Raw genomic sequence first — 72,089 nt, 5'->3', positions numbered from 1 at the left:
TCTGGTAAAGCATAGGGAAGCATTGTAAAGCACAGAGAGGTCTGGTAAAGCTTATTAAAAACAAACCATGGTAAACTAACCCTTAAAGTGTCCCACAGTAAAAGCACAGCAAAGAGTATGGTGAGCATTGTAAAGACCAGCCAGGTATGGGGAAGCGTTTTAATAAATAAACCACGGTAAACTATGACAAATGCGTCCCATAACCATGGAAAAAGACTGGGGGAGGGGGGTGACTGTGACTGCAAAAATAAAGTGCACACATAGCTTGTTAAACTTTTATAAGATGTGAGCCACATGATAGATTCAACTCTAATGATCTAATAATAATTCAAGCATTTTGTAATGGTGTATGTATTGCGCTAATGTTATGTTGAAGACCACGTACATCAATAGCACAACAGCGGCTTTGAATTCCACATATTACATCATCTATATTTAAAGACCAGCTACGTATGAAAAATATCTATCAAATGATTTGGCTGTGATGATACTGCCTGCAGTTAAGATTATGCACCCTTTGAGCAAGTTTGCAAAAATAACGTAACATTATCCAGCAGGTTTCATTCGACTTTGTGAAGCAAAATGAGTTCATTCTATCATGCAAAACTTTTGGCCACAGCTGTACTGTTTGCGATCCTTAAGAAAACATTTTCAGAATGTCCTGTTTGGTAATGTGATGAAAGACAGCATCGGTTGACCAGCGTTCAGCGCACATGATCACTGCCGAGCGCAGCTTCCTCTGAGTAGTTAGGAGTCGCTTACCTTGCCTTCCGGAGAAACCAGGCTGGAATCCGATTTGGGAAAATCCTACGGGAATGACAAACGAGCAGGTAGGAGTAATCCTACAGCTTTCTCCAAAAGAGCAAGCAGATAGAAAAATAAAATCAGGAATACCAGGTTCAAATATCCAGGAACTCAACCAGCAGCTGTCATCTCAAAAGAATAATATTTGATTTTTGTTTTAAATTCAGTTTTTTTTGTATTCTTATCCTTCGATTCTCTCACTTTCTCTTCTCCTTTCCAGGTTTATCGGGTCCCTTCCTTCTTTCTCTCCTCCTTCAATTTTCATCGGTGTTTTTATTTTTCATCCCATTCGCAAAAACTGTTTATTTTCACTCTCCAGCTTTCTCTCCTGCCATCGCGTTTATTCTTGTGAATTCGCGTTTTTTGTGCGATCTGTATTTGGTAAATCCAGTGGGTCTCTCTCCCTTTTCTCTCCCTTTCTCTCTCCCACTCTCTGATAATAACAGCCTGGTTTTGCCTGCTAGGCTGAGAGAGAGAGAGAGAGAGAGAGAGAGAGAGAGAGAGAGAGAGAGAGAGAGAGAGAGAGAGAGAGAGAGAGAGAGAGAGAGAGAGAGAGAGAGAGAGAGAGAGAGAGAGAGAGAGAGAGAGAGAGAGAGAGAGAGAGAGAGAGAGAGAGAGAGTCTGTGTGTGTGCGCGTTTAGCAATCCGTTGCCTACTTGATCCAAGCATGTGATCTTGTACTATAGAGCTATGGCCAAAAGTTTTGCATCATCTCGAATTTAAGAATTGAGACATCATTTTAAAAAGAGAAAACACACGAACACAATTTAGATCTTTTATTTAACGACATGTAATCAAAGGAAACTACAAAATGATATTGCAAAAGTCTACCGGACGCCATAATAGTAGTACAGTAGTATTTCATGTTAGATTTCGAAATTTCACATTTTTCAGTGTGTTTGTGAAGCATAAGGAAAACTACAAAGCGGTATGTAATTCAATATGAAGCAAAATTAGTTCATTCTATAGGGCAATGCACATCTCCCATCAGTTTACAACACGACAAGCTCTCAGCTCTTACTGTGCCATTTATCTTAATCCCACCTGACAGGAGAGTGTTTGCACGGCAGAGATCTTGGACAGGTTTAAAAGTAACCCAGTCAAGCCTGATCACTGCATTGGCTTCTGATCTGGCTGGGGGCTCTACCCTTAAGAGATCTTGACAAGTCTCTGTGGGACTACACGTTTGGCTTTTTTAAAAATATTTTTTATGATTTAGTCATTTAGCAAACGCTTTTGAACTATCCATTAGGACCTGGTTTGTTTTACGTCTCATCCGAAGGATGGAGCACAAGGAGGTGAAGTGACTTGCTCAGGGTCACACACACACACACACACACACACACACACACACAGTGAGTCAGTGGCTGGGATTGAACCTGGAACCTCCTGGTAACAAGCCCCTTTCTTTAACCACCTAGCCTACTTGGCAGTTTCTACTTTATATGAAGACTCCCCCCTCGTGCTCAGGAACCTCAAGCACTGAACCACCAGCTGTATGCAAATTCAAAAGCTTGTTTTTACTGTCTCTGATTAGCCCTAATGAGGACGGGGTAACACGAATTATTTTGACCATGATAAGTAGGGTTTGTGAAAGCAGCTGCAAGTCAAGCAGATGAATGCGTCAGATGACGCCTTGATTAGGTTAGAACCGAAACAGAGAGAGAATGGCTCGATCAGCCCCGCTGCCAAACAGCATGTCAGCACGAGAGAGCAAACTAAATGACAGCGTCGTTTCGAAGAAGCTGGTGAGCACGATTCTCCATCTGCTGTGATTTATTTATTGGTGTTGACTTGTTTATTTGTATTAGTGGGAGTTTGTTCCCTGTGGATTCTGGGAGGGAGCAGTACATTACAAACAAACCTCCATTGCAATCCCTTTAAATCTCTTATATTTACTACGCACGGCTGCAGTCCAGTTTGTTTGTAGAGCACAGGTGAGTTACAAACGTACCGGCCCGTGCAATGCATTTGATCCGTCACCCTATACAATGAACCTATTTTGCTGCATAAAGTGGAATGAAACCTGCTAAATAATGTTATTTGAACATATTGAATTACACACCGCTTTGTGGTTTTCCATATACTTAAGGGAGAAACTGACAACAATTTCGAAATCTAACATGAAATACTGTACTACTATTATGGCTTCCTTCCGGTAGACTTTTGCAAGGTCATTTTGATTACATGTTAAAAAAAGATCTAAATTATGATTTTATGTACATATTTATATATATATATATAGGGCTTCCACACAGGTGTGGCTCATGCGTTAATTAAGCAAATAACATCCCAGCATGCTTAGGGTCATGTATAAAAATGTTGGACAGGCCTGGTTGCCTATAATTATGGCTAGCATGGCTGCAAGAGGAGACCTCAGTGACTTTGAAAGAGGCGTGATTGTTGGGGCGTGTTTGGCAGGAGCTTCAGTGACCAAGACAGCTCAACTTGCTGATGTTTCACGAGCAACGGTGTCTTAGGTGATGTCAGTATGGAACTTCGAGGGAAAGACATCATCAGCAAAGGGCAACAGCGGGCGGAAACCCATACTCCAGGATCGTGATATCCGTGTATTCATTCGAAGTGCAAAACAGGCGAGCAACTGCAGATCAATTGACTACAAATTTCAACCTGGGGCGCGAGCAGCCAGTTTCATCAAAAACGGTCCAACGAGAATTCCACAGAGCGGGATACAATAGAGGCCCAACGTCCTTTTAAGTGACTTTACATTGGGGTTTCCATTTTTTTGTCCACTACCTGTATATATATATATATATATATATATATATATATATATATATATATATAAAAATTATGTCTCAATCCTAAAATTCTAGGTGATGCAAGTCTTTTGGCCACTGCTGTATATTTGGAACTGATTTACATAGGGTGTCTCATATAGGATGCTTCACTGCATCCCGCTAGATATATCATTCATGGAACTGTGTATTTGGTGTCTCATAACCAAGCATTAAATAATATTACACGTATAACCTATTAACATCCATGCTATACAATGTTGTGTGCACTGCTATGTGTGAATAAATGGACTTTTTTGGTGCCTCTGGTTTGTTGCCCCGTGTGTGCTTGGAGGCCTGAACCCAGGCTGGGTCTGTGTGAGTGAATGGCAGTCATTTTTCTACCAAGGGCAATCACAGTATCAGAGCCCACTGCCACTTTCAACACTCCCTATAACAATCTCTCAGCTTTCACTGACTATGTACGCCATACCACCAGTGATTAGATCATTATAGACCCCCCCCCCACACACACACACAGACACACACCTATAGAAGAGTACCAGCCTCGCCACGACTGCATGTGTGTTCCCATGGAAACCTGCCATCTCACGCTGCCGTGCAAATTACAGCTGCTGTCGTTTATTTTTAACCAGAGTTGGATAGATCAGGTGGGAGTGGATTTGTCCAGAATCAGAGAAGAGGGAGGGAGGGGGGGTGTGGACAGCGATTGGAAGAAAGTCTACATTTCCGCCCTGGCTAGTGAACGAATCACTTCGTATTGACCGGGGGTTTCTTTGTAAATGAAAAGGTACTGGATCTTATCATTAAGGAAGAGGGCTGGCATTTTTGTTTCTAGATCTAATGCACTACCCTTGATTTATAGCAGCTCCCACACATGCTTCAAATTCTCTTCTGCTTGTGGATTGGTGGGGGGTTTGTGCCGGGAGTGGTCAGTATTAAGAGCAGGGTGGGTATCTCTGTGCTTTTATTAAACACTCGATAGTGCTGGGTTTAGGAATGCTAAAAGGAACTGAAATTCAATGCCAGATGTTTCCACTAGAAGTCTTTCCCAGTGTCTTCAGTGTAAATTCTCGAGGACTCTTTGTCCCTGAGAAATACTTCTAGTGTAAATGTTTGCCTTTGAATTTACACTGAAGACGCTGAGAAAGACTTCTAGTGGAAACGTGTGCCATTGAATTTACACTAAAGACACTGAGAAAGACTTCTAGTGGAAATGTTTGCCTTTGAATTTACACTGAAGACACTGAGAAAGACTTCTAGCGGAAACGACTGGTGAGATGTAGTTCAAGATGAGCAGCTCTCTATTTATAGATATTAATCTCTGTCATTATCAGATGAGCCACAGTGACCCTCTGATCAACACACTTCGAAAAGGGCACATTCTTGTTCTCTCTCTCTCTCTCAGACAGACAGACCCAGGGGTCTCAGGAAAAAAAGAAAGGCAACACTGAGAATCAGACAGGTGTTTAAAGGGACAGTCATTGTCATTAGAACTACATGAGCCCCATTGACTCCCCTTGCAATGCAGATTCAAAAACACCCTTCTGGTTATAGATCCCACAATCATAATCAATTTGTTATTTTTGTACTTTCAAGCCCCCAATTATTGATTTCCTCCCTGATTTATTAACCCATTAAGTGCCATTGTCATTTGAGGACAGGCTACTTTGTAATTTGTAGAGCATTTCTGACTGCCATCATCTGCCTGTTATTATATTTTTCTCTTTAACTATATTATTACGATAACTTACTTTGATTCTGTTAAGTCTAAATGTAACGGTTAATTCTGAAAATGAAGCCCTTTAGGTGCTTTTATAAAATAAAATAAGAAACTGAAGGCTAAAAATGATCCATTTCTTGGTGTTTTTTGTCTTACCCACAGTGATGATAAAGCTCCATTTTCTATATGTTGAGAGATATAGTAAAGCATATTAACAACAAACAAAGGTAAAACTAACCTTTATAAAAGTTTGCATTCCTATATTCGTGGGGACTTCTCATTGACTCTCATTATATTTTTATTTACTATTTCTAACTCCAGTCAGACAAAACTCCACACAGTGTGAAAGTCGACAACAAACTAAATATTTTGGCACCTTCTTTTTTTTTTTTTTTTTGAAGGCACATTTAGTTCTTAAAAAGGTATTTTACAAAGTGGGGACGTCCCCACAATGTCATTTTTTTTTTCAGGAGTGTTTGTAGGGACATTTTCTCAAATTGTGTCCGCATATTGATAGTACCGCTTGCCCACAGACAAACACACTGACACACAGACACACACACACACACACACACACACACACACACACACACACAATCACAGCTCCATTTACTCATATCAGTGGGAGTGTGTTTCAGGGATGTCTTTAAGCCCTGGTACAGTTACTGCAGGTTCCTGCTAAACTGTGCCAACTTGCATCAGAATGCATTGAAGCCATCTGTGAACAAATTACTGCGTGAAGCCAGAGAACCATAAGAGGGACTGGGAGGGAGGGAGACAGAGAAGCAGTGTGGCTCTAGTGGAACTGAGGAGGGACTGTGAGGGAAGCACTGTGGCTCTAGTGGAGCTGAGGAGGGACTGTGAGGGAAGCAGTGTGGCTCTAATGGAGCTGAGGAGGGACTGGGAGTGAAGCAGTGTGGCCCTAGTGGAGATGAGGAGGGACTGTGAGGGAAGCAGTGTGGCTCTAGTGGAGCTGAGGAGGGACTGTGAGGGAAGCAGTGTGGCTCTAGCTTAGCTGAGGAGGGACTGGGAGTGAAGCAGTGTGGCTCTAGTGGAGCTGAGGAGGGACTGGGAGGGAAGCACTGCGGCTCTAGTGGAGCTGAGGAGGGACTGTGAGGGAAGCAGTGTGGCTCTAGTGGAGCTGAGGAGGGACTGGGAGGGAAGCAGTGTGGCTCTAGTGGAGCTGAGGAGGGACTGGGAGGGAAGCAGTGTGGCTCTAGTGGAGCTGAGGAGGGACTGTGAGGGAGGGAAGCAGTGTGGCTCTAGTGGAGCTGAGGAGAGACTGGGAGGGAGGGAAGCAGTGTGGCTCTAGTGGTTAGACCTAAGAAAGTCTTTTGTTCTATTTAATATCCCTAAGTTCTCCCTCCCTTAGTTGAGCATTTGAATGAGGCTGACTCTATATATAGAATGTAGGGCTAATAATTTCCATTGAGAAAGCTAATAGGGGGTTGGGGGGAGGGGGAGGGGGTTGGTGTGACGGTCTGTCCTGCTTCCTGGCATGCTGGGGTAGGGGAGCTATGATTGGCTTGGTCGACACAGAGGTAGCTAATCGGATTGGATGGGAGGAAGGGGGAGTGTTGGGGGATTGTTGTAAACGTCAGGAGATTAGGGGATATAAACAGAAACTGAGGACGTAACTGACACCTGTAACTCTCACAGAGAAGGTCAAACACAGGAGAGAATTAATGACAGGGAGGAGAGGGAGGAGAGGAATGTATACCCAGCCAACCTGTGATAGATCAGTATTTCTTGCTTTATAGTGTCATGGAACAGGAGATAGCAGTGGCATGGTGAATCAACCAGTCACGTGAGTGACTGTGTGTACCACATATGGCAAATTTTTCCCCCAGTGTTCTAATGATTTTAAACTGTAATATAGATCAGTTCAGTGTAGTACTGTCATTTAATTCCATTGTGATGATTTCATTCTATTGGTCTAGTGATCTCAAACTGCACTTACAATGCAATTCAATACAGTCTAGTCTAGTGATCTCAAACTGCAGATACAATGCAATTCAATAAGTCTAGTCTAGTGATCTCAAACTGCAGTTGCAATGCAATTCAATACAGTCTAGTCTAGTGATCTCAAACTGCAGTTACAATGCAATTCAATACAGTCTAGTCTAGTGATCTCAAACTGCAGTTAGAATGTAATTCAACACAGTCTAGTCTAGTGATCTCAAACTGCAGTTCCATTGTAATTATAATACAATCTAGTTTAGTGATCTCAGACTGCAGTTAGAATGTAATTCAATACAGTCTAGTGATCTCAAGCTGCAGCTACAATGTAGGTGCCTCTGTAATTCATTGCAACTTCAATAAGAAATCATACCTCAGCCCGGACGTCTTTGCATGGGACGCGTCCCATATAGCGCAGAGTGCCAAAACTGGATAGGGGTCGAGGCTGGCGTGACAGAGAATGGAGCTAAATACAGAACCCATAACTTGGGCTAATCTGTCATTCTGTACAGAGAGTCTCTACAGACATCTTCAACAAGCATTGCCAGCCTACATTCACTGCAATGCCTTTTGTGTGTGTGTGTGTGTGTGTGTGTATTTTTAGAAAGCAATATATAGGTTACTGAATTTCAATATCACCGTTATGCTGCATTTCTCCAACAAAGTATTCTGAAGCTGGAAAGAAACTACGTCCCAACAATCATTTTAATGCAGCAGTTCTGCTGAAATGCACTGCTTCTAGATTGCTGCTGCAATGGGACAAGGCTTTCTTTAGTAGAATGGGAGTATAATCTATACCCTCAATGATCTTCAATGGCAAACAGACAGACAGACAGTGGCACTGCAATGGCTCTGTATTACGCTGAGGAGCAATGGTAGCAAAAGTATAGGGCAGCTACAATGGGGTGAGGCTGGTAGAATGGGACCACAGTGTGCTAACTGTTCTCTCAATGATCTTCAGTGGCAGACAGACAGACAGTGGTCCACTGGTTAAAGAAACAGGCTTGTAACCAGGAGGTCCCCGGTTCAAATCCCACCTCAGCCACTGACTCATTGTGTGACCCTGAGCAAGTCACTTAACCTCCTTGTGCTCTGTCTTTCGGGTGAGATGTAGTTGTAAGTGACTCTGCAGCTGATGCATAGTTCACACACCCTAGTCTCTGTAAGTCGCCTTGGATAAAGGCGTCTGCTAAATAAACAAATAATAATAATAATGGTTCTGTATTACACTGAGGGGCAATTGTAGCACAAGTATGGGGTGAGGCTGGTAGAATGGGACCACAGTGTGCTAACTATACCCTCAGTGATCTTCAATGACAGACAGACAGACAGCGGCACTGCAATGGCTCTGTATTGTACTGAATGGTAGCACAAGTATAGGGCAGCTGCAATGGGGCTGGTAGAACACAGTAGTGAGATGATATTTTGAAAGTCGGATCACAGTGGGGATGAGCCAGCCATACACACTGCTGGTAATCCATTGCACTCTGGCACAGGACCAGATCAGTACCAGACAGACAGACAGCCAGCTATTAGGACCCCTGTCTTTGTGTCTGTGTGTCTGTCTGCACTGCTCCCGCTCCACTGTGCTGGTAATTCCGAGGTCCTCCAACGGTTCTGCTGACTGTGTTTCTCCACGGTGATACACTGGGGTTGCAATGGAATCTCAATGGAATCTCAATGGAATCTCAGTGGAATCTCAATGGAATCTCAGTGGAATCTCAATGGAATCTCAATGGAATCTAAGTGGAATCTCAATGGAATCTCAATGGAATCTCAATGGAATCTCAATGGAATCTAAGTGGAATCTCAATGGAATCTCAATGGGGTGTCTTTAAAGTTTTCGATGGAGTTGCATCACTTTTCTACTCTATGTTTTTTTTACTATAACAAATATATATTCATATTACTGCAAAGGCTCTTTCTAATACTCCAATCACATTACAGAAGATGCCTATATTTTGTTTTATAAGTGTGAAACTTTAATAAAAACCTAACAAATTTATTTGTAATTTTTATTTCCTAAAAAAAAATGGAGTTTCGTTCCCTTGGTTACAAAGCTGCATAGTTGCCAAGGCGACGGGCCCCGAAAGTGTGGATTTTGTGTCCATGGCAACACAAGGAAAGAGCTAACTTTAGTTTACTTAAAATAAATGCAGATTATATATATATATACACACAATGATTACATTGCATCTTTACTTTCAGCTTCTCAGTTTAATTGTTCTTCACAAATATAATACTGGCATTGCAATCTCTGTGTTGAACATACTGAATCTCACTAAGAAATCGGAATTGAAGCTTCACAATTCAAAACAGCTCAATAAAAAAATGCTTTTCATAGGAAATTAAATCGGCCTTGTCTTCTTTTAAAACTGAGCGTTTGGTATGTTTTTTGGATGATGTTAAAAGTATTGTGAATTCTACATTGTAACTGCAGTTTGAGATCACTAGACTAGACTGTATTATAATTACATTGGAACTGCAGCTTGAGATCACTAGACTAGACTGTATTATAATTACATTGTAACTGCAGTTTGAGATCACTAGACTAGACTGTATTGAATTACATTGTAACTGCAGCTTGAGATCACTAGACTAGACTGTATTGAATTACATTGTAACTGCAGTTTGAGATCACTAGACTGTATTGAATTGCATTGTAGCTGCAGCTTGAGATCACTAGACTAGACTGTATTGAATTACATTGTAACTGCAGTTTGAGATCACTAGACTAGACTGTATTGAATTACATTGTAACTGCAGTTTGAGATCACTAGACTGTATTGAATTGCATTGTAGCTGCAGCTTGAGATCACTAGACTAGACTGTATTGAATTACATTGTAACTGCAGTTTGAGATCACTAGACTAGACTGTATTGAATTACATTGTAACTGCAGTTTGAGATCACTAGACTAGACTGTATTGAATTACATTGTAACTGCAGTTTGAGATCACTAGACTAGACTGTATTGAATTACATTGTAACTGCAGTTTGAGATCACTAGACTGTATTGAATTGCATTGTAGCTGCAGCTTGAGATCACTAGACTAGACTGTATTGAATTACATTGTAACTGCAGTTTGAGATCACTAGACTAGACTGTATTGAATTACATTGTAACTGCAGTTTGAGATCACTAGACTAGACTGTATTGAATTACATTGTAACTGCAGTTTGAGATCACTAGACTAGACTGTATTATAATTACATTGGAACTGCAGTTTGAGATCACTAGACTAGACTGTATTATAATTACATTGGAACTGCAGCTTGAGATCACTAGACTAGACTGTATTATAATTACACTGGAACTGCAGTTTGAGATCACTAGACTAGACTGTATTGAATTACATTGTAACTGCAGCTTGAGATCACTAGACTAGACTGTATTATAATTACATTGGAACTGCAGTTTGAGATCACTAGACTAGACTGTATTATAATTACATTGTAACTGCAGTTTGAGATCACTAGACTAGACTGTATTATAATTACATTGTAACTGCAGTTTGAGATCACTAGACTAGACTGTATTGAATTACATTGTAACTGCAGTTTGAGATCACTAGACTAGACTGTACTGAATTACATTGTAACTGCAGTTTGAGATCACTAGACTAGACTGTATTATAATTACATTGTAACTGCAGTTTGAGATCACTAGACTAGACTGTATTATAATTGCATTGTAACTGCAGTTTGAGATCACTAGACTAGACTGTATTGAATTACATTGTAACTGCAGTTTGAGATCACTAGACTAGACTATACTGAATTACATTGTAACTGCAGTTTGAGATCACTAGACTAGACTGTATTATAATTACATTGTAACTGCAGTTTGAGATCACTAGACTAGACTGTATTATAATTGCATTGTAACTGCAGTTTGAGATCACTAGACTGTATTATAATTGCATTGTAACTGCAGTTTGAGATCACTAGACTAGACTATACTGAATTACATTGTAACTGCAGTTTGAGATCACTAGACTAGACTGTATTATAATTACATTGTAACTGCAGTTTGAGATCATTAGACTAGACTGTATTATAATTACATTGGAACTGCAGTTTGAGATCACTAGACTAGACTGTATTATAATTGCATTGTAACTGCAGTTTGAGATCACTAGACTGTATTATAATTGCATTGTAACTGCAGTTTGAGATCACTAGTCTAGACTGTATTATTATTTATTTATTTATTTCTTAGCAGACGCCCTTATCCAGGGCGACTTACAATTGTTACAAGATATCACATTATACATTATTTCACATTATACAGATATCACATTATTTTAACATACAATTCCCCATTTATACAGTTGGGTTTTTACTGGAGCAATCTAGGTAAAGTACCTTGCTCAAGGGTACAACAGCAGTGTCCCCCACTGGGGATTGAACCCACAACCCTCCGGTCAAGAGTCCAGAGCCCTAACCACTACTCCACACTGCTGCCCTATATAATTATAATTGCATTGTAATTGCTGTTTGAGATCACTAGACTAGACTGTATTATAATTACATTGTAACTGCAGTTTGAGATCACTAGTCTAGACTGTATTATAATTGCATTATAACTGTAGTTTGAGATTACTAGACTAGACTGTATTATAATTACATTGTAACTGCAGTTTGAGATCACTAGACTAGACTGTAATGAATTACATTGTAGCTGCAGTTTGAGATCACTAGACTAGACTGTATTATAATTACATTGTAACTGCAGTTTGAGATCACTAGACTAGACTGTATTATAATTACATTGTAACTGCAGTTTGAGATCACTAGACTAGACTGTAATGAATTACATTGTAGCTGCAGTTTGAGATCACTAGACTAGACTGTAATGAATTACATTGTAGCTGCAGTTTGAGATCACTAGACTAGACTGTATTATAATTACATTGTAACTGCAGTTTGAGATCACTAGACTAGACTGTATTATAATTACATTGGAACTGCAGTTTGAGATCACTAGACTAGACTGTATTATAATTACATCGTAACTGCAGTTTGAGATCACTAGACTAGACTGTATTATAATTACATCGTAACTGCAGTTTGAGATCACCACACTAGAATTACACTGTAACTGAGCTCATGTGTGCTGAAAAACCAAATAATACTTAGAACCCAAATGCCGTGAATGATATACGTGGGTGAATGAACTGTCAGATTTGCACACCCTGCTCATTCGACCTTGAATGTTCAGAAGCTATGATCATGAACAATGGACACCAATCCTACACCTTTTCAAAAAGGCTCTAAATATAGGCAGCGGAGAGAGGGTTTGAGGCTGGCAGGAACACACTTCCCAGCAGCTTTAATCTAGCAAATCTGAGCAGAGAGGATTGGATCCTCTGCTGCCTGCTTGTCAAACCCACACAGGTATAGGAAACAGCTCTACCTGATTGAGTCCTGAGGATAACAGTACATGGAGGATGCACATGGCTTTATTAATGTATAGCCTGGAAACAGAATCTCATTCTAGCCTAGTGGTGATCTCAAACTGCAATTATAATGTAATTCTTACATAGGGATATCAGACTGCAGTTACAGTGTAATTCTAGTCTAGTGATCTCAAACTGCAGTTCCAATGTAATTATAATACAGTCTAGTGATCTCAAACTGCAGGTACAATGTAATTATAATACAGTCTAGTCTAGTGATCTCAAACTGCAGTTACAATGTAATTCAATACAGTCTAGTCTAGTGATCTCAAACTGCAGTTACAATGTAATTATAATACAGTTTAGTCTAGTGATCTCAAACTGCAGTTACAATGTAATTATAATACAGTCTAGACTAGTGATCTCAAACTGCAGTTCCAATGTAATTATAATACAGTCTAGTCTAGTGATCTCAAACTGCAGTTACAATGTAATTATAATACAGTCTAGTCTAGTGATCTCAAACTGCAGTTACAATGTAATTATAATACAGTCTAGTCTAGTGATCTCAAACTGCAGTTACAATGTAATTCAATACAGTCTAGTCTAGTGATCTCAAACTGCAGTTACAATGTAATTATAATACAGTCTAGTCTAGTGATCTCAAACTGCAGTTACAATGTAATTATAATACAGTCTAGTCTAGTGATCTCAAACTGCAGTTCCAATGTAATTCAATACAGTCTAGTCTAGTGATCTCAAACTGCAGTTCCAATGTAATTCTTATAGAGTGATCTCAAACTGCAGTAGGACACGTTCGTATGTGTAATCTGCAGTTGCAATAGAGTATATTTTCTTCACTAACGACCATTATTATTATTATTATTATTATTATTATTATTATTATTATTATTATTATTATTATTATTATGTATTTCTTAGCAGACGCCCTTATCCAGGGCGACTTACAGTTGTTACAACATATCCCATTATTTATACATACAAGTACATTATTTTTCCCACATTATTTTTTACATATGATTACCCATTATTTTTTATTTATTTATTTATTTATTTTTACTGGAGCAATCTTGCTAAAGTACCATACTCAAGGGTACAGCATCAGTGTCCCCCACCTGGGATTGAACCCAAAGCCCTAACCACGACTCCACATTGCTGCCCATTGCAAGAGGCTTCTAGTTAGTCCCTCACGATGCTTTATATTCGTGTCCTCTACCGTGACAGAGAAAGACATCCTGACTGACCGCGCACTTTGTTAAGGTGCAGGGTTGTGGTGCAACATCACCAAGAAGTAGTTTGGTACGGAATGCATTTCGTGTTGTAACTTGTCTCACACACAGGTGTTGCAAACAAGGCTGTGATCTGCGTATGCCTGTAGCGCCCTCATGCCCCTGTTGACTGAACTGCAATTGAGAACATTTTGGTAAAACTAACCACGCCTGTTTGCTAGCGTAACCAGTTGCGCTAAACGTGTGCGTAAAGGGCGGGGTTAATTATTTGCCTCTCGAATGCATTATTCATAAGCTTAACGCCATCTTGGCCAATCGAGATCGATCAGGAAGAAGCCTGTGTCACGCACTGTTAAAGAGGCTCGATCAAATAGAGTAAAATGTGTCCTGTCGCAAACATAACAACGCTCCTCCCCTTTAAAGCTAACGCACACATTTCTGTCGGCAGACGGTGAAGTAAGTGACGTGTGTGGCCAGTGTGTTCGCATTCGACTTGAAAACGCTTGACTTCCAATCCGCACTGCGAGCCACGTCACCCAGTGGAAGCAAAGTTTTTTAAAGTGGATTTTGAAAAAGAAAACTTTTAAAAGGAAAACTCCCACCGACTCAAACTGCAACGAGAATAATTGTGTAGCTGCAAAATTGAAAAAGCGTGATTTTTGCAGCCAAATTTTACACATAGTTTCCAATACATGGAGATTTTTAAAGTGTATGTGAATTAGTTTTGTTTTTTTCTTTCTAGAAGCTGCACTAAAACTTTTTTTTAAAAAAACTCTGCAACCGAATACCGAGACAAGATGAACCTCTTCAGACTCCTGGGTGATGTCTCGCATTTGCTGGCTATGATCATTTTATTCGCGAAAATCTGGAGGTCGAAATCCTGTGCAGGTAAAACTACGGTTTACAGTTTTTACTGTGTACGTCTGTTCGTTTGTGAGAAGTACGTGCAAGCATGAAGCAATCAATAACTGTTAGACTCGAGCAAAATACGCTTCTGTTCTCCTCCCAGTAGCCTTCTGCTATAAAAATAAAACAATGGCGATTGCTTAAAACATTCTTAAAGAGAATTACGAAGTTAATATACAATGCAATTATTATTATTATTATTATTATTATTATTATTATTATTATTATTATTATTATTATTATTATTATTATTTATTTCTTAGCAGACGCCCTTATCCAGGGCGACTTACAGTCGTAAACAAAAATACATTTCAAGAATCACAGTACAAGTATTAATACAAGATAAAATACAATGACTTTGGTTCAAGCAAGTACAAGTATGACAAAATGCGATTCAATAACGGAGCAGATAAGTGTCAGTGATAGTTGCATCAGGATATAATTAAATACAAAATACTACAGATTAAATAACACTTGTGACAGATTCATTTTCTAGGTGTTAAACATTTCACGAGTGCATTCTTGCTAATCGTCCGACACACCGTAATAACAAAAGCACCTCGTTGAGTCTTTATGACGTTGAGCTGCAGGTAAATAGTTGGCAGCGCCTTGCCTTCTGCGTTATAGGATACGGCTGTTGAAACGCCTCCCAGTTTCTATGTCTTATCCCAGATTGACAGTAACGCGAATCCCAGTTGTGACGTGGCACGCCCCAACCATAACACACGGGCACGCGCAGCAGGCCTTTTTGTAGCTGTTGTCACAAGTTTTGCATCATTGCCCTATAGATATAGTGAACTAATTTAACTTCATAAAGGCGAATGAAACCTGCTGAATAATGTTACCATGTTAACATATTGAATTACACACCGCTTTGTAGTTTTCCAGATACTTAACGAAATGAAAAAGTGAAAGAAAGATGTGTCATTTCTAAATCCAACAAGAAATACTACTCGATTTTAAAATGTTCAAAATCTAACACGAAATACTACTGTACTACTATTATGGCTTCCGGTAGGCATTTGCGATATCATTTTGTAGTTTCTTTGATTACACGGTGTTAAATAAAATATCTAAATTATGTTCATATAGCCTTATATATATATATATATATATATATATATATATATATATATATATATATATATATATATATATATATAGATATATAGATATATATATATATATAGATATATATAATAATTAGGATCTCAATCCTAAAATACTAGGTGATGCGACATACGTTTATCACGCTTTGTTTTAACGTGGCTTCTCTGTGCTCTCGTGGTTCAGGATCTCTATCCGCGGTTCACATCACAGCCCGCTTCAGCAGTGCGATGCTGACCAGCGCGGTGTTGATAACGCCGCTGCTGTTATTTTCTTCTCGCAGGTATCTCGGGTAAGAGCCAGATTCTGTTCGCTGTGGTTTTCAGCACCCGATACCTGGACCTCTTCACGTCCTTCATATCCATTTACAACACTGTGATGAAGGTAAGAGCAGCAGAGCGCGTTTAACAAGGACTGGGTATAGCGAGGAAGCATTACCGCGGTGTAGCACCCGATCGGATTGAGATCAGTCGATTCAATGGGACATTATGAAGCAAAGGTCAGCCCATAGGAATGGGCCAGCAGGTATCTACTAGACTCCCAACAGGTAGAGTAAGAACATAAGAAAGTTTACAAACGAGAGGAGGCCCCATTCAGCCCATCTTGCTCGTTTGGTTGTTAGTAGCTTATTGATCCCAGAATCTCATCAAGCAGCTTCTTGAAGGATCCCAGGGTGTCAGCTTCAACAACATTACTGGGGAGTTGGTTCCAGATCCTCACAATTCTCTGTGTAATAGTGCCTCCTATTTTCTGTTCTGAATGCCCCTTTATCTAATCTCCATTTGTGACCCCTGGTCCTTGTTTCTTTTTTCAGGTTGTAACAGTCCCCAGGGTCGACATTGTCAATACCTTTTAGGATTTTGAATGTTTGAATCAGATCGCCGCATAGTCTTCTTTGTTCAAGACTGAATAGATTAAATTCTTTTAGCCTGTCTGCATACGACATGCCTTTTAAACCCGGGATAATTCTGGTCGCTCTTCTTTGATCCGAGTAGGTGGATCAAGCACCTTAATGGATGTCGGATGTAGTAGCCGCTAGAGGGCGCTAAAACCCGGTGTTGAAATAATAATACTAAAAATTAGTTTAATAGTAACACAGTTAGGTTTAGGGGTAGAGATTAGGTTAGCTGTAGACATTAGGTTTAGCGGTAGAGGGTAGATTTAGAGGTTAGTAGGCTAGTAGGTAACTACTGGCCCATTCCAATGGGATGATTTTTGCTTGCTACTGTCCCATTGAATCGACTGATCTCAATCAGATCAGCTGGGTGTAGTAAAGGCAGTTGTATGCATGCATGCATGTCACACTGTACACATTTCAACATATCTCTAGAGAACCGCTTCTCAGATTGTCACGAAACCTGCTCTTAACATTATTTAACTCAAGTTATTGAGAGTATCGGATGCTGGGAGGTGTCTGTCTGTCTGTCTGTCTGTCTGTCACATTTTACATATATCTGTTGAACCACTTATCTGTATTTGGCATGCAAACTATAACTCTGCAGAGATCAGAGCTGTATTCTGTGCCTGAATCAAAATACATACATCAGCCAGATAAAGCACAGCGCGCTGGCTGTTAGTCCAGCCCATTAGACTGTGACAACCATGCTCTTTAAGCCTGATATTATTATTATTATTATTATTATTATTATTATTATTATTATTATTCATTTATTAGCAGACGCCCTTATCCAGGGCAACTTACAACTGTTACAAGATATCACTTTATTTCACATTATACATATATCGCATTATTTTTTTTCATACAATTCCCCATTTATACAGTTGTGTTTTTACTGGAGCAATCTAGGTAAAGTACCTTGCTCAAGGGTACAGCAGCAGTGTCCCCCACCTGGGATTGAACCCACGACCCTTCGGTCAAGAGTCCAGAGCCCTGACCACTACTCCACACTGCTGCCCCATATCTGATATCTGCTATTACCTGCTGTGTTGCTGCTACTGTTTCATGTATTATTGTACTATCATGTGTTATGCACTTTCCACTGTATTTAATGTACCATGCGTTTTTCACTGTATTGTTTAATGCATTGTTTTTACTGTATTTCATGTATTTTGCATTCCTCTGTATTTAAAGTATTATGGATGTTCTTGTTGTTACTGCATCTTGTAAAGCGCTTTGTGGTGGTGGTGGTCCACTCACTCCCTCTCACTGCCCTCATGCCTTTGCTCTGCTTGCAGGTTGTCTTTCTGTCTCTCGCCTACGCCACTCTGTACCTGATCTACCTGCGCTTCCGCAGCTCCTACGACCAGGAGAACGACACATTCCGCGTGGAGTTCCTGCTCATTCCCGTGGTGGGCCTGTCCTTCCTGGAGAACTACGCCTTCACCCCCCTTGAGGTAACGCATGCGCCCCCGGGGATCCCTCACCCCTCCGAAAGAGCCTGGGGCTCACACAAATACAGCTATGGCAAAAAGTTTTGCATCACCCTATAGAATAAACTAATTTTGCTGGATATGACTACAGCTCCCAGCATGCCACTGCACCCTCGGCAATTGTGAGGCATGCTGGGAGCTGTAGTTCTTTATGCTGTGGTCTCATATCACAAGTGATACAGACCTCTATCACGATACATCATGTACAGCTGTGGACAAGTCTAGGACAGGACTACAGCTCCCAGCATTCCTCTGCACCCGCAGCAATTGTGAGGCATGCTGGGAGCTGTAGTTCTTTATGCTGTGGTCTCATATCACAAGTGATACAGACCTCTATCACGATACATCATGTACAGCTGTGGACAAGTCTAGGACAGGACTACAGCTCCCAGCATTCCTCTGCACCCGCAGCAATTGTGAGGCATGCTGGGAGCTGTAGTTCTTTATGCTGTGGTCTCATATCACAAGTGATACAGACCTCTATCACGATACATCATGTACAGCTGTGGACAAGTCTAGGACAGGACTATAGCTCCCAGCATTCCTCTGCACCCGCAGCAATTGTGAGGCATGCTGGGAGCTGTAGTTCTTTATGCTGTGGTCTCGTATCACAAGCGATACAGACCTCTATTGCGATGCATCACGTACAGCTGTGGACAAGTTTTGCAGGATCACCCTCTATATAGAATGAACTGATTTTGCTTCATAAAGTGGAATGAAACCTGTTGAATAATGTTACGCTAACATATTGAATTACACACCGCTTTGTATTTTTCAAAACACAACGTAAAACTGACAGAAATTGAAAAATGTGGCATTTCAAAATCAAACATAATATACGGCTGTACTACTATTATGGCTTCTGGTATAGACTATTTTTTTTTTTTTGTGATATCAGTTTGCAGTTTTTATTACACCATTCTAAATAAAAAGATCAGAATTATGTTCATATAGTTTTTTTGTTTTGTATTATGTCTCAATTCTAAAATTCTAGGTGATGCAAAACTTTTGGCCAGAGCTGTATAATGCTATGTATTGTGTTACAGTGTACTGTGCTGTACTGTATTATAATCCCTTATATATCCTGCCACTCAGATCCTGTGGACCTTCTCTATCTGGAGTCAGTCCTTCCTGTATACAGTGCTGTGTAGTGTAAATCATTGCATTGTGTTATAGTGTGCTGTACTGTAACCCTCTCTGCTCTTCAGATCCTGTGCACCTCTATCTATCTGGAGTCAGTCTTTCCTGTATACAGTGCTGTGTAGTGTAATTCATTGCATTGTGTTATAGTGTGCTGTACTGTAACCCTCTCTGCTCTGCAGATCCTGTGGACCTTCTCTATCTGGAGTCAGTCCTTCCTGTATACAGTGCTGTGTAGTGTAAATCATTGCATTGTGTTATAGTGTGCTGTACTGTAACCCTCTCTGCTCTGCAGATCCTGTGGACCTTCTCTATCTATCTGGAGTCGGTGGCGATCCTGCCGCAGCTCTTCATGATCTCGAAGACGGGCGAGGCCGAGTCCATCACCACGCACTACCTCTTCTTCCTGGGCCTGTACCGCGCGCTCTACCTGGCCAACTGGATCTGGCGCTACAACCAGGAGGGCTTCTTCGACCAGATCGCTGTGGTGTCGGGGGCCGTGCAGACCATCTTCTACTGTGACTTCTTCTACCTGTACTTCACCAAAGGTACCTCTCCTTTAAGAGAGGGATCGCTGGGTATCCCTCTATCTCCATACTGCTTCCCTCCCTCACTCCCAGTCCTTCCTCAGCTCCACTAGAGCCACACTGCTTCCCTCCCTCCCAGTCCCTCCTCAGCTCCGCTAGAGCCACACTGCTTCCCTCCCTCCCAGTCCCTCCTCAGCTCCGCTAGAGCCACACTGCTTCCCTCCCTCCTTCTCTCCCTTCTCAGCTCCACTAGAGCCACACTGCTTCCCTCCCAGTCCCTCCTCAGATCCACTAGAGCCACACTGCTTCCCTCCCAGTCCCTCCTCAGCTCCGCTAGAGCCACACTGCTTCCCTCCCAGTCCTTCCTCAGCTCCGCTAGAGCCACACTGCTTCCCTCCCAGTCCCTCCTCAGCTCCACTAGAGCCACACTGCTTCCCTCCCAGTCCCTCCTCAGCTCCACTAGAGCCACACTGCTTCCCTCCCAGTCCCTCCTCGGCTCCACTAGAGCCACACTGCTTCCCTCCCAGTCCCTCCTCGGCTCCGCTAGAGCCACACTGCTTCCCTCCCAGTCCCTCCTCAGCTCCGCTAGAGCCACACTGCTTCCCTCCCAGTCCCTCCTCGGCTCCACTAGAGCCACACTGCTTCCCTCCCAGTCCCTCCTCGGCTCCGCTAGAGCCACACTGCTTCCCTCCCAGTCCCTCCTCAGCTCCGCTAGAGCCACACTGCTTCCCTCCCAGTCCCTCCTCGGCTCCGCTAGAGCCACACTGCTTCCCTCCCAGTCCCTCCTCAGCTCCGCTAGAGCCACACTGCTTCCCTCCCAGTCCTTCCTCAGCTCCGCTAGAGCCACACTGCTTCCCTCCCAGTCCCTCCTCAGCTCCACTAGAGCCACACTGCTTCCCTCCCAGTCCCTCCTCAGCTCCACTAGAGCCACACTGCTTCCCTCCCAGTCCCTCCTCGGCTCCACTAGAGCCACACTGCTTCCCTCCCAGTCCCTCCTCGGCTCCGCTAGAGCCACACTGCTTCCCTCCCAGTCCCTCCTCAGCTCCGCTAGAGCCACACTGCTTCCCTCCCAGTCCCTCCTCAGCTCCGCTAGAGCCACACTGCTTCCCTCCCAGTCCCTCCTCAGCTCCGCTAGAGCCACACTGCTTCCCTCCCAGTCCCTCCTCGGCTCCGCTAGAGCCACACTGCTTCCCTCCCAGTCCCTCCTCGGCTCCGCTAGAGCCACACTGCTTCCCTCCCAGTCCCTCCTCAGCTCCGCTAGGGCCACACTGCTTCCCTCCCAGTTCCTCCTCAGCTCCGCTAGAGCCACACTGCTTCCCTCCCAGTCCCTCCTCAGCTCCGCTAGAGCCACACTGCTTCCCTCCTTCCTCAGATCTAACCACTCTTTGTTTCGTTTCCAGTGTTGAAAGGGAAGAAGATGAGCCTGCCTATGCCAGTGTGAGAAGCTGTCGCTCAGACCACGACACAAAGGGAACACGACACACTACGGACTCTTGTCTTTTTTTATATTTGACGAGCTTTCAGTGTATTTGTTTGTTTTATAAATGTCTGTGTTGCAATTTCAGCGCTCATGAATGGTACTGGATTGGCAGTTTGAGAGACTGACATCTAATATTCAGCACAGAAGGCACTGCTAAACTTGCATAAGCGCACACACACACACACACACACACAGGAGATGGAAATAAGTCTCCCCACTGCATAGCAATTTGATCCATTCCTGGTTTTACTAGGAGTTAAATAATAAGACACACCTGAGCTTGTTACCCAGACACACTGGGGGCTAATCAAGCTGGTAGTAAAACCTGGAATGGGTGACACTGCTGTGCAATAGGAGTCTTATTTCCAGCCTTTCAGACACACACATTCCTATTACACACATGCTTACATCTGTGGCCCATATCTTGTGTCTTTGTAGATGAGATTTATGAAAATGTTGGTCTTCCAGATTAAGAGAATATTATATTTTATACTGGAATGGAAATAAGACTCCTATTGCACAGCAGTGTCACTCCTTCCAGGTTTTACTACCAGCTTAATTAGCCCCTGTGTGTTTAGATAGCAAGCTCAGGTGTCTTATTAAGCTCTTACCAGTGAAACCAGGAAGATATGAAACTGCTATGCAACAGGAATCTGATTTCCATACCTGTTATAATTGACGCATTTCAATTCTGAATGTGTCAAATAATGTATTTCTGCAACGAGGACTGAACAGATTAGTAAAATGTTGATTTTTTTAATGTGTTTATTATGTGTGCAAGAAAACATTTTTACAAAAAGAAGATACCCAAACCAAGAAAAAAAGAAAATAAATATAACATGATTTTAGCATTACTGGAAATATTGTAATTTGTGTTCTTTATTAAATCGTCTCAGAAAATCTCAATGGATCAACTGGTAATGAGAGAAGCTAAGTGTACAGCTCTGGCCAAAAGCTTTGCATCGCCCTATAGAATGAACTAATGCTGCTTCATAAAGTGGATGAATGAACTCAGCTTCATAGAGTCCAATGAAAGCTGCTGAATAATGTTCCCTTGTTAACATATTGAATTACACACCCTCTATATAGAATGAACTCCCTCAGCTTCATAGAGTCCAATGAAAGCTGCTCAATAATGTTCCCTTGTTAACATATTGAATTCCACACCCTCTATATAGAATGAACTCCCTCAGCTTCATAGAGTCCAATGAAAGCTGCTGAATAATGTTCCCTTGTTAACATATTGAATTCCACCCCCTCTATATAGAATGAACTCCCTCAGCTTCATATAGTCCAATGAAAGCTGCTGAATAATGTTCCCTTGTTAACATATTGAATTTCACTCGATCTATATAGAATGAACTCCCTCAGCTTCATAGAGTCCAATGAAAGCTGCTGAATAATGTTCCCTTGTTAACATATTGAATTCCACCCCCCTCTATATAGAATGAACTCCCTCAGCTTCATAGAGTCCAATGAAAGCTGCTGAATAATGTTCCCTTGTTAACATATTGAATTCCACACCTTCTATATAGAATGAACTCACTAAGCTTCATAGAGTCCAATGAAAGCTGCTGAATAATGTCCCCTTGTTAACATATTGAATTCCACACCCTTTATATAGAATGAACTCACTCAGCTTCATAGAGTCCAATGAAAGCTGCTGAATAATGTCCCCTTGTTAACATATTGAATTCCACCCCTCTATATAGAATGAACTCACTCAGCTTCATAGAGTCCAATGAAAGCTGCTGAATAATGTCCCCTTATTAACATATTGAATTCCACCCCCTCTATATAGAATGAACTCCCTCAGCTTCATAGAGTCCAATGAAAGCTGCTGAATAATGTTCCCTTGTTAACATATTGAATTCCACACCCTCTATATAGAATGAACTCCCTCAGCTTCATAGAGTCCAATGAAAGCTGCTGAATAATGTCCCCTTATTAACATATTGAATTCCACACCGCTTTGTAGTTTTTCAGATACTGAACGAAAAACTGACCAAAAAGTTTGACATTTCAAAATCTAACATGAAATATTACTGGACTAAGACAGATATATATATATATGAAAGGGGTAGAATTAATAAAAGCAACAAAAACAGACCAAGACCGCACCTGTAGTCAGGAAACGTCAGGGAACATAATATCGTAGCAAACACGACCCAGCTAGACACTACAAATCCCAGAAGCCCCAGCGAAGCTGATCACTGCCAGCTGAGCACCCGCGGCAGCTTCAAAAGACTACCAAAGGAAGGGGGGAGCCTGGAGGAGATACAGACAGTAAGTGAGTCAGAACAAGAATATATATATATATATATATATATATATATATATATATATATATATATATATATATATATATATATATATATATATATACATATATATATATATATATTTTTTTTTTTTTTTTAAGTATTTTTAATGATGTCTCAATCCTAAAATTCTAGGTGATGTAAAACTTTTGTCCAGATCTGTGTTCATGAAAATAACATTTGTAAGGAATTTTGATTGTCCATATTATATTGTTAGAATATTGTTTGTATGGTGCTTTCAATGGAGAGATATTGAGCACAGAGTTTAGGTGGGGTATTCTGCCATGCAGGGCCTGTCTCAATAAATGCAGTTCAGTTTGACTAGATTGAGAGCAAATATGACCATTTATGGGCATTTGTGTGGGGGGGTTTACAGCTCTGCTCTGCTTGCTAGCATGGGGGGGGGGGATGGGAGAATCTCAGAGATATCATAAGTAAAGGAATGTGTGTGAGGCTTGGAACTTACCACTACATAGGTATAGTGAGTAGGGGTCATAAATGACATCATTAAAAGGGTGTGTTTTGGAATCTACAAAACTGAAGTGAATGCATTGTGTGGTGCTCAGTTCTACTAATCTCACTGCAGCCCAGAGTGACGCGACTCTGTACAATAGTTCTATTCTTCTATTACAGCAATAAACATATTTTTCACTTTCACTAATATTTTTTTTTCGGTTGTCATCAATTTTTCCTTACACATTTGAATTTCGAAAGTTCTCACCTCACGCCTGTGTAAAGCCAGGGTCAAAAAAAGTACCTTGTAGCTGAAAATGAGCGTGCTTGTACAGGACAGCTTGCACTGTGATGACTTCAGTCTGAGTGAATGCGTTTGACACACACACACACACACACATATATATATATATTTTTTTCAGGTGAAGTACAACTATTTACATTAAAACAAAAAATAAAATAAAAATACAACGAAAGTTTATCAAGATACTGGCTCTGAAGATTAACTGTGATTTGTTGTTTAACAGGAATACGTTCAGTTACCATTTCAATTTCTCTCACATAGTCAAGCAGCTTCCTCCATTGCCATCCGCCATCCTGTCTCTTTTCCAGTAGCTCAGTGACCTGGGTGCGATCGCTCATGTTCTTGCTGTTGAAGGAGTGATACCGGCTCCCACACTTCAACAAGCTCCGGGAGCTCCTTACTGGCTCCCTGAATGAACTCCTCAATCGTCTCATCTCCCACTTTATCACTGTGGGTGAAAAGGTGCATGGAGAGGTATAGCAAGGAGAGGTATTATTTTGAATTTAAGTTGGTCAGGGATTGGGTTAATTCCATCCCTGTTCAGTTTGATGCTACAGTAGAATATATCATTCCTTAGTTCTAGGTGTCTGTGTTTAGTTTCATTAAAGCTGCTCCAGACAGACAGACAGAGACAGGCAAAAAGACGGAGCCCCACAATCCTGTTCAGTTTGATGCTACAGTATAATGTTTAAATCCTTCTTCTGGGTGTCTCTGTTAGTTTACTCATTGTTCCAGAGTTTAGTTTCATTAAAGTAACAGCTTTGATCATTCCCCTTACTAGAATACAAGGTAAGTTACAGTATGCAACCAATCCAAGAGACACTCGTTCAGGGTAGAGAAACTTTGCTGGTATAAACCTGCCATCTTTTAAATCTGATCACCACAGACTGATGGAATACAGTATATACAGCTGTGGACACATTTTCATCACCCTCTATGTAGAATTAACTGATTTTGCTTCGCAAAGTGGAAGGAAAGCTGCTGAATAATGTTGCGTTAACATATTGAATTACACACCAGCGCTTTGTAGTGTTCCCCATACACAACAAAAACGGACAATTGAAAAATATTGACTTTTGCGATAGCATTTCGTAGTTTCTTTGATTACATGATGTTAAATAAAGCAATCTAAATTATGTTCATAATGTGTGTGTGAAAATCTGATGATTCAAAGAGGTGGCGCTGAAGTGCGGCACTGCCCTTATCAAACTTATTCAGCGCAGCCGATGCGCCATTTTATTTTAGTCTCAGATGAAGCGGAAGTCGGTAGAATCAGCCGAGACGAGACATGGACCCTTGTGAGTATTTAATCTGTTTCATGTTTGTTTCTTTATTTCTGTATTGTGTAAAGAGGATTGAGTAACGTAAACGCGAACGCTAATATCAGACATAATGTATTTGCTTGGTTAGAAAATAAATGTTTTCAAAACTATTACATGTTTGCTTTCGTTTTCAAAACTACTACATTCTTTAGACTAAAGCCGCCAAACAGACTATAAAAAGCATTGCTTTGAAAAACTTTATTAAAAATATAAGCTATATTTATGGCTGTTGGAGGTTCAGTTTGTTTATAATTAATTCGCAATAACGTGGCGCATAGTTTTTTGTTTTTTTTTTAAATCGAGTAGGCCTACATATATAAAAAGTTTTAAAATGTCAAAAATAACATGAAACATAAGAAGTAATCTGAAGTGCTGGTAAATTGATTTCGTAATGGGGAGTACGAAGAACATTGGATTATATTACTTGTTTCAGATATCGGGATGTTTTTTGTGTTTTTCTTGTATTATCAAAAATTAAAGCGAAAGTAAAACATTGAAATCTACGGGTCTTGCTGCGGATATTGGCTAGCTTATGCAGAGACCGACTGAAACCCGAGACAAAAAAATAATAATAATAATAGCGAGCCGTATACTATACGGTTTAAATAACAGTTGAACCTCACAGTTTAAATTTTGTTTGATAAAAATGCATTGTGTGTCATATGGGTGCTGTAAAATATATATATATATATATATAAAGGGAGCTCTCCTGTTTAGACGATTAGTCCCCGTCCCCCCTCCCCTCCACAGAAATATCTTTGTACCTTCAACACAATTCTACAGAATCGGTTACATTTTCTCGCAACCTAGTCCTGTTGAATATTTTGTTTCTGGCAGGTCAGTAGGGATTGTAAATAGGTTGTTTTAGGATAATAACATTTTGAATGTATTGGTAGACAGTAATGGTTTTCTTGTTTTGTGTTATTCAGTAAAGGAGAAGGATGAAGATGAACTGAAGAAGAAGCCACGCAGCAGAAGAAACAGCTTGGAAACACCACCCAACAGTAAGTTACAAGGTCACAGCCCAATGCAACTGTAAAGACACTTTTCTTATGAGAAACGTTTTCCTCAATTCACAAAAACGTTTCCTCAGATTAAGATTGCATTCAAATCTCCCTCATGGGTGTAACTCAGTGTGAAGATGGTCAGTTAGCTTTTATTTTTATAGAGTGGTTTGATGGTATCTTGCAAAAACTGAAAATAGAAAAAAAGATAGCTGAGTACGAAACCTATCACACAAATTCCTCAAATGACTGGATGTGCTGTACCAATGACATAGACCACTGCTAATTATATATTATATATACAGTAACAGCTGAGCGTCTGAGTTCTTTACCAGCACAAAAACTGACCGTCACACACAGGACTGGGTTTAAATGCGCGGTTGTGCTTTCTTATGTACACAAAATAAAATAAGAATCAACCAACAACTTAGCTCCGTTTTAGAGCACTCATCTAAAACTGAACACAGGTTTCCTAGACTATTCAATCAGATGGCTAAGACGTTTACCGATTTAAAACACCAACCGTTTTACACACACAGAACTTACAAAAATAATGGCTACTCAGAAACAGAGTACACCTCTTCTGCTTCCTTTCACTCAGCAGCCTCGAGTAGACTGGCTGCTGAATTTTTATACCTGCTAGTTGACTCTAATTTACAATAATTGCCCACAGGCAATCACAATTAGGCAATAACAATTAACAGATCATTTTCATTTGGCAGGAGGGATTTTAACCCCCTTCCTGCCACAAACACCTTTTATCTATAATTACACACAGTCAAAACAAACTCGATTAGACTAATTTCCTGATGCTACGAATTTTCTCCATGATCCCGGTCACTTACTGTAAATTACTTCTTATAATATGAATTCACTTAAGACGAATTTCCTGTAAGGTGCAAATGTATTACATGCATATTTCAAGCACAGTTCATTTGCAATGTGTGCTTTTTAAAAGTGTTTTCAATATTTAATAAAATGCACAGCACTTTTTCATTCATAATTCTTTTCATTGCATTGTAATTAATAGTGATTAGACTCCTGATAATACAAATTACTGATAATACAGATTTTTTTTTTTTTTTTTTTGCTGGTCCTCTGAAATTCGTATTAATGAGTGTTGACGATATATAAATATAAAACTTTAACCAATCCTTAGACACAGGGTTACTCTTAACACAATGATATTTCCACTATGTTAAATGAGGCTAATATTTTAAGATGAATGATGACATATGTTATTCTATGGCTGTATCAGCTATGAGTGGGGGAGTTTTCCTATATGTATTAACATTCATGAAGTCCTAAACTAAACATTACCACATCTGCAACCACGAAATTAAGACACAACTTGCACTTAAAACATAAATGAAACACACATATGTCTAATGTGAATAGGTTTAATGTGAATTTGTAAGCTACATTTCTAGTTTGAAAATCACAATTTTAATTTGAGAAATCACACTTTGTGTTTCTGAATGCTTAAATTCAGTTCGGCATTTGCATCATTTGCATTCAGCCAGGCTCACAGTGTACAGGTGGATTTGTGATTTTCAATTAAGTCCTTTGGATGAGATGTAAAACAAACAAGGTCCTATTGTAAGTGACTCTGCAGCAGCAGCAGTTGTTGATGCATAGTTCAGCCCGTACTCTATGTAAGTCGCTTTGGATAAAAGCGTCTGCTAAATGATTTAATATTATTATTAAGAAGAAGAAAGTATGTGCTGTACATTGGGTGTTTGCATGAAGCTCAGTGTTTCAAAGGGAGAAATAAACTTTCCTTGTTCCTTTTCAGTGTCTGGAAGTGAAGCAGCATCACTTGAGGAAACACAAAGGGAGACTTCCTCCCCTGAGCAAGTCCGACTCACTCTGCCTGAGTTCAGGATTGTGCTCGTTGGGAAGACTGGGGCTGGAAAGAGTGCAGCAGGAAACACTATCCTGGGCAGAAGAGAGTTTAGATCTGTGGTGGGCACAGGCTCAGTAACAAAAGAGTGTGAGAAGAAAAAAGGAGTCGTTGCATGTAGAGACATTGCTGTGGTCGACACGCCAGGATTCTTTGACACTGAGCTCTCTTCAGAGAAAGTTAAAAGTGAGACTGTACAGTGTATTCCCATGTCTTCCCCGGGACCCCACGTGTTTCTCTTGGTGATACCTGTGGGACGTTTCACAAAGGAAGAGAAGGAAGCTGTGGATAAAATCGAGGAGATCTTCGGTGAGGGAGCTGCAAAGTACACCATGGTCCTTTTCAGCCGTGGAGACGATCTGATAGACAAGACCATTGAAGAGTACATCCAGGAAGCCAGCAGAGAACATAATCAGCTTCTTGAGAAGTGTGGGAACAGGTATCACGTCTTCAACAGTAGGAACATGAACGATCGCACCCAGGTCACTGAGCTACTGGAGAAAATAGAGGCAATGGTGGCAGAGAACGGAGGCACATGCTACACCAACGAGATGTACCGGGAGGTGGAGGCAAAGATCAAAGAGATGGAACAGAGATTAAAACAGCAGTATGATGAGGAACTGCACAGGAAGGAAGAGGAGTTGAGAGCAAAGTTCCAGAAGGAAATCGATGAGTTAAAGGTGAAGACGGAAGAGAAGTTTGAAAAACTGGATGAAGAGATGAAACGAAGAGATGAGAGGATTAAAGACATGGAGGAAAAGCACTTGCGCGAGCGTGAGGAATTCAAGAGGTTCTACGAGGAAAAGCACAGAAATGCGAGAGGAGAAGCAGAACAATCCATTGACATGTATGGTTATGCCACAGGATGGTTAAGCCGTTTCCTTACTGGTTTGAAGCTGTAAAAATGCCAGATGTGTGCAGGAAACAGATTAAAGCATGCTTACAGCAATGGACTGTATCTTCAGGAGGAGAGTCTGGCTACTTTCTAACTTACTTCTTTATTGCTCTGCCAGACTGCTTCCAAGACAAACAGCTGAATTAAAACCGTGTGAACCTCATTTTACCTTTTAGTTCACCCAAACCATTGTTGATGGCCTTTCAGACAACAGAGGGGGTGCAAATATCATTATGGATGCACCCACAGGATCCAAAAAACAGGATTCTACCTAATTGTGTAGATAACTGACTGAACAATATATGTAAATACATGTAAATTTGTGTAATTTTGGTAATGTTACCTAAATGTATTTTTATGTATTGACGCCCCGGCAGTCACTATTTACAGGATTACTGTATGAACCCTGGAGTCCTGTGCCCCTCCCCACATGAAATCTTCACATATCAAGGCAGCATCCAGGGCATATCTCTTTCCATGAGCAATTCAGATTCTTTTTTGTCTGCTTATTCACCCTTCCTATGATTTATGAGAATATTAAACGTTTAAGAAGCATACCTTTCTTTATTTTTCCTTTCTTTCACTTAAAAACAGCGATTAGACAAACGTGGGTTGACATTTGATTTTGCAATTCAAATATTGTGTGTGCAGTACTTATATTAATACAACAATGCATTTTTAATTGTGTTCTTTTTTTTCCTCTAAAACTTTTCTAAATAACAAGGCGAGAACATTACGAACGTTATTTCAAACTCGCTTGAAGTTTAATGTTTGGGGTCACTATCTTCCTAAATTGCTAACCACAACCCCCTTGCAAATGAGAACACGTGAATCTTATAAATAGAATTTACTGATTTTATGTTCATTCAATAAAAAATAAATTAAAGTTTGTATTTCACTTGATGCCCATTTTTAACACCCTGCAATTAATTGCTATTCACAGATTGAGCAGCATCTTTAAACTCTGTTCAGAAACTCTGCATTTGCTCAAAGCGCATTTCGCAATTTGATTATATTGTTATAAAGAGGAATGATGAATCTTCATTCTTTGCTTGTTTGTATATTTTGCATTTTGCAATTTCAGCAACATAATTTGATTAAAGACCGAAATAACCTTTCATTTTGTTCTTTGATCATTTGTAAATCCTCAAATTGCGAAATGGTTATTTTTATCGGTGATTGACACACACACATTATATATATATATATATATATATATATGCACACGTACACACACACGTCTCAATCCTAAAAATTAAAATTATACAATTAAATATATTTCTATATATTGCATTCGTTGCTAATGATTAGCCTGTGTAATAAATAATACATTCCTTACTCAAGTTTGTGGTATATTGTCTTATTATCAATACTGTACAATCAATTTTCTACAAATTGAGAAAACAAATTTGATGTTTTATAATGTTGAACTGGTCACCCTGAAATCAGCCAATAGGTTACTAAAAATATGAATTAAACTAAACCATTAAAATATGAACAGAATCGTATTTGTTAATTAATTATGCAATTCTGTAATGTGTGAGTTTGGTATGGGGTCCAATGGAACCGCTTCACTTTTCTGATTGATGACATTTACAGTTAAACCTGCTTATAAAATGTGGTCTGATATACAGTCTACGCAGGCGCCTCATGAAAATATATATTGATTTGTCAATTGAGTTCCTCCTTTGCATGTGTTGAAAATGTGGTTAAAAAAGCTTAGTTTTTCTTTCAAATTTCTTATGGGGGAAAAAATAATAATTGTGGCCGCTAGATGGCACAACATGCCATGATTTCAGAATAAAGAAAAATTTAACCACCAACCAAAGGCATGTTAGACATTTTTAATTAAAGAGTCTGTTCAGGTAACGGGAACAACAATAGATACTGGTGCGTAAACACAAAAAACATAATAATAATAATAATAATAATAATAATAATAATAATAATAATAATAGCAAACCGAAAAGAAAGCTAGCAGGCAGTGTAAAGTTCAGGGATTATTGGTGAAAATTCAAGGCAGATATTATGTTCACCAGAGACAAAAGTGATAGCCAGCATTCCAAATCACTATTTACTGACATGCTCAAATGTAGCCATGTGAATATAGAACAGTTTGATCCAAAATTGTGCCCAACAAAGATATATAGCACGTTTATGAAGTTTCCTATTCTCCCCTCCCCACAACTCTTTCTGCAGGAAAACTTCTAAAAAATATACCCCCTACAAGTTGTGCACCTACTAATGTTACCAAAAAATATGACTACCAACCAAGCTTAGATCAATTCGATTAAAATGTCATTTTAACAGATGTTTTACATTGCCCTTCACTCTGAGTGGGTCTGGGTTCTGTTGCCTATCATTAACTATCATTTAAAGGCTAAATCTTTTTCATCCTGATCTCTTATTACCTGCCTTGGAGCTTGCTTTGAGTTGGGCTGGAGAAACTAAAGGCATTATTCAGTGGGATTGGACAGGCCTTATGTACATGCACTGAACAGCTTTACTCATTTAATTCAAATCATGTGACAATATCAACTCTCTCTCTCTCTCTCTCTCTCTCTCTCTCTCTCTCTCTCTCTCTCTCTCTCTCTCTCTCTCTCTATATATATATATATATATATATATATATATATATATATATATATATACACACACACATACATACATACATACATACATACAAAGACAGATTTTCTTAACATTTGAATGTATGTATACGTCAGTAAATAAAAGGTCATTATTACTTAGAAATAACAAATATTTTCTCCTGCCTGCTTTTCTTCGGTAAGCAGCACCTGTGTCTGTCGGGGTTGATAAACCTGCTACCAGTATGAATTCAGCAACCTTTTTTTCGGAATAGCCTGACAGTTTATTCATGTCGGCCAATTTGATGATTTTAACTTTTTAAAGTACTCTACATGCATATATGTTGGCATTTGTCTCTGTCTCGCGCGTTTACGGTTGCTGTCTTGTCTTTTTTTCAAATAATTGTGCTCGCGCGCTGAGGCAAACGCTTTTTCTGGAATGTACTCTTAAACAAAACAACGTCTCTTGACTCCAATGAACCGCGAAAATAAAAAAAATGATAACATATGTTATTGTAATGTCCGCCAGATAGATGACAACAGTCTTGTATAATGTTTGGAAAAAACATTTTTTAGAGGAAAATTAATTTCGCATCGCTGCTCGCCACCAACCTGTGACGTGAAGGGCGAAGAATGGAACAGGTAGGCCTACACAATACATAAAGTTTAACAGGGCACTCAAACTAAAATAAATATTGTAATTAAAAAAAAAAAAAAACATACTTCACACAGGCTTTACAAAAAATAAACACATTTCTAAACGAAGCTGTCCGATTTTAATTGAGGCTGGTTTGTACTTCTGTCATGCGACCATCACTGAGGGAGATTTTGTCGTATTAAAATGTTATGAATTGGTGCATGACCTAGGAGAAAACCCTAGGTTAAGGGGTGGAGATAGGCAACGAAGTGAACTTGTTATTAAACAATCAGGGCAGCAGTGTGGAGTAGTGGTTAGGGCTCTGGACTCTTGACCGGAGGGTCGTGGGTTCAATCCCAGGCGGGGGACACTGTTGCTTGAGCAAGGTACTTTACCTAGATTGCTCCAGTAAAAACCCAACTGTATAAATGGGTAATTGTATATAAAAAATGTAATTGTATGTAAAAAAATAATGTGATATCTTGTAACTCGCCCTGGATAAGTGGGTCTGCTAATAAATAATAATAATTAAAAGGTGTTTTATTTACATGGGTCATTAACATTAAAGTCATTAATACTACTGTTTTGAATTTATGTTTTGTTTGATGAAATAAAATTAAAAAAAATACATCGTTCAACACGTGTGGTATTCACCTGGGTGAGAGTGTTGCAGGTGGAGAGATTATGTTTCCATTACACTGTTTTTATGAGCTAAAACTGATGCGTATAAAAAAAGGTCGACAACTCTGATGGAAACAGGCAACATTCGGTAATTCATGCGAGCGAAAAAAAAAAAAAACTTCTATAGGGGTGAATAAAGGTACGATAAATGCTGCGCAAAAATGCAAATGAAATACTTTCCGAGTGAATTTTGTGAGCGAGCGCATGCTTTTATTCAGTCATATGGTGGTATTTACGTGGTCAACGCAGCACATCTCTACCCGGACTGGGCACTTAATTAAAATTTAATGACACATATCATATGCCAATCAAATCTACAGCTATGGACAAAAGTTTTGCATCACCTAGAATTTTACCTTTAAGAGCGAGTTCGAGCAAGAGCAATTAACTTATAGTAAACATTTTGCTCATACAAGATAAGTCCAATAAGATCACGTAAGTAGGCTACGATAAGTGGATGACAACGATTTCAAGTAAGAGTCAAACAACGTGGATATAGGGACACCTCTAAGAGGTATCTTAATGAATACTCACTCAAACATATGTCGGTTACGGTACACTTAACTCACACACTCAAAAAGAGCAAACTTCCGCTTGTCAAGCTTTAACAGGTCAACTTAAAACAGATTAAGTGAGGAAAATAGAGAAATTATTCATCAATTTATGAAATATAGGTCTAAACGCAACTGCGTAGTTTTAGTTCATATATTATTTAGGTCTGTTAGTATTACGTACATTTAATTAGAATATAAAATAATCATACCTCATAATGCTAATACCTCTGATTTCAATTTCTCATAAATTCTGGCAACAGTTTATGCACTGCGATGCAGTCTTTGGAAGGCAGTGGAACTGGGGGTTAAAGACGATACTTGTTGTAAATTTTAACAGCTTTTGTTAAACTGTAGCATAGGCAAGAAAGAGATCATTCTGTGCGTCTTTTTGTCCTAGTTTACAAATGCCGACATACACCGACCTGACCGTCTGTTTTCTTTCGCTTCGCTTTCAAACATCTCCTTTCTGCAGACATGTTTAATATTTTCGTCGTCTTTTTACACTATTTCTTGGCTTGATCTCTGGCCACTGTAGATTGTAATTGCTTCATTACCTGACCACACCTCATGCATTCCGCCCCTGGGCCGTTCAATGTGATTTAATAAATTTGAAATAAAATACATTTGATTGTATAATATTTGGTGTTGAGTTTTTAAACAGTCTAGAAAAGTGTAATGCTTTAAATAAATAAGTGGTCCAGTGGTTAAAGAAAAGGGCTTGTAACCAGGAGGTCCCCAGTTCAAATCCCACCCCTGCCACTGACTCATTGTGTTACCCTGAGCAAGTCACTTAACCTCCTTGTGCTCCGTCTTTCGGGTGAGACGTAATTGTAAGTTACTGTGTAGCTGATGCATAGTTCACACACCCTAGTCTCTGTAAATCGCCTTGGATAAAGGTGTCTGCTAAATAAACAAATAATAAAAGTATATAAATACAGGTAAAAAGGGCGCATAGTCAAATGAAAAATAAATAAATATCATATAATTGTGTTTTTATGAAGGCAGTAAGTGGTCAGTGCACTACTTTATGTTAGCCTAAATAACGTATTGAGTTGAGGACTGTCCTGTGTTGTGGGAATATTTAATAGGCCTATATATTTGAAGTGATTAATGTGAAAATCTGATGATTCAATCTATCTATCTGGAGTCAGTCCTTCCTGTATACAGTGCTGTGTAGTGTAATTCATTGCATTGTGTTATAGTGTGCTGTACTGTAACCCTCTCTGCTCTGCAGATCCTGTGGACCTTCTCTATCTACCTGGAGTCGGTGGCGATCCTGCCGCAGCTCTTCATGATCTCGAAGACGGGCGAGGCCGAGTCCATCACCACGCACTACCTCTTCTTCCTGGGCCTGTACCGCGCGCTCTACCTGGCCAACTGGATCTGGCGCTACAACCAGGAGGGCTTCTTCGACCAGATTGCTGTGGTGTCGGGGGCCGTGCAGACCATCTTCTACTGTGACTTCTTCTACCTGTACTTCACCAAAGGTACCTCCCCTTTAAGAGAGGGATCGCTGGGTATCCCTCTATTTCCATACTGCTTCCCTCCCAGTCCCTCCTCAGCTCCACTAGAGCCACACTGCTTCCCTCCCAGTCCTTCCTCAGCTCCACTAGAGCCACACTGCTTCCCTCCCAGTCCTTCCTCAGCTCCGCTAGAGCCACACTGCTTCCCTCCCAGTCCCTCCTCGGCTCCGCTAGAGCCACACTGCTTCCCTCCCAGTCCCTCCTCGGCTCCGCTAGAGCCACACTGCTTCCCTCCCAGTCCCTCCTCGGCTCCGCTAGAGCCACACTGCTTCCCTCCCAGTCCCTCCTCGGCTCCGCTAGAGCCACACTGCTTCCCTCCCAGTCCCTCCTCGGCTCCGCTAGAGCCACACTGCTTCCCTCCCAGTCCCTCCTCGGCTCCGCTAGAGCCACACTGCTTCCCTCCCAGTCCCTCCTCGGCTCCGCTAGAGCCACACTGCTTCCCTCCCAGTCCCTCCTCAGCTCCGCTAGAGCCACACTGCTTCCCTCCCAGTCCCTCCTCAGCTCCGCTAGAGCCACACTGCTTCCCTCCCAGTTCCTCCTCAGCTCCGCTAGAGCCACACTGCTTCCCTCCCAGTCCCTCCTCAGCTCCGCTAGAGCCACACTGCTTCCCTCCCAGTCCCTCCTCAGCTCCGCTAGAGCCACACTGCTTCCCTCCCAGTCCCTCCTCAGCTCCGCTAGAGCCACACTGCTTCCCTCCCAGTCCCTCCTCGGCTCCGCTAGAGCCACACTGCTTCCCTCCCAGTCCCTCCTCGGCTCCGCTAGAGCCACACTGCTTCCCTCCCAGTCCCTCCTCGGCTCCGCTAGAGCCACACTGCTTCCCTCCCAGTTCCTCCTCGGCTCCGCTAGAGCCACACTGCTTCCCTCCCAGTCCCTCCTCGGCTCCGCTAGAGCCACACTGCTTCCCTCCCAGTCCCTCCTCGGCTCCGCTAGAGCCACACTGCTTCCCTCCCAGTCCCTCCTCGGCTCCGCTAGAGCCACACTGCTTCCCTCCCAGTCCCTCCTCAGCTCCGCTAGAGCCACACTGCTTCCCTCCCAGTCCCTCCTCGGCTCCGCTAGAGCCACACTGCTTCCCTCCCAGTCCCTCCTCGGCTCCGCTAGAGCCACACTGCTTCCCTCCCAGTCCCTCCTCGGCTCCGCTAGAGCCACACTGCTTCCCTCCCAGTCCCTCCTCGGCTCCGCTAGAGCCACACTGCTTCCCTCCCAGTCCCTCCTCGGCTCCGCTAGAGCCACACTGCTTCCCTCCCAGTCCCTCCTCGGCTCCGCTAGAGCCACACTGCTTCCCTCCCAGTCCCTCCTCAGCTCCGCTAGAGCCACACTGCTTCCCTCCCAGTCCCTCCTCAGCTCCACTAGAGCCACACTGCTTCCCTCCCAGTCCCTCCTCAGCTCCGCTAGAGCCACACTGCTTCCCTCCCAGTCCCTCCTCAGCTCCGCTAGAGCCACACTGCTTCCCTCCCAGTTCCTCCTCAGCTCCGCTAGAGCCACACTGCTTCCCTCCCAGTCCCTCCTCAGCTCCGCTAGAGCCACACTGCTTCCCTCCCAGTCCCTCCTCAGCTCCGCTAGAGCCACACTGCTTCCCTCCCAGGCCCTCCTCAACTCCGCTAGAGCCACACTGCTTCCCTCCCAGTCCCTCCTCGGCTCCGCTAGAGCCACACTGCTTCCCTCCCAGTCCCTCCTCAGCTCCGCTAGAGCCACACTGCTTCCCTCCCTCCTCAGATCTAACCACTCTTTGTTTCGTTTCCAGTGTTGAAAGGGAAGAAGATGAGCCTGCCTATGCCAGTGTGAGAAGCTGACTGTCTGTCACTCAGACCACGACACAAAGGGAACACGACACACTACGGACTCTTGTCTTTTTTATATTTGATGAGCTTTCAGTGTATTTGTTTGTTTTATAAATGTCTGTGATGCAATTTCAGCGCTCATGAATGGTACTGGATTGGCAGTTTGAGAGACTGACATCTAATATTCAGCACAGAAGGCACTGCTAAACTTGCATAAGCACACACACACACACACACACACACACACACACACAGGAGATGGAAATAAGTCTTCCCACTGCATAGCAATTTGATCCATTTCTGGTTTAATATTAAGACACCTGAGCTTGTTACCCATACACACTCTGGCTAATCAAGCTGGTAGTAAAACCTGGAACGGGTGACACTGCTGTGCAATAGGAGTCTTATTTCCATCCTTACAGACACATTCCTATTACACACATGCTTACATCTGTGGCCCATATCTTGTGTCTTTGTAGATGAGACTTATGAAAATGTTGGTCTTCCAGATTAAGAGAATATTATATTTTATACTGGAAAGGAAATAAGACTCCTATTGCACAGCAGTGTCACTCCTTCCAGGTTTTACTACCAGCTTAATTATCCCCCGTGTGTTTAGATAGCAAGCTCAGGTGTCTTATTAAGCTCTTACCAGTGAAACCAGGAATATATGAAACTGCTATGCAACGGGAGTCTGATTTCCATCCCTGTTATAATTGACGCATTTCAATTCTGAATGTGTCAAATAATGTATTTCTGCAACGAGGACTGAACAGATTAGTAAAATGTTGATTTTTTTAATGTGTTTATTATGTGTGCAAGAAAACATTTTTACAAAAAGAAGATACCCAAACCAAGAAAAAAAGAAAATAAATATAACATGATTTTAGCATTATTGGAAATATTGTAATTTGTGTTCTTTATTAAATCGTCTCAGAAAATCTCAATGGATCAACTGGTAATGAGAGAAGCTAAGTGTACAGCTCTGGCCAAAAGCTTTGCATCACCCTATAGAATGAACTAATGCTGCTTCATAAAGTGGATGAATGAACTCAGCTTCATAGAGTCCAATGAAAGCTGCTCAATAATGTTCCCTTGTTAACATATTGAATTCCACCCCCTCTATATAGAATGAACTCCCTCAGCTTCATAGAGTCCAATGAAAGCTGCTGAATAATGTCCCCTTGTTAACATATTGAATTCCACACCCTTTATATAGAATGAACTCACTCAGCTTCATAGAGTCCAATGAAAGCTGCTGAATAATGTCCCCTTGTTAACATATTGAATTCCACACCCTCTATGTAGAATGAACTCCCTCAGCTTCATAGAGTCCAATGAAAGCTGCTGAATAATGTTCCCTTGTTAACATATTGAATTCCACACCGCTTTGTAGTTTTTCAGATACTGAACGAAAAACTGACCAAAAAGTTTGACATTTCAAAATCTAACATGAAATATTACTGGACTAAGACAGATATATATATATATATATATATATATATATATATATATATATATATATATATATATATATATATATATATATATATATATAGATATATAGATAGATAGATAGATAGATAGATAGATAGATAGATAGATATGAAAGGGATAGAATTAATAAAAACAACAAAAACAGACCAAGACCGCACCTGTAGTCAGGAAACGTCAGGGGACATAATATCGTAGCAAACACGACCCAGCTAGACACTACAAATCCCAGAAGCCCCAGCGAAGCTGATCACTGCCAGCTGAGCACTCGCGGCAGCTTCAAAAGACTACCAGAGGAAGGGGGGAGCCTGGAGGAGATACAGACGGTAAGTGAGTCAGAACAAGAATATATAATGATGTCTCGATCCTAAAATTCTAGGTGATGTAAAACTTTTGTCCAGATCTGTGTTCATGAAAATAACATTTGTAAGGAATTTTGATAGTCCATATTATATTGTTAGAATATTGTTTGTATGGTGCTTTCAATGGAGAGATATTGAGCACAGAGTTTAGGTGGGGTATTCTGGAATGCAGGGCCTGTCTCAATAAATGCAGTTTGACTAGATTGAGAGCAAATATGTCCATTTATGTTTCATTAAAGTAACAGCTTTGATCATTCCCCTTACTAGAATACAAGGTAAGTTACAGTATGCAACCAATCCAAGATACACTCATTATTAAACATGTGTGCGACACTCGTTCAGGGTAGAGAAACTTTGCTGGTATAAACCTGCCATCTTTTAAATCTGATCACCACAGACTGATGGAATACAGTATATACAGCTGTGGACACATTTTCATCACCCTATAGAATTAACTGATTTTGCTTCACAAAGTGGAAGGAAACCTGCTGAATAATGTTGCGTTAACATATTGAATTGCACACCAGCGCTTTGTAGTGTTCCCCATACACAACAAAAAACGGACAATTGAAAAATATTGACTTTTGCGATAGCATTTCGTAGTTTCTTTGATTACATGATGTTAAATAAAGCAATCTAAATTATGTTCATAATGTGTGTGTGAAAATCTGATGATTCAAAGAGGTGGCGCTGAAGTGCGGCACTGCCCTTATCAAACTTATTCAGCGCAGCCGACGCGCCATTTTATTTTAGTCTCAGATGAAGCGGAAGTCGGTAGAATCAGCCGAGACGAGAGATGGACTCTTGTGAGTATTTAATCTGTTTCATGTTTGTTTCTTTATTTCTGTATTGTGTAAAGAGGATTGATTAACGTAAACGCGAACGCTAATATCAGACATAATGTATTTGCTTGGTTAGAAAATAAATGTTTTCAAAACTATTACGTGTTTGCTTTCGTTTTCAAAACTACTTCGTTCTTTAGATTAAAGCCGACAAACAGACTATAAAAAGCATTGCTTTGAAAAACTTTATTAAGAATATAAGCTATATTTATGTCTGTTGGAGGTTCAATTTGTTTATAATTAATTCGCAATAACGTGGCGCATAGTTTCTTTTGTTTTTTTTTTTTTAAATCGAGTAGGCCTACATATATAAAAAGTTTTAAAATGTCAAAAATAACATGAAACATAAGAATTAAGCTGGTGTTGGTAAATTGATTTCGTAATGGGGAGTACGAAGAACATTGGATTATATTACTTTTTTCAGATATCGGGATGTTTTTTGTGTTTTTCTTGTATTATCAAAAATTAAAGCGAAAGTAAAAAATTGAAATCTACAGGCCTGGTTGCGGATATTGGCTAGTTTATGCAGAGACCGACTGAAACCCGAGACAAAAAAATAATAATAATATCGAGCCGTATACTATACGGTTTAAATAACAGTTGAACCTCACAGTTTAATTTTTTGTTTGATAAAAATGCATTGTGTGTCATATGTGTGCTGTCCTGTTTAGACGATTAGTACCCCCCCCAGAAATATTTGTGTACCTTCAACACAATTCTACAGAATCGGTTACATTTTCTCGCAACCTAGTCCTGTTGAATATTTTGTTTCTGGCAGGTCAGTAGGGATTGTAAATAGGTTGTTTTAGGATAATAAAATTTTGAATGTATTGGTAGACAGTAATGGTTTTCTTGTTTTGTGTTATTCAGTAAAGGAGAAGGATGAAGATGAACTGAAGAAGAAGCCACGCAGCAGAAGACACAGCTTGGAAACACCACCCAACAGTAAGTTACAAGGTCACAGCCCAATGCAACTGTAAAGACACTTTTCTTATGAGAAACGTTTTCCTCAATTCACAAAAATGTTTCCTCAGATTAAGCTTGCATTCAAATCTCCCTCATGGGTGTAACTCAGTGTGAAGATGGTCAGTCAGCTTTTATTTTTATAGAGTGGTTTGATGATATCTTCCAAATACTGAAAATAGAAAAAAAGATAGCTGAGTACGAAACCTATCGCACAAATTCCTCAAATGACTGGATGTGCTGTACCAATGACATAGACCACTGCTAATTATATATTATATATACAGTAACAGCTGAGCGTCTGAGTTCTTTACCAGCACAAAAACTGACCGTCACACACAGGACTGGGTTTAAATGCACGGTTGTGCTTTCTTATGTACACAAAATAAAATAAAAACCAACCAAAAACTTAGCTCCGTTTTAGAGCACTCATCTAAAACTGAACACAGGTTTCCTAGACTATTAAATCAGATGGCTAAGATGTTTACCGATTTAAAACACCAACCGTTTTACACACACAATTACTACACACAGAACTTACAAAAATAATGGCTACTCAGAAACAGAGTACACCTCTTCTGCTTCCTTCATTTATTTATACCTGCTAGTTGAGTCTAATTTACAATAATTGCCCACAGGCAATCACAATTAGGCAATAACAATTAACAGATCATTTTCGTTTGGCAGGAGGGATTTTAACCCCCTTCCTGCCGCAAACACCTTTTATCTATAATTACACACAGTCAAAACAAACTGGAATTAGACTAATTTTCTGATGCTACGAATTTTCTCCATGATCCCGGTCACTTACTGTAAATTACTTCTTATAATATGAATTCACAAGACCAATTTCCTGTAAGGTGCAGATGTATTACATGCATATTTCAAGCACAGTTCATTTGCAATGTGTGCTTTTTAAAAGTGTTTTCAATATTTAATAAAATGCACAGCACTTTTTCATTCATAATTCTTTTCATTACATTGTCATTAATAGTGATTAGACTCCTGATAATACAATTACTGATAATACAGATTTTTTTTTTTTTTTTGCTGGTCCTCTGAAATTCGTATTAATGAGTGTTGACGATATATAAATATAAAACTTTAACCAATCCTTAGACACAGGGTTACTCTTAACACAATGATATTTCCACTATGTTAAATTAGGCTAATATTTTAAGATGAATGATGACATATGTTATTCTATGGCTGTATCAGCTATGAGTGGGGGAGTTTTCCTATATGTATTAACATTCATGAAGTCCTAAACTAAACATTACCACATCTGCAACCACGAAATTAAGACACAACTTGCACTTAAAACATAAATGAAACACACATATGTCTAATGTGAATAGGTTTAATGTGAATTTGTAAGCTACATTTCTAGTTTGAAAATCACAATTTTAATTTGAGAAATCACACTTTGCTTTTCTGAATGCTTGAAGTCAGTTCGGCATTTGCATCACTTGCATTCAGCCATGCTCACAGGGTACAGGTGGATTTGTGATTTTCAATTAAGTCCTTTGGATGAGATGTAAAACAAACAAGGTCCTATTGTAAGTGACTCTGCAGCAGCAGCAGTTGTTGATGCATAGTTCAGCCCATACTCTATGTAAGTCGCTTTGGATAAAAGCGTCTGCTAAATGATTTAATATTATTATTAAGAAGAAGAAAGTATGTGCTGTACATTGGGTGTTTGCATGAAGCTCAGTGTTTCAAAGGGAGAAATAAACTTTCCTTGTCCCTTTTCAGTGTCTGGAAGTGAAGTAGCATCACTTGAGGAAACACAAAGGGAGACTCCCTCCCCTGAGCAAGTCCGACTCACTCTGCCTGAGTTCAGGATTGTGCTCGTTGGGAAGACTGGGGCTGGAAAGAGTGCAGCAGGAAACACTATCCTGGGCAGAAGAGAGTTTAGATCTGTGGTGGGCACAGGCTCAGTAACAAAAGAGTGTGAGAAGAAAAAAGGAGTCGTTGCAGGTAGAGACATTGCTGTGGTCGACACGCCAGGCTTCTTTGACACTGAGCTCTCTTCAGAGAAAGTTAAAAGTGAGACTGTACAGTGTATTCCCATGTCTTCCCCGGGACCCCACGTGTTTCTCTTGGTGATACCTGTGGGACGTTTCACAAAGGAAGAGAAGGAAGCTGTGGATAAAATCGAGGAGATCTTCGGTGAGGGAGCTGCAAAGTACACCATGGTCCTTTTCAGCCGTGGAGACGATCTGATAGACAAGACCATTGAAGAGTACATCCAGGAAGCCAGCAGAGAACATAATCAGCTTCTTGAGAAGTGTGGGAACAGGTATCATGTCTTCAACAGTAGGAACATGAACGATCGCACCCAGGTCACTGAGCTACTGGAGAAAATAGAGGCAATGGTGGCAGAGAACGGAGGCACATGCTACACCAACGAAATGTACCGGGAGGTGGAGGCAAAGATCAGAGAGATGGAACAGAGATTAAAACAGCAGTATGATGAGGAACTGCACAGGAAGGAAGAGGAGTTGAGAGCAAAGTTCCAGAAAGAAATCGATGAGTTAAAGGAGAAGACGGAAGAGAAGTTTGAAAAACTGGATGAAGAGATGAAACGAAGAGATGAGAGGATTAAAGACATGGAGGAGAAGCACTTGCGCGAGCGTGAGGAATTCAAGAGGTTCTACGAGGAAAAGCACAGAAATGCGAGAGGAGAAGCAGAACAATCCATTGACATGTATGGTTATGCCACAGGATGGTTAAGCCGTTTCTTTACTGGTATGAAGTTGTAAAAATGCCAGATGTGTGCAGGAAACAGACTAAAACATGCTTACAGCAATGGACTGTATCTTCAGGAGAAGAGTCTGGCTACTTTCTAACTTGCTTCTTTATTGCTCTGCCAGCCTGCTTCCAAGACAGACAGCTGAATTAAAACCGTGTGAACCTGATTTTACATTTTAGTTCACCCAACCCATTGTTGATGGCCTTTCAGACAACAGAGGAGGTGCAAATATCACTATGGATGCACCCACAGGATCCAAAGAACAGGATTCTACCTAATTGTGTAGATAACTGACTGAACAATATATGTAAATACATGTAAATTTGTGTAATTTTGGTAATGTTACCTAAATGTATTTTTATGTATTGACGCCCCGGCAGTCACTATTTACAGGATTACTGTATGAACCCTGGAGTCCTGTGCCCCTCCCCACATGAAATCTTCACATATCAAGGCAGCATCCAGGGCATATCTCTTTCCATGAGCAATTCAGATTCTTTTTTGTCTGCTTATTTTGCATGAGCGAAATAAAAGGGCACCTGGTGTCCATGTGGCCCCTATAGAGCCCCAGTGACATTGTGCCTGTACCTAGGCCTTTCTAAATGTTCCCCAATGTTTTACAATATCCAGATGATTCAGATGTTTCACGAATATTCTGGAATAGTGCACAGTTACCACATGTTACACATTAGAAATTGAATTGTGTGTGGATATTGGGCCCATCGTATCTCCTGACATCCTCAGGAAGCTTCCAGGACATTCTACTGCTTCTAACCTGTTTAGACACAAAAACACATTTTTCAACCAATCCAAGATACACTCAAAGTTCTGGACAGAGAAAAGTTGCTGGCAAAAACCTGCCAGCTTTTAAATGTGATCATCACAGACTGATGGAATACAGTATATAGAGCTGTGGACAAAAATTCTCATCACCTTATAGAATCAACTAATTTTACTTCAGAAATTCGGATGAAACCTGCTGAATAATGTTACGTTAACGTATTGAATTACATACCGCGTTGTAGTTTTCCATACACGACGAAAAACTGACGCATTTAAAAATGTAGACTTCTGCAATATTATTTTGTAGTTTCTTTGATTACATGCTGTTAGATAAACAATCTAAATGATGTTCATATATGTGGTACACTCACAGTCAGCATTCGGTCAATTGCCAAAAAAAAAATAACCATTTCGCGATTTGAGCATTTACAAATTATCAAAGAATGAAATGAAACGTTATTTCAGTCTTTGAGCTAATAATTTTAATCAAATTGTGAAATGAAAAATATCAAACAAGCAAAGAAGCATAAAGAAGAGACAGCTTCTTTGGTCTTCGGTCTGCTGGAGGATCTCTGGAGTGTCTTTACAAGCAATCTGTAAGGGTCTGCTGTGCAATTTTAAATGCCACAGCAGCAAGCCTTGAAAAAACAAATATAGCGATTTGTAGGTTTCTAGATCTAAATTATTATTTTTTAATGATCTCTCATTACGGTTTCTTTATATGTATCTAATTTGATTGAACTACTTCAATTTTTCCTGATTGTTAGTATCTAAACAATCAATACAGTGTTTTAAAATGAGACTCAGTACCCCAGTGGCGCTCTCAATATGGTTTCTTTTGAAAATGTTATATCTAAAATAGTCTTTAAGAAGGGTTTCTTGCTGTCTAAAAGCAGTCTCCATTTTTATTGAAACCTGTTTTCTAAAAGGTGGTACTTCACCCTTCCTATAATTTCAGAATATTAAACGTTTAAGAAGCAGACCTTTCTTTATTATTCCTTTCTTTCACTTAAAAACAGTGATTAGACAAACGTGGCTTGACATTTGATTTTGCAATTCAAATATTGTGTGTGCAGTACTTATATTAATACAACAATGCATTTTTAATTGTGTTCTTTTTTTTCCTCTAAAACTTTTCTAAATCACAAGGCAAGAACATTACGAACGTTATTTCAAACTCGCTTGAAGTTTAATGTTTGGGGTCACTATTTTCCTAAATTGCTAACCACAACCCCCTTGCAAATGAGACCATGTGAATCTTATAAATAGAATTTATTGATTTTATGTTCATTCAATAAAAAATAAAAAATGGTATTAAAGTTTGTATTTCACTTGATGCCCATTTTTAACACCCTGCAATTAATTGCTATTCACAGATTGAGCAGCATCTTTGAACTCTGTTCAGAAACTCTGCATTTGCTCAAAGCGCATTTCGCAATTTGATTATATTGTTATAAAGAGGAATATTTGCTTGTTTGTATATTTTGCATTTTGCAATTTCAGCAACATAATTTGATTAAAATAACCTTTCATTTTGTTCTTTGATCATTTGTAAATCCTCAAATTGCGAAATGGTTATTTTTATCGGTGATTGACCGAATATTGATTATGAGTGTAACACACACACATTATATATATATATATATATATATATATATGTCTACCAACCAAGCTTTGATCAATTCGATTAAAATGTCATTCTAACAGATGTTTTACATTGCCCTTCACTCTGAGTGGGTCTGGGTTCTGTTGCCTATCATTAACTATCATTTAAAGGCTAAATCTTTTTTCTCCTGATCTCTTATTACCTGCCTTGGAGCTTGCTTTGAGCTGGGGTGGGGCGGCATTATTCAGTGGGATTGGACAGGCCTTATGTACATGCACTGAACAGCTTTACTCATTTAATTCAAATCATGTGACAATATCAACTCCTCTCTCTCTCTCTCTCTCTCTCCCTACCTAGTGAGATTCCAGCAAAAAGAAAAAATAATAAAAACTATATATATATATATATATATATAATTTTCAATTGTGTATAACTGTTCATTACCTTTCGTTGTCACAACGCATTTCTGCATAATGTTTTTTTTTGTTTGTTTGTAATATACAAAGTTCGATGAAACGCCGAGAGGCAGCGAGGCGCTCTGCCTTCCCTGTCATTGAATTTAAACGTAAGCGGATCTCCTCAGTCGCGCAAGTGCGTTCCTACCTTATAGTCTCAGCAATAAGTGAGAAAAAAGCACCGCTCGTCGCTGCCTTAACCGTGTCACCTGACTACACTAGTTCCATTGTTAATATTGACGCATGCGTTCTTGCTGAGAAAATGCTACGGGAAGCACCGCTGGAAAGGCACAGACCTTGTCCGCCTTTGGGGGCGTGTCCTTGAGTTTCCACTGTTTAGTAAACCGACCAAGCTATGCTAGCAAGTCTGACACAAACTGCTCCGAAAATGAAAAACGTTATATGTCAATTTAAACGGATCAAAACCCACACTCGGAATAGGACCGATCAAGGGCGGCTTTCGTCCCTGGCGCTTATTTCCATTGAAAAGGAGAGACTTTTAAAACTTCAGGCCAAGAGAGAGCAATTCTACAAGGAGAAGGAGGAGAAGGAAGGATTTCATATACTAGTAGATATCTAACTGCAAGTATTTATTTTCATTTTAATTGTCGGGTATTGGTGAACAAATGTTTAAAGAACGGTAACAGATGAACTGAAAATTTCGGCATTCATATAAAAACACCAATTTTTATATGAATATAATAGTACGAATTAAATCAGTGTATACGCTTTACAGTACATTTTTTTGTGAACAATAATAACCATCAATTTGACATCGAGGTCACATAATAATAAGTAGGTATTGAAATTCAGTGCCATCTGTCGGTTGAATCGTGTAATTGCATCGGGTTTTCTTGAGCAGCGTCAATAAGTCTCTTTCCCATATATATATATATATATATATATATATATATATATATATATATATATATATATATATATATATACACACATACACATACATAGACAGATTTTCTTAACATTTGAATGTATGTATACGTCAGTAAATAAAAGGTCATTATTACTTAGAAATAAAAAATATTTTCTCCTGCCTGCTCTTCTTCGGTAAGCAGCAGCTGTGTCTGTCGGGGTTGATAAACCTGCTACCGTATCAATTCCGCAACCTTTTTTTTCGGAATAGCCTGACAGTTTATTCATGTCGGCCAATTTGATGATTTTAAATTTTTAAAGTACTGTACGTACATATATGTTGGCATTTGTCTCTGTCTCGCGCGTTAACGGTTGCTGTCTTGTCTTTTTTTCAAATAATTGTGCTCGCGCGCTGAGGCAAACGCTTTTTCTGGAATGTACTCTTAAACAAAACAACGTCTCTTGACTCCAATGAACCGCGAAAATAAAATAAAAAATGATAACATATGTTATTGTAATGACCGCCAGACAGGTGACAACAGTCTTGTATAATGTTTGGAAAAACAATTTTTAGAGGACAATTAATTTCGCATCGCTGCTCGCCACCAACCTGTGACGTGAAGGGCGGCGAATGGAACAGGTAGGCCTACACAATACATAAAGTTTAACAGGGCACTCAAACTAAAATAAATATTGTAATAATAAAAAAAAAACCTCACTTCACACAGGCTTTACAAAAAATAAACACATTTCTAAACGAAGCTGTCCGACTTTAATTGAGGCTGGTTTGTACTTCTGTCATGCGACCATCACTGAGGGAGATTTTGTCGTATTAAAATGTAAATAAAAGTGAACTTGTTATTAAACAATCAGGGCAGCAGTGTGGAGTAGTGGTTAGGGCTCTGTACTCTTGACCGGAGGGTCGTGGGTTCAATCCCAGGTGGGGGACACTGCTGCTGTACCCTTGAGCAAGGTACTTTACCTAGATTGCTCCAGTAAAAACCCAACTGTATAAATGGGGAATTGTATATAAAAAATGTAATTGTATGTAAAAAAAATAATGTGATATCTTGTAACTCGCCCTGGATAAGAGGGTCTGCTAATTAATAATTAAAAGGTGTTTTAATTACATGGGTCATTAACATTAAAATCATTAATACTGCTGCTTTGAATTTATGTTTTGTTTGATGAAATAAAAAAAAAAATAATAATACATCGTTCAACACGTGTGGTATTCACCTGGGTGAGAGTGTTGCAGGTGGAGAGATTATGTTTCCATTACACTGTTTTTATGAGCTAAAACTCATGCGTATAAAAAAAGGTCGACAACTCTGATGGAAACAGGCAACATTCGGTAATTCATGCGAGCGAAAAAAAAAACTTCTATAGGGGTGAATAAAGGTACGATAAATGATGCACACGAATGCAATAGAAATACTCTCCGAGCGAATTTTCTGAGCGAGCGCATGCTTTTATTCAGTCATATGGTGGTATTTACGTGGTCAACGCAGCACATCTCTACCCGGACTGGGCACTTAATTAAAACTTAATGACACATATCATATGCCAATCAAATCTACAGCTATGGACAAAAGTTTTGCATCACCTAGAATTTTAGGATTGAGAGAATTTTTTTTTTTTTTTTTTTTAAATATGAACATAATTTAGATATTTTATTTAACACCATTTTATCAAATAAACTACAACATGACTTCTCAAAAGTCTATCTGAAGCCATAATAGCAGTAGTATTTCATGTTAGTTTTTTTAAGTATACTACAAAGCTGTATGTAATGTTAATTTGTTAACGTATTGTTCAGCAGGTTTCATTGGACTTTATGAAGCAAAATTGGTTAATTATAGGGTGCTGGAAAACTTTGGGCCACAAATGTAATTGTCCCCCATAACTATCACAATTAATTATTCTTGAATCATAATTAGTTATTCTTGAATCATATATATATATATATAGATAGATAGATAGATAGATAGATAGATACACACACACACACACACACATACATACTTGTTTAAAGCACCGGACAGAGCAGTTACGATAATTCGACTTAAATAACACATATCATATGCAGGAGTCGGCACAGTCATGTTACATGACGGATAACTTACAAAACATTATTGTCCTGACATTATTATTTATTTATTTATGCATTTATTTATTTATTATCAGATGACCTTATCCACGGCGACTTACAATTGTTACAAAATATCACAGTACAAAGTATCGCATTATAAAATATCGCTTTACAGAATATCAGATATACAGATAGGAGCAGTTATAAAGTACAGCAAAATCAGAAGAAAATAAGATCGATTTCAAATAAGAGCAAAATAAAGAATACAGTAAATAATTACCTTTAAGAGCGCGTTCGAGCAAGAGCAGTTAACTTATAGTAAACATTTTGCTCATACAAGACAAAGTCCAATAAGATCACGTAAGTAGGCTACGATAAGTGGATGACAACGATTTCAAGTAAGAGTCAAACAACGTGGATATAGGGACACCTCTAAGAGGTATCTTAATGAATACTCACTCAAACATATGTCGGTTACGGTACACTTAACTCACACACTCAAAAAGAGCAAACTTCCGCTTGTCAAGCTTTAACAGGTCAACTTAAAACAGATTAAGTGAGGAAAATAGAGAAATTATTCATCAATTTATGAAATATAGGTCTAAACGCAACTGCGTAGTTTTAGTTCATATATTATTTAGGTCTGTTAGTATTACGTACATTTAATTAGAATATAAAATAATCATACCTCATAATGCTAATACCTCTGATTTCAATTTCTCATAAATTCTGGCAACAGTTTATGCACTGCGATGCAGTCTTTGGAAGGCAGTGGATCTGGGGGTTAAAGACGCTAGCTGTTGTAAATTTTAACAGCTTTTGTTAAACTGTAGCGTAGGCAAGAAAGAGATCATTCTGTGCGTCTTTTTGTCCTAGTTTACAAATGCCGACATACACCGACCTGACCGTCTGTTTTCCTTCGCTTCGCTTTCAAACATCTCCTTTCTGCAGACATGTTTAATATTTTCGTCGTCTTTTTACACTATTTCTTGGCTTGATCTCTGGCCACTGTAGATTGTAATTGCTTCATTACCTGACCACACCTCATGCATTCCGCCCCTGGGGCGTTCAATGTGATTTAATTAATTTGAAATAAAATACATTCGATTGTATAATATTTGGTGTTTACTTTTTAAACAGTCTAGAAAAGTGTAATGCTTTAAATAAATAACTATATAAATACAGGTAAAAAGGGCGCATAGTCAAAAATGAAAAATAAATAAATATCATATAATTGTGTTTTTATGAAGGCAGTAAGTAGTCAGTGCACTACTTTATGTTAACCTAAATAACATATTGAGTTGAGGACTGTCCTCTGTTGTAGGAATATTTAATAGGCCTAGTACAGTGGTTTTCAAACTTTTTAGGCCCCATACCCCTTTCCAAAAAATCTAGTCTACCGCGTACCCCCATCTGAGATAGGGGCATTATATACCTATGAATATTTTCTAATTACTAGGCTTAAGTACTTACTGATGTTAACTGAAAATATTTGTTTTTTTAAATACTTACCTACCAATGTGATGGACGTGTCTGCTTTCTATCACAGATTTCAGTAAGCCTACACCCTGATTAGTAAACAATGCAGCTCATACACAAGGGTATGTTATTCTGTATTTTAAAATTGAACGAATAGGACTTCCAATTACAAAAAAATGTAAGCGGGTCATTAAAAAAAAAAAAAAACAAGCCTCGATTTGCTGGCTCAGGGCACACAGGGAAGGAGGCACTAGAGTTCAGCCAATTATTGTTCATGGAAAACGTTAGGTTACCTACCGTAACCCTGGTTCTCTTTCAAGTCGAAGACGACCACCAACATTATGTATGGGATATTCCCTGCCCTTGAGGTAGGTAATACTGAGCTCTCTATATCAGAGCTGCCGAAGGCCCCTTCCTGTGATGACGCACTCGGTCCCGCCAACCAAGCGTATAAAACCGTCACTCACCGGAAGATCTCCCTCTTTTTCCGCCGAACCCGTGAGGGCGACCGGAGCGACCTAATGGTTGGTGGTCGTCTTCTCTTTCAGGGAACCAGGGTAACGGTAGGTAACCTAACGTTCCCTTTCAAGTCGAAGACGACCACCAACATTAAGTATGGGATAATGTATACCAGAGCCGTCGCGAGGGAGAAGGAACGGCAGCATATGAGGGACGCACAAGCACTGCCTAACCTAGAGGTTAGCGGTGTGAACTTACACCCTCAAGGACCCTTATGCCCACAGATGGCACAGCAGGATCTACCACATTAATGTGGTAGAATCTGGTGAAAGTATGCGGCGTAGCCCAGCTAGCCGCAGCACAAAGCAACCTCTAGTCGAATGCGCAGCTACTCTACCAGGTGGGGGTAACCCAGCACCATCATATTCAGTCGACACCGTGTCTGCAATCCAGTGTGACAGACGCTGCTTAGAGGGGCTATCCTAGGGTCAGTGTTCCATGACAGACAAAGAGCTGGTCAGATTGACGTAGCTCTCTTGTCCTAGCACGTAACATCTCAATGCCCGCACTGGGCAGAGAAAATGAAATCTCTCATCCTCCGTTGAAGCAACGGATGTGGATGAAAAGACTCCAGTTCCACAGACTGGTTAATGTGGAAAGCTGTAATCACCTTGGGGAGGAAAGTGGGGCTGGTGCGCAGCAACACTCTGCTTCCATCATCCCACATCCGCATACAGGAGCTGTGAACAGACAGCCGCTGCAGCTCAATGATCCGCTTTACGGAGGTGATAACTAAGAGGAAGGCTGTCTTCACAGACAGATACTTCAGCTCAATGGAGTTTAAGGGCTCAAACTGCCTTCGTGAGAGCCTCTAGCACAATATTAAGGCTCCATTCGGGGAGAACAGTCCTCCTAGGAGGGCGTAATCACTGTGCACCTTTAAGGAAATGGGTAGCCAAAAATGCGCACCCGGAGACATAGAATCTACGGGGCATAGCAAGCAGAGATAGCCGCTGAATACACCTGAAGGTGGAAGGTGACCGTCCAGCACCAAGCAGTTCCTGCAGGAACTGCAATATGACTGGCCTAGGTCAAGTGATGGGGTCATGGTTTCTAGCCAGACACCAAGCTTGAAAATACTTCCACTTATAGGTATACAAAAAACCTAGTGGTCTGCCCTAGCGCTCTGCATGGTACCCACAACTGCGTCCAATAGCCCTAGGGCTAGCCAGCAGTCCCTTACAGGGGCCAGACCCATAGCTGGAACCTGCGTGGCTCGGGTGCCAAAGAGAGCCTTCCGCCTGACTGAGGAGATCCAACGAAGTGGAATTTTCCAGGGCTGGCTATGCAACAGCTGGCACAGGGTCGAAAACCACATTCTCTTGGCCACCTGGAGAACTGACGCTTTCTCTAACCCCACTTTTCCTAGAAAAGCCGGGAGCAGCGGTATAGGCGGGAAAGCATACAAAAAATGCTTTGGACCACTCGTGGGCTGCTCTCAGTTCCCATGCATTATATCCAGCGATCCGACCAGGGTCCGCGAACTCCTCCACCTGCCCAGACCGGCCCCCCAACAGAGTTGGGTGCGTCTGTCATCACCAATTGACAGTTGTGTATCACTCCTATGCTTGCGCCTTCGCTCAGAAGAGAGGCTTGCTTCCACCAGCGTAGGGCTTCCCAGCCTAGACGAGACGCGGTCAGCTGACGGTGTCTGTCGCGCTTGGGGTGCAGCCTAAGGCACTGAGCCACACTTGGATCGGGCGCTTGTGGAGTAACCCTAGTTGGGTGGGTGATGAAGCCGAGGCCATCAGACCCAATAGTTTTTAACACAACACCAATTATACTGTGAACCCTTGCTGAACAGGGCGAGACAGTTGCAATGGCAGCCACTCTGTTGTCCGACAGGCAGGCTTGCACTGTGTGGGCCACTGCTCCTTCCTGCGACTGGGCAGATCAACCAGTCGTTCAGCTAATTCATCACCCTGATCACTTGCAGCCGCAAGGGAGCTAGGATGGCATCCATGCACTTTGAAACGTGCGGGGGGCTAAGGAGAGGTTGAACCACAGCACAGAAAACTCAGGACGCTCCCCTGTAAGGTGAAGCGGAGATACTTCCTGTGCACTTTACGAATAGCAACGTGGAATCCGCGTTCTTTCAGTCCAGTGTGATAAACCATTCGCCCGGCCAGACAGCCTGCCGAGTACGGCAGATGCCAGCGCGTAACATCCGGGGCAACCACCGGTGCAGGCGGGGTCAGCTCCAGGGCCGGCGCTATTGGCTGAGCTAGGGCCACAGCAAGGGCTTGAGCCTGCTGCCTGGCCAGGCCCAGCACCGCGTACAGCTCAGCCGTGTACTGAAGCACTCAGGCACCAAGGGTGCAGACGCACCGAAGACACTGAGTGAGATAGAATACAGTACTGGTGCACCGAAGCATCGGGGCCCCGAGTGCAGGTGTTATTCACATGCTGTGGAGCTAAGCACTGAGGCATGAAGCATCTAAACACCGAGGGCGCCAACTGGGGGCGCCCAGCATTAACCCCGTGAAATCAGCACAACCTGGGGTAGCGCAAAGCATACACCGGGGTGGATACCCAGACTCGAGTGGCTGCGGTAGGCAACCAGGAGAGCAGTACAGGGGAGCGCACGGTGCTGCACCATGGTGCAGAGCGGCGATAACCTGGTTCTGGACCGCATGCAGTCACACAACGCGGATAATAATAATAACGTGGCAGCGCATAGCGTATGCCAGGGTGGAGCACAGGCTCAAGGAGCTGCAACCTGTTATTTCTTAACTGCAAAGGCAGTAACAGGAAAACATACAGGCTTATACACGCAGCCATTCAGCTATGGGAGAAACACATTCACCATGCCAAGCGGGTGACCAAGCGCGCCGAGTAGGCGGGCTGAAACAAGCCGGTGGATTCAGCTCAACTGTGGGACACAGCAAAGCTGGGTTCCTGTGGAATAATCAGCTTATTATTTATTTCTAACTGCCGGGCAGTAAGAAACAAATGCGCACACACACCACAGAAGCTGTGTGGGTAAAAATATCAGTCACCACGGCAACGAAGCCCGCAGAAGCCGCTCAACAGCGGGGCCAGCAGCGCTGGGTCCCAGTGGAAATAACGCTGTATTTTTTTTTTTTTTTAATTTCTAAACTGCACGGCAGTTAAGAAACGAAAATACACACCCTCCACGCAAGCTGCGTGGGTAAAAATAATAGTTACCCAAGGCAATGCGGGTAACTGATTTTGTTTTGTTTTTACCAGCCCACCGAGTAGGCGGGCTGAAACAAGCCGGCGTAAGCATCTCGACAGCGGGGCTCAGCATAGCTGGGTCCCGATGGAGGAATCGCGCTTGTATCGTTTTTTATTATTTAAAAAAAAAAACGCAAGGCAGTGAAATAAAAACACACATACACGCACACAACAGCAAGCTGTGAGGGTAATAAAGCAGACACCACGGCAACTCGGGTGAACTGAATATCTTAAGCGCACCGAGAGGGTGGGCTGAGGCAGTCCAGCAGAGTCAACTCCACAGCGGGGCACTGCAGAGCCGGGGCCCGGTGGAGGAACACGTGTCTCTTTTTTCTTTTAAACTGCAACATTATTATTATTTTATTCCTTAGCAGACGCCCTTATCCTGGGCGACTTAATAGCAGAGGAAAGCAGAAAACAGCGATCGCTGTAAGGCTTTCATCAGACTGCAATCGCAAAGCGATGTAGGCTATTAAGCAGAAAAAAGAGTAAACACAGCGTAGTAACTGGACAGGGATGTCTAGCCTGGACTACGTGCAGTCACACGACCGAGGCAGCGCATAGCTTACCACGGAGTGAAGCACCTTCTACAGGCAGAAGGCAACGAGGCACCTCGTGCATCAAGCACCCGAGGCGCTATGCGCCCTGACGTCCTAAGCACCTGCCTACCGAGCACCATACGTCCTGTGGGTATGATGCGTCGCAGGCCGTACAGGGAAGGACCCCGATATGGCGCTGACTCTGTGCATTAGCACTGAGGCACTGCTTGCACTACGTTGAACACTGGTAAGTGTTAACATAGTGTGTCCACTCATTAGCGTTACAGCAAGGTATGCTGAGCCCCGTGCGCACCGAGTATCCTGTTTTCACAGGCACCGTGGGCACAAGTGCACCGTGTACTACGCAGCGTATGGGCACTAATGCACAACCAACTACGCCTGCACCGTGTAATATGTACACTGCGTGCAGCGCTTGAGCTGTTTTTAAACGATGCACAACAGACTAGGCCTGCACTATACGTGCGGCACCACGAGGTATGCGCTGGCAGCTCAGTGCCTACGCAATGCGAGCAACGTGCACAGCACTGCTCGTCCTCGAATGTTCCAGACACCTTGCGCAGCGGGAGCGGAACTGCGTACACTGCGCTCTGTGCGTAACCTTTGGGAAAGGAGCAACGAACACCTGCGCGTTGTATGCGCTGTGAATACTATTCTACGTACACTGCGTACTGTGACCAAGTACCGTGTGCGTAAAGTGGCGTCGGATAATACGCAGCCTGTGCGAAGAGAATCAGGCTGTGCGTGCGCCGCAGTGCCGCAACACCGGAGAGGACGCTACGCAAAGTGCGTACCCGGACCGCGTGGTCAACACACACACCTGGTCAGCACAAAGCGTGTACCAGGGGGGACAGAGGCCAAAGCCGCGGTGGGTGAAGTTTTTGTCAAGCAAAAATTACAGTTTACAAGAAGGAAGAAAAGGAGAGAGAGCACACCGAACGCACATGAACCGACACACCGCAGCGGTCAGGTTCGGCCGGCGACTCCGCTCGGACGGGGATACGGTAGTACCTAGCCCCGAGGAAGGTAGAAAGGTGACATTTATATCACGCAGTCAAAAATGACTTTTAGCAAAATGCTTACATGTTAGTGTTTAGTGCAGTTGTCTGTTCATGTGAATCAGCTGCCAGACAGCTTGTTGATGGGCAGTCGCTGTATGACATGAACACACTCAATAGGTCTGGAGCAGGGAATCCAATTCCAGACACTTCCCCATCCCAGGAGTTAGGGATTGATTGATTGATTGATTGATTGATTTTAATCCTGCGATTCCATTTTTGTAAATAATAATAATAATAATAATAATAATAATAATAATAATACCGTGCTTTTGCTTTTATTAGCCTAATAGTTAACGGCATACACGCGTAGGCTAATGCAATCACTCCACAAAGGAGTTCTTCAACGAATTAATCACAGTGAAAAAACACACAAAGCATCTCTAATGTAATCACAGTTTATCATTTACGTCACAAATTCTGGGCCGCTTTGCTTTTCAGATAATGTTCCAAATTCTGGGCCGATTTGGTTTGCAGATAACGTCCTGAATTCTGGGCCGATATGGTTTATAGATAACGTCCCAAATTCTGGGCCGCTTTGGTTTATAGATAACGTCCCAAATTCTGGGCCGCTCTGATAACATCCCAATTATTTGGATGCACAGAATTAGACAAGTATTGGGTTAGGAGCACACCTATTTTTTTGTAACTTTGACGGCCTTTTTTAAATTTTGACATCCTTTTGTAAAAGTGAAGGCCTTTTGATACCCAGCATACACTGCAATACCCAGCAAAGTTATTATTATTATTATTATTATTTTTTATTTCTTAGCAGACGCCCTTATCCAGGGCGACTTACAATCGTAAGCAAATACATTTCAAGTGTTACAATACAAGTAATACAATAAGAGCAAGAAATACAATAACTTTTGTTCAAGCAAAGTACAAGTGTGACAAACCACAATTCAATAATACAGCAGATAATAGTGATAGTTACATCAGGATATGATTAAATAGTGATAGTTACATCAGGATGTGATTAAAACAAAGTACTACAGGTTAAACACTTGGCAGATTACAGTATTCTGAAGTACAGGATTAAATGCAGTAAAATAGGGGGCAGATAAGAGCAAAATAAAGCACATTTACATGAAGGGTGATAGTGTCCCAGGATACAAACAGAGGAGTTCTACAGGTGCTGTTTGAAGAGGTGAGTCTTAAGGAGGCGCCGGAATGTGGTCAGGGACTGGGCAGTCCTGACATCTGTAGGAAGGTCATTCCACCACTGCGGAGCAAGGGTGGAGAAGGAGCGGGCTCTGGAGGCAGGGGAGCGTAGCGGAGGTAGAGCTAGTCTTCTAGTGCAGGCGGAGCGGAGAGGTCGAGTGGGGGTGTAGGGAGAGATGAGGGTCTGGAGGTAGCTGGGTGCAGTCTGGTCAAGGCATCTGTAGGCTAGTACAAGAGTCTTGAACTGGATGCGAGCGGTGATCGGTAGCCAGTGGAGCGAGCGGAGTAGTGGAGTAGCGTGGGCGAAGCGAGGCAGAGAGAACACCAGGCGGGCAGCAGAGTTCTGGATGAGCTGGAGCGGACGGGTGGTGGACGCAGGGAGGCCAGCCAGGAGGGAGTTGCAGTAGTCTAGGCGGGAGAGTACCAGGGCCTGGACCAGGAGCTGGGTAGCATAGTTGGTGAGGAAGGGTCGGATTCTTCGGATGTTGCTCAGGAAGAATCGGCAAGTGCGTGCCAGAGTGGAGATGTGCTGGGAATAAGAGAGGCAGGGGTCCAGTGTTACTCCAAGGTTCTTAGCTGAGGAAGAGGGAGAGAGTGTGGTAGATTCCAGAGGAACAGAGATAGAGAGATCAGAGGAGGGGGAGGAGGAGGGAAAGAAAAGGAGGTCAGATTTAGAGAGGTTGAGTTTGAGGTGATGCGAGTGCATCCAGGAGGAAATAGCAGACAGACAGGTAAAGATACGGGAGGAGATGGTGGAGTCAGAGGTGGGGAAGGAGAGGAAAATCTGAGCATCATCAGCATAGAAATGGTATGAGAAACCATAGGATGCGATGAGGGGGCCCAGGGAGCGGGTGTAGAGGGAGAACAGGAGAGGACCCAGGACTGACCCTTGGGGGACTCCAGTTAAGAGAGGGTGAGGTGTGGAGGTTGCTCCACGCCAGGTTACCTGGTAAGTGCGGTTGGAGAGGTAGGAGGAGAACCAGGCCAGAGCAGTGCCAGAGATCCCCAGGTCAGCAAGAGATGATAGTAGAATAGAGTGATCAACAGTGTCAAAGGCAGCAGAGAGGTCGAGGAGAATTAGGACAGAGGAGAGAGAGGCAGCTCGGGCACACTTAAGTGAGTTGGTGACGGACAGGAGGGCGGTTTCAGTGGAGTGAGCAGAGCGGAAGCCAGATTGGAGAGGGTCAAGCAGAGAGTGGTTGGACAGGAAAGCAGAAACCTGGCGGTGTATAGTCCGCTTGAGGGTTTTGGAGAGGAAGGGTAGGAGGGAGACAGGACGGTAGCTCTGGAGGGAGGTGGGGTCGAGGGTAGGTTTTTTGAGGAGGGGAGTGATAGAGGCTTTTTTGAAGGCAGAGGGAAAGATACCAGAAAGTAGAGAGGTGTTGAGGAGGGAGGAGATGAAGGGGAGTAGAGCAGGAGCAGCAGCTTGAAAGAGGTGAGTGGGGAGGGGGTCCAAGGCACACGTGGTGGGTTTGTGACCCTGGAGCAGGGAGGAGAGGTCAGAGTCTGAGAGGGGCAAGAAGGTGGAGAAGGAGGGCGAGTAAGTAGGGGATGTAGTGGGTGTAGGGGTTGGAGCAGGAGGGGGTGCGGGGGAGGGAGAGGTGTTAAAGAGTTTGCGGATATCTGAGATTTTAGAAGAGAAGAAGGAGGCAAAGTCATCAGGGGAGATAGAGGAGGGAGGAGGAGGGGGGGAGGGTTTAGGAGGGAGGAGAAGGTAGAGAATAGTTCACGTGGGTTGTTAGTGGAGGCTTGGATTACAGATTGGAAATAAGCACATTTAGCAGAGGAGAGAGTAGAGGAGAAGGAGGAGAGGAGAGTGCGGTAAAGGTCTAGGGCAGCAGGGAGTTTGGTTCTCTTCCATTTCTTTTCAGCAGATCGCAGTGCGATTCTTGCCGAGCGGAGCGCAGAGGAGAGCCAGGGATGGGGAGGGGAGGGGTGAGCAGGTCGGGAGGTGAGGGGACAGAGGGAGTCGAGGGAGGAGGTGAGTGAGGAGAAGAGGGTGGAGGTAGCAGAGTCTACAGAGAGTTGTGAAAAGGAGTCGATAGGAGGGAGGTGAGAGAGAGCAGTGGAGGCAAGGACAGAGGGGGAGAGAGAGCGGAGGTTACGGTGAGAGGTGACAGTGGGGGTAGGAGGAGCAGGGAGAGGGGGGAGAGACAGAGAAAAACATATGAAATAGTGATCAGAGAGGTCCAGGGGGGTGACAGAGAGGGTGGAGGGGCAGCAGGCCCTGGAGAAGGTGAGGTCCAGTTGACGGCCAGCTTTGTGGGTAGGAGGGGACGGAGAGAGACAGAAGTCGAAGGAGTGAAGGAGAGGGAGGAATCCAGCAGAGTGGCTGGGGTTGGAGAGGTGGATGTTGAAGTCACCCAACAGGACAGTCGGGGTAGACAGAGAGGGGAGGGAGGAGAGTAGATAGTCGAGTTCATCCAGAAAGTGAGTGAGAGGCCCAGGGGGGCGGTACAGAACAATGAGCAGGAGTTGACAGGGAGAGGTTAGTTGGACTGCATGAAATTCAAAGGTATTGACAGAGAGTGAGATGAGATCGGAGGGGACAGAAAAGAGTAAGGAGGGAGAGAGGAGAAGACCCGTCCCACCTCCCCGTCCAGTGAGACGCGGGGTATGGGACAGGACGTAGAGAGAGGACAGGGCAGCAGGAGTAACAGTGTTATCAGGGGACAGCCAGGTTTCAGTGAGAGCAAGGAAATCGAGCGAGAGGTGGGAGGCAAAGGCAGATATGAAATCAGCTTTGTTAGCAGAAGAGTGACAGTTCCAGAGTGCACCAGAGAGTGTGCGGGAGGGGGGAGAGGCAGAGAAATGAGGTTAGAGGGGTTGGAGGAGCAGCAGCGGAGGGAGGGCAGAGGATGAGGACGGGAGGACAGAACAGGGATGTGAGAGACAGTCATAGCAGGACAAAAGGCACAGTAGGAGCAGTAGGATGGAGGGTACAGACCTGACTAGTAGATAGCTTCTTCTAGAGCCCCGTTAGGTTTGGATCTATTGGAACAGCGTCTCAGCGCAGGCCTCCCCTCACTGGACTCCCACAGCTAGACTCCCGGCTCTTTTGTTGAGGCTCTTCTGTTTGATACACTGATATTCTGATAGCACAGCAAATGAAGTTTGTAATTGGTTGTGTTCCTCAAATACACAATAAAAAGTGATATTTATAGGGTATACAGTTATACAGCGATACAGTGGTTTCGGACATCTAAGAACAGTTACTGCAAGCATCTGGATTCATATCCAGAGGTACTCTGTAGCCTCCTAGGACATTCACAGCTTGTTTGACACCCTCTTGTAGTTGCCTGTTTCTGCATATACCAGTCTGACACTACAGGCCTTTAAATTGCAGTACCAATTTGCAAGTCGCTAAGTGGTTGCGTTCCTCAAATTTGCACTGCAAGTGATATTTTAAAGAATAGGGTATATAGTGCTTTTTTCATCTCTGCTCACTTTTGGTGCAAAGCTATGCTCCGATACACTCCAGCTGATACTGTGATCACAAAACACTTGGAATGGACTTAAATTGGTGCTTCTGTTGCATAAATACACTACAAAATCTGCACATTTCAGGTCTTATATATAATGGACATTTTTTGTATGTATTTTGATATAGGAAATCACGGTCGGGGGGGGTCCTCCTGTCATACCCCATGAGTCCACAAATCCTGGGCCAACAAACTCGCTAGTACTCTCTTTAGATGCACAACAGTCTTAGCTAAAGAAAATGGGTTCCTTCGAGTTCGTACGACCCACGACCGCCATTGGCCGAGCCTTACCCCGATGGTGTTTTTATAATGGGATTTGCCATAGGGAAGGGGGTGGTCTCTTATCATACCCGTATCTCCACGACCCCTGGGCCAACGAACTCAGAAGGGCAGTCTTTGCGTGCACAAGAGTCTTAGCTAAAGAAAGACTTCGGCCACGGGTTCATACGCCACCCCACCGCCAGATGGTGGTACGGAGGTCCACCTCGGGGCCCCTGTCGATCCCTCCAAGTGACGTGTCCCCAGCTAGAAAGGACACAAGTTTAGACTTTTTTTGCCAACCTGGAGCTCAAAAGCTATTGGAAATGCAACCTTGACATGCCATCATGCTGAAAATGTGTACATTTGTTGAAAATGTAGCATTTGAAAATGGGTGGCTCCCTGTGAAAGAGGGCCCCCAGACATGACTCTAGGAAGTTCAACCCGGTTTCTAGGCCCCAGGGTCATTGAGATATGACCACGAAAAGGGTAGTTTTTGGACATTTTTGACAGGGCGTATCTCGGGTTCTGTGGGGGTTAGGAACTTCATTTTTTTTTTTGCAGCGGGGCCCCATGGGGCCCTGCACAAGGAGTCACCATTTTCATGGTTCAGATGCCAGGACAGCTTGGCAAAGTGAATTTTTCGTCATGACATGAGTTTTTGGGTGAATCACCACACCGTTTTAGGGGGTGGTTTGGGGTTCAGATATGCCTGAAATGTGTTTTTCAACCCTGCCATAGACATGAATGAGGCTGAACACCCTGAAAGCCCTAAAAATATTTTTTCCAAAGAATTGCTACGAAACTGGACATATTACATTCAGACTGATCTAGAACCCTTCGAACGGTGGTTCTAGGTGCTCTGGTTCGAGAAATATGACTGAATGTGTTTTTTAACACTGCCATAGACATGAATGGGGCTGAATACCCGAAAATATATTTTGCAAAGAATTGCTACGGTGGGTGTATGCATGCAGGGGTTGCATGGTGGTGTCTGCTTGCAGGGTTTGCATGGTGGTGTGTGCATGCAGGGGTTGCATGGTGGTGTGTGCGTGCAGGGGTTGCATGGTGGTGTCTGCTTGCAGGGATTGCATGGTGGTGTGTGCATGCAGGGGTTGCATGGTGGTGTGTGCGTGCAGGGGTTGCATGGTGGTGTGTGCGTGCAGGGGTTGCATGATGGTGTGTGCGTGCAGGGGTTGAATGGTGGTGTGTGCATGTAAGGGTTGCATGGTAGTGTGTGCATGTAGGGGTTGCATGGTGGAGTGTGCGTGCAGGGGTTGCATGGTGGTGTGCATGTAGGGGTTGCATGGTGGTGTGTGCATGTAGGGGTTGCATGGTGGTGTGTGCATGCAGGGGTCACATGGTGGGTGTATACATGTAGGGGTTGCATGGTGGTGTGTGTGTGCAGGGGTCTTATGGTGGTGCGTGCGTGCAGGGTTTGCATGGTGGTGTGTGCATGTAGGGGTTGCATGGTGGTGTGTGCGTGCAGGGGTTGCAAGGTGGTGTGTGCGTGCAGGGGTTGCATGGTGGTGTGTGTGTGCAGGGGTTGCATGGTGGTGTGTGCGTGCAGGGGTTGCATGGTGGTGTGTGCATGTAAGAGTTGCATGGTGGTGTGTGCGTGCAGGGGTTGCATGGTGGTGTGCATGCAGGGGTTGCATATTGGTGTGTGCATGTAGGGGTTGCATGGTGGTGTGCATGCAGGGGTTGCATGGTGGGTGTATGCGTGTAGGGGTGGCGTGGTGTGTGTGTGCCGGGGTTGCATGGTGGTACACGTGTGTGGAGGGGAATTGGAGTGCAGGTTTTGCGCAAAAAAGGAGAGGGGAAAAGACTGGGAAGGGTAGGGTGAAAGAAAAATTACTACAAACATTTATTTTCACTGTCGACTCCCAGTCTCCTTACCCTCACTTTATGATTTTATTTGGTGATTATTTAATTATTGTCAAAATAAACGGCCTTCATCTACTCACAGTTGCAATCTCATTTCTGTCCAAAAAGAACCTGAAACACTGCAATATATTGATGGACGTTACATAAGAAAATGAGATGTCCTTTTTTCGGAATACCATGTTCCTTCCCAAAAATGTGTTTTAATATTAGCCTTTAATAAAGGAAACCGACTGCTTTAATTAATTGTCATGTATCTATTTCAGTGCAATGTAGTTTCTTCATGTAATAAGAAATACGTTTTTTTTAACATTTACATTTTATTTCAGTTTTTTCATAAAAAAAAAAAAAGATTTCTGGGGAGAGTAAAAAATACATTAACTTTGATTCATGTACTAAGGGTTACTCTCAAATGAATTCACGATCCAGTTTATGGTAAACTGCATGGATGACTTAGAAACTCGGCTGTCAGTTGAGTCCCCAAAACTGGGCTGAATTCGGAAATGCAAAGCGGCCCAGAATTTGGGATGTTATCTAAAAACCAAGGCTGCCCAGAATTTGGGACGTTATCTAAAAACCAAAGCGGCCCAGAATTTGGGACGTTATCTAAAAATCAAATCGGCCCAGAATTTGGGACATTATCTAAAAAGCAAAGCGGCCCAGAATTTGGGACGTAAATGAAAACAGGGGCAGTCTATATGTAAAACTGTGATTACATTAGAGATAAACTAATGTATCCTGTAAGAAAACTGCAATAGCGTATATGTTTTATATTAAAATATATCGCAAAAACGATTATAGATGTATGCTACTTGAAAGAAAAAAGCACACCATCACAGAAAGCCAGTTCTTACATTCGTGCATAACATGATAATTCATATAAAGTAATCGCCCATAGTTTGTTTTTTAATGGTATATTTTAATGGTAAGGTGGTGGAAAGCAGATATCTCTCTCTCTCTCTCTCTCTCTCTCTCTCTCTCTCTCTCTCTCTCTCTCTCTCGCGGAGGATTGTGGGATTGTGGGATTGTGGGAGGAGCTTGCGGAGAGGCGGTAGCGTTTGAACGCTGGTGCGGTAGGAGAGTGTTTTCGCTACTATATTTTTTGCAAATATCTATATTTATTTGTTAATTGTTTAGTTTGTTTATATATCTTTGTTTCGTTGCTTTGTTTGTACTTTTACCGTTTATAGAGTAGTGTGTGTGTAGGTCCCGTTATGGGATCTCACTCTGGAGGGCTGGGGGCTCTCAGCCGCCGACACGGGGTTAGCTGCTTGCCCGATGCCGGCGTGTCAGTGGAGGAGTGCCTGCTGGCAGTGGGAGAGGTGGTCGGGTGTGACAATATAGTGTCGGCATCCCGGATGAATAAAAGGTTTGTCGTATTTTTAAAAGAGGTATCGCTGGTCAATCAACTAGTGGAGGAAGGTTTTTCAGTGAAAGGAGATTTTATTCAAGTATCCCCCTTAGTAACCCCTGTTACCAAGGTAATCATGTCAAACGTGCCGCCATTTTTAAAAAATGAGACCTTGGCAAATGAACTTGCCCGATATGGCAAACTGGTGTCCCCAATTAAAAATATACCATTAGGGTGCAAAAATACAAATGTTAAGCACGTCCTGTCTTTTCGGAGACAGGCGTTTTTGCTGCTGAATAACCCGGGGGAGGTGATTGATGTTGCTTGGAGCTTCAGTGTGGAAGGGACGGGCTGCGTTGTGTTTGTTAGCTCAGACACAATGCGGTGCTTTAACTGTGGGGAACAGGGACACCAGAGGAGAGCCTGCCCGAGAAAAAATAGAAACGAGGAAAGGCAGGAGCAGGGTACTGATGGCAGGGAGGAGGCTGGGGATGTTGGGGGTGAGCGGGAGGATGAGGCTGCTCCCCCATCGCAGCTTCAGAGCAAGGTTGGGTGGTACTGTATTTGTTTTTATTAATATTTATGCACCAAATAAAGGAAGGGAACACATTTTAATTTTTACTAAATTAAAGCAAGCTCTTTTAAATATTGATAATGATGATGTGGTGGTGGTGGGAGGAGATTTTAACTGCACTATTGATTTTACAATGGATAGAAATAATGAGGAACCCAATCCCCAATCCTCAAGTGAATTAGCTGCATTTTTTCAGTTCAGTGGCCTGGTTGATGTCTGGAGGTGTCTGCATCCTAATGCAAGACAGTACACCTGGTCTCATTGTCGCTCACAACAAATATATAGAGCCAGGTTAGACCGCTTCTACACATCACACACTCATCTGAATAAATTCATTAAAGCCAACATCATCCCCAGTAGCCTCTCTGATCACCACTGCCTGTTAGTTACAGTAATACTTACCACTGACTCTTACAGCACCTCCTACTGGCATTTTAATTTAAAGTTATTACAGGACACAATTTTTGTAAAACAATTTAATGATTTCTGGAACATATGGAAAAAAGATAAAACACTTTATAAAAATATGTGGCAGTGGTGGGACATTGGCAAAACGCATATTAAAATCTTTTGCCAGCAGTACACACTCAATTCAACCGGGTCACTGAACGCAGCAGTGAGAGAGCTGGAGTTGAAAATTCTCCAGTTAGAGAGCAGCCTGGACACAGAACACCAGGAGCAGATCCTGCAAACCCTGAGAGAGCAGAAACACATGTTGGGCAGCCTGCTGAAGGAAAGAGTGAAGGGGGCGCTGGTGCGCTCTCGCTCCATGGAGCTTAAAGACATGGACACCCCCTCCAGTTTTTTTTTTTGGCTTGGAGAGGAGGAGAGCAGACAGCCGGCAGATGCACTGCGTCCGGACGCCTTGCGGCAGGGAGCTGTACAGCCGGGAGGAGATCAGCAGGGAGGCAGTAAAATTCTATTCTGAACTATACAGCAAAGAGCCATGTGACCAGAAGGATACGGACCTGCTGCTCCAGGATTTGCCCTCCCTGAGCGAGGAAGAACAGCACCAATTAGATCAGCCACTAACATATCAAGAGCTGACCACTGCTGTTACACAGCTTTCAAATGGAAAAGCTCCTGGCATTGATGGACTGCCCACTGAATTTTTTTAAATTTTCTGGACTGTGATTGGTGAGGACTTTTTGCAGGTGCTGGGAGAGAGCCTCTGAGATAAAGAACTGCCCCTCAGCTGCAGGAGGGCAGTAATTACACTACTGCCCAAGAAAGGAGACCTGTGCTTGCTAAAAAACTGGAGACCTGTTTCGCTTTTATGTTCCGATTTTAAAATAATTTCAAAATGTTTGGCCAATAGACTAAAAATGTGTATAGGAGCTGTAATTCACATGGACCAAACTTACTGCATACCAGGACGTTCCATTTTTGATAATTTGTTTTTAATTCGAGACTTTTTATCAATGGCTAATATATGTGGTTTGAATGTGGGGCTGGTTTCTTTAGATCAGGAGAAAGCGTTTGACAGGGTCGACCACACATACCTATTTAAAACCCTGGAAGCCTTCGGGTTTGGCCCTGTTTTTATTTCTTACATCCAGCTTTTATATTTGAATGTTTTTAGCATTTTAAAGATTAACAATGGGCTGAGTCAGCCCTTCCCAGTGTGCATGGGTATAAGGCAGGGCTGCTCCCTGTCTGGAATGCTTTATTCACTGGCCATAGAGCCCCTGCTGCACCTGCTGAGGGGCCGGCTGGTTGGCTGGGCAGTGCCCTCCTCACCCTCCCCTGTCGCAGTGAAGGTGTCTGCTTATGCAGACGATGTGAACGTGTTTGTGTGCAGTGACGGAGACATCAACGCATTACAGCAGAGCCTGCACACATTCCAGAGAGCCTCTACAGCAAGAGTAAACTGGGCAAAGTGTGACACTTTCCTGTCAGGCAGTTGGCATGATTGCACCCCCCCCCCCCCCCTGTCCTGCCCGAGGCACTGAGATGGGACAGGACAGGTATAAAAGTGCTGGGGGTGTTTTTTGGAGTAGAGATATATATGCAGAAAAACTGGGAGGGCCTAGTGGACAGGGTGAGGGGGCGGCTGCAGAGATGGAGGGGACTGCTGGCTCAGCTGTCCTTTAGGGGAAGGGTCCTGGTGATCAATAATCTGGTGGCCTCCATGCTGTGGCACAGGCTGGTGTGTCTGGACCCTCCCCGGTGCATGGTGCAGGAGATTCAAAGAATACTGTTGGAATTTTTCTGGAGCGGGAGACATTGGCTGAGGCCAGCGGTCCTGTATCTCCCCACTGATGAAGGGGGGCAGGGGCTGGTCAGCATTGCCAGCAGGGTGGCAGCCTTCAGACTGCAGGCGGTTCAGAGGCTCCTGTATGCTGGGGAGGAGGCTCATTGGAAGAGGCTGGCTTGTTTTTTCCTCAGCAGAGTAGGGGGGCTGGGGATAGATAAACACCTGTTTTTAATTGAGAGTACCAGACTAGCTAAAGTAGGTCTCCTTTTTACTTGAGTGTTTTAGATGCCTGGAGGGCAGTGAGGGTAAAAAGAGATGTGGGGTCCCTGACAGGCAGGGTCCTGTTGGAGGAGCCCTTATTTTTCAATCCGCTCTTCCCTGTACTTTTTTTCAGTCAATGACGCTCTGTGCCAGTTTTGTGAGGGCAGGAGTGACCAGGCTGAGACACCTGATCAAATTTGAGCTCTCCTGCTGGCTGACTGCTACACAGCTGGCTGGGCGGCTGGGCTGGCACTCTGAGAGACTGGCAGAGAAAATGGTCAGTAAACTAAGGGGATCTCTTTCCCCCCGAGTTCAGGGAGGCTTTGAGGGAGGAGATGTCCAGCGGCACAGGGCAGAGACAAGACTTCATCTTTTCAGGGCTGCTAGTGTGTCCAGCAGTAGGTGAAGGAGAGGAAGATGTAGGTAACGAGGGAATGCTATTAAACCTAGACACAGTTAAAGATCTAACTCTTCATACAGCAGAAAGTAAGAAGATTTACCAGATGTGTGTGAAGGCATCACATTCCCACCAGTTGAGGGGGTTGGTGGTTTCAAGGTGGAGGGCATGTCTGGAGGTAAAGGAGGGGTGCAGGCCAGTATGGAGGGTTCTGTATAAACTGCCCCTTACCAAGAGAGCGGGGGACCTGCAGTGGAGGATCCTGCACTGTATTGTGTCCACCGGCAGGTTTCTCCACAGAGTTGATGCTAGCATTAGCTCAGAGTGCTGTTTCTGCTCTGCAGAGGAAACAGTGTTCCATCTTCTACAAGAGCTCATGCAGGGCCTAGGCGAGGAGTTCACGAAAGAGCTTTTTATCTTTGGGATTCCCTACAGTTTTAAAAAGAGGAACAGGTGTGTTTTAATTAATTTTATAATGGGTCAGGCAAAATTGGCCATTTTAAAATCCAGAAAGAACAGTATCTCTGGGGCCGGGCTGACTGATGTTGTGGTGCAGTTCAGGGTGTTGGCGGTCAGCCGGATAAGAGTGGATTTTGAATTTTTTAAACTCAGTAATAACCCGGAGGACTTCCAGGAGAGGTGGTGTGTGGGAGACGCCTTGTGTGCTGTGAGTGAGGAGGGGGAGCTTCAGTTTTTGTTCTAGTTTTTAATTTTATTTTTATTGTTTTACAGTGTTTTTTTTATTAATTTTGGCTTTAATCTGTTTTTAACAGAAAGAAAACACTGTTTTTTTAATTGATTTTTTTACGATCCTTTTTTTTGTTTAAAATCTATTTAAGGAGAACATGATGTATTTTAAGATTTTTTAATATTGATAAATCTTAATTTTGTTTGTGTTTTACCCTTATTGATTTTTAATGGATTTTAAATGGAATGTTTAATAAAGGATCTTAAAAGTAAAAAAAGTCTCTCTCTCTCTCCTCTCTCTCTCTCTCTCTCTCTCTCGGAGGATTGTGGGATTACGGGAGGTGCTGGAGGAAGCATTTGGGGTAGGAGTGTGTACGTAGATTATTTATTATATTACTGTTTTAGTTTTATATAGTAAATAGTTTATTTATTTGTTTGTTTGTTTGTTTGTTTGTTTGTTTTGTTTTTGTCCATAGCTGTGTTTGTGCTGACTTTGGGTCAGCTCAGACTCAGCTATGGCGATGGCAGGTTTGACTCGCCGGCACGGCTGTCGTTGTGATCCTGACAGCGCAGTGTCGGTGGAGGAATGCCTGCTCGCTATCAGTGAGGTGGTAGAAGAAGGTCAAATTAAATCAGCGTCACGCATGAATAAAGGGTTAGTTATTTTTTTCAGTGAAACACAAGCTGTAGATGTGCTGGTGCAGGAAGGTTTTGTGGTCAAAGGAAGTTTGGTGATGGTGTCTCCGCTAGCTACACCTGTAACTAAGGTAATTCTGTCAAATGTGCCCCCTTTCCTTAAAAATGAGTTGCTGGAAAGGGAGCTTCAAGATACAGAAAATTAACATCCCCGATTAGATCGATACCGTTAGGATGCAAAGATCCCAAACTAAAGCATGTCATGTCATTTAGAAGGCAGGTATTCATTTTATTAAATAATCCTAATGTAGATATTGATGTAGCTTGGACGTTTACTGTGAAGGAAGCAAATGTGTTGTCTTTGCTAGCACTAACACAATGCGCTGTTTTAAATGTGGAGCGCAGGGGCATCAGTGCAAAAACTGTCCGAGACTGGAGCCTGAGGAAGAACAGGGTGAAACTGGTGGGGAGGAAGTCAGGGATGATCGGGGAGAGCGGGAGGAAGATCCACGCCAGCCAGAGCCACTGGCAGGGCCAGGAGAACCAACTGAGCTAATAGAACAGACATCTGAGACCGCTGGAAATCATGAATTCACTGTGGTGGAAAGAAAAAGGAAAAGAAGTATAAAAACATTAGCTACAGACCTTAAAGAAAATGAAAGTGTGTTGGAGCGGAGCTCTGGAGCAGCCTCATTGGACCAGGGGCTCTCTCAGCCCGTCAGCTCTGAAGGAGCGGATGGTGAGGGGATTGGGCTCAGGTCTGATAAGGGACTGAGATTCGAGTCTGGGAGCCACGGCGCTGCGGGATTGGAATCTCGTGCCGCGGGGGCTCCTGACTTGAACCCGGGGAGGAGTGACGGTGGCTCTGGGTCTCTACCTGGAGCTGCTGTGCCTCCCTGTTCAGAGGGAGAGGAGCGCAGCGCCGAGTCTCTACTTGGCGCTGCTGTGAATCCATCTCTGTCTGACTCGCAACAGGCAGTAGCTGAGTTAAAGGGAGAGGAGCAGCTGAAAATATCAGTGGCGGCGGTCAATGACAGTGATAAGGAGTATCAGGAGGGGGAGATGGGAGGTGTAGACGGCGGCAAGGTTTCGGACTCTTCGCTGTTCTCCGACATTACTGACAGCCAAACTACCAGGAAAAAACTGTATTCAGTCTACAAAATAAGAGAGTTTTTGGATCAAACAAAAGGTAGGAGAGGCGTAGATATAAAACAGTCGTTTCCAGATCTGAAATTGTTTTTGAATTCTGCACATATAGCCCTCAAGAAAGCCACAACACAGGAATTAGATCAACCAAAACGGTATAGACTGAAGAAATTCATGCAAACAGTTAGGAAAACGTTACATCAGAAAACCAAAGTATAAATATTTATTTATTTATTTATTTATTTATTTATTTATTTATTGAAAAAATGGATAGGTTTTATAGGAATTTTACATCTTTTACTGTTTGCTTTTTCTTAGTCTTTTTAAACTTTTTAGCCATCATGGACAGAACTAATTTTATCTCAATGGTTGTAGGCAAGATTTTAAGAGAGCGCAGTTATTTGAATTTTTAGAACAGAAGAGGGTGGGAGTGTCTTTTTTACAGGAGACACACACAGACAGAGAGAATGAGGCAGGATGGCTTGCTGAATGGAGAGGGCAGTGTGTGCTGAGCCACGGAACAAATAACAGCACAGGGGTGTGTGACAGAGATCGAATGAGTCTTAGTGTTAGATCTCCCTCTCGACCTGTGAGAGCACGGTATACGAGGAACAGAGTACCCTTAATGAAATGGCACGACAATTTATTCCGTAGGGTAGATGGAAGTCGGTCAGTTCGGAAGGGGGCGGAGCCATGGCACCCGAGCTCAGTGACCCAGACGGTAAGCGGCGTGGCATCCGAGGACTGGAGGAGCGGATGCGCTCGTTAACCTCGGGGTCATGGGCGAGGGTATAAATAGGGGGCATGGCTTGAGTGATCTGTTCCTTTGCATATGGTTAAGTTAACTAACCGAGAAGGAGCCCGTACTGTGAGTAAACCGTGAGTGTTTTGTGTCTGTGTATTAACACTGTGTGTCTTGTGTGTTATTTGTCACAGAAGATTACTGAGCACGATCCGGAGCTGCAGCCGCAGGCCAGCGAAAAACCCGGACTTCACCACGCACCTTTCACTACCGGAACTGTCTTTGTGTTTGCACCTTTTAGCACTTAAATCACGCACTGTCTTTGTGTTCGTGTTTAGTGTGGGTGTTGGAACGGGACTTTGGGGTTACGGGTCAAACCCGTGGGATTATAAATTAGAAGTGATACACGCCGCTGTATCACTTCCAGCACTATTATTATTTACAGGTTTTGCCTTGAGGCTCTGGACATTTACTAAATTAAATAAACACCCTTGCACCTGTACCAACGTCTGTCTGTGTAATTATTCTGCACTGCACTCACCTGCACGTCATTACCACTTTGCCACACGTGGTGTCAGAAGTGGGATATGGACTACGCAACACTGTCGGCGCTGCTGGAGCAGCTGGACAGCAGACGGGAGGGGGAGGAAAGACGGAGAGAGGAGAGGTACACCGCGCTGATCGAGAGGGTCGGGCTGGCAATACCTCCCACAGCATCAGCCTCGCGGCATTCTCGATCTGTTGAGAGAGGGGTGGGAGGAGCACAAAGGCTCGTCCAAAAATGTAGTGCAGCATGTGCTCCTACTGAGAGATCGCCTAGATTTGGTCGGTCGTTTGGCCCAAGACAATCTCAGATCGGCTCAGCA

The 72,089-nt window shown here is 42.3% G+C and overlaps 3 protein-coding genes across 4 annotated transcripts in view; 2 read left to right on the top strand and 1 right to left on the bottom strand.

Annotated features, from left to right (window-relative positions):
* LOC117433138 (ATP-sensitive inward rectifier potassium channel 12-like) overlaps positions 1 to 1,277 on the bottom strand; it is a 14,440-nt gene extending 13,163 nt beyond the window's left edge. Inside the window, exon 1 of the mRNA XM_034910927.2 lies at positions 763 to 1,277. The gene's annotated coding sequence lies outside the window, so the exon portion shown is untranslated. The remainder of the gene's footprint in view (positions 1 to 762) is intronic.
* Positions 1,278 to 14,351: 13,074 nt separating this feature from the next.
* LOC117432613 (ER lumen protein-retaining receptor 3) lies at positions 14,352 to 22,306 on the top strand. Its single transcript, XM_059016561.1, has 5 exons — positions 14,352 to 14,785; positions 16,194 to 16,294; positions 18,107 to 18,265; positions 19,737 to 19,989; positions 21,369 to 22,306. The coding sequence occupies exons 1-5, from the start codon at positions 14,695 to 14,697 to the stop codon at positions 21,407 to 21,409; spliced, it is 645 nt and encodes a 214-aa protein (XP_058872544.1). The 5' UTR covers positions 14,352 to 14,694; the 3' UTR covers positions 21,410 to 22,306.
* A 3,439-nt stretch (positions 22,307 to 25,745) lies between these two features.
* LOC131723114 (GTPase IMAP family member 4-like) lies at positions 25,746 to 46,288 on the top strand. Of its 2 annotated transcripts, none has more exons than XM_059016538.1 (3): positions 25,746 to 25,824; positions 40,980 to 41,054; positions 42,828 to 46,288. In XM_059016538.1, exons 1-3 carry the CDS (start codon positions 25,815 to 25,817, stop codon positions 43,835 to 43,837), a joined length of 1,095 nt encoding a protein of 364 aa, XP_058872521.1. In that variant the 5' UTR covers positions 25,746 to 25,814; the 3' UTR covers positions 43,838 to 46,288. The 2 variants fall into 2 exon arrangements, with proteins under 2 accessions (XP_058872521.1, XP_058872520.1); XM_059016537.1 differs by lacking the exon at positions 25,746 to 25,824 and adding an exon at positions 39,976 to 40,073 and having other exon boundaries at positions 42,828 to 46,286.
* The last annotated feature ends 25,801 nt before the right edge of the window (positions 46,289 to 72,089 follow it).

This window comes from Acipenser ruthenus, chromosome 53 (genome assembly GCF_902713425.1).
Source record: "Acipenser ruthenus chromosome 53, fAciRut3.2 maternal haplotype, whole genome shotgun sequence".
Lineage (NCBI taxonomy): Eukaryota > Metazoa > Chordata > Actinopteri > Acipenseriformes > Acipenseridae > Acipenser > Acipenser ruthenus.
Note: the sequence above shows the minus strand (reverse complement) of the source record. Positions and strands in the feature narration are given on the sequence as shown.

What these genes read in the sequence shown, in the direction of transcription:
- LOC131723114 (XM_059016538.1), top strand. An exon ending in CTTGGAAACACCACCCAACA is followed by an intron (nt 41,055 to 42,827) that starts GTAAGTTACAAG and finishes GTCCCTTTTCAG; the next exon opens with TGTCTGGAAGTGAAGTAGCA.
- LOC117432613 (XM_059016561.1), top strand. Translation starts at nt 14,695, where the DNA reads ATGAACCTCTTCAGACTCCTGGGTGATGTCTCGCATTTGCTGGCTATG. An exon ending in GAGGTCGAAATCCTGTGCAG is followed by an intron (nt 14,786 to 16,193) that starts GTAAAACTACGG and finishes TTCTTCTCGCAG; the next exon opens with GTATCTCGGGTAAGAGCCAG. An exon ending in CTACCTGTACTTCACCAAAG is followed by an intron (nt 19,990 to 21,368) that starts GTACCTCTCCTT and finishes TTTCGTTTCCAG; the next exon opens with TGTTGAAAGGGAAGAAGATG.